General features: G+C 34.5%; 1 protein-coding gene across 2 annotated transcripts; it reads left to right on the top strand.

Annotated features, from left to right (window-relative positions):
* The first annotated feature begins 12,347 nt into the window (after positions 1-12,347).
* On the top strand, positions 12,348-64,838 carry TMPRSS11A (transmembrane serine protease 11A). 2 transcript variants are annotated; one of them, XM_039844957.1, is made up of 10 exons: positions 12,348-12,417; positions 33,637-33,758; positions 35,599-35,717; positions 47,785-47,852; positions 49,797-49,957; positions 53,612-53,650; positions 55,484-55,655; positions 58,533-58,792; positions 62,102-62,244; positions 64,029-64,838. In XM_039844957.1, exons 1-10 carry the CDS (start codon positions 12,407-12,409, stop codon positions 64,188-64,190), a joined length of 1,257 nt encoding a protein of 418 aa, XP_039700891.1. In that variant the 5' UTR covers positions 12,348-12,406; the 3' UTR covers positions 64,191-64,838. The 2 variants fall into 2 exon arrangements, with proteins under 2 accessions (XP_039700891.1, XP_039700892.1); XM_039844958.1 differs by lacking the exons at positions 12,348-12,417; positions 53,612-53,650 and having other exon boundaries at positions 33,680-33,758.
* The last annotated feature ends 3,413 nt before the right edge of the window (positions 64,839-68,251 follow it).

The following is a 68,251-nucleotide window of genomic DNA, read 5'->3' as shown; positions in this document are numbered from 1 at the left end:
GTTTATAGAAAAAAAACCCCTAAAAGCTAATAAGCATACAAAACAAATGTTCAAACAACTAATATTAAGAGAAATCCAATTAAAATAAAAGTAAATCATCATTTTCACCAAATAAACAAATGGGATAATGGCAAGCATAGGCAGGGATGTAGACTTAGACTGCTGGTATCAGCAGCCAATTTTAATTAAATTACTCAAGATAAATAATAGATTGTTAAAGCAAAGCATAAAGAGTATCAACTGTAAGGCAAAAAAAAAATTAAAAATACATTTGACTATTTACTGCTTCTGTTAGATGAATAATTTTCAGACTGGAAAAAATATATTTAATATCCTATGATCCCCAAATTCTATAACTTTCCATATCATGCACAAAGTCACTTTCAAATTATATCCCAGTACATTTTCTTCAGATTAAATTAGCTAGAAAAGTTTTAATTTTTCCATAAAATTTCAAATGCAAACCAAAAAGCATAAACACAGGAATTATTCATTTGACAAGAGTTTAGCTATTAGAATAGGATACTTATGGCAAAAGAAAAAACAGTGTTCTTAAAAAACATTGCCAGTCTTCAGTCTTCAAATCAATGAACCATCTCTATCTAATTGTTGAAGGAGAGAATTTTTCTCAGTTTGAATAAACTTCTCAAGGTTGTTAGAGTAAGCAGTAAAGGATTAAGCTCACATTTTATGCAAAATAACCAATGTAGATTTCATCTCCCAGAGGTTCAGGCAGTAGAAAGAAAGATTTTGTAACTTAATCTTTTAGTTTAAATAGATTCTCGTATTTATTACAAATACTTGGAACTAACTGCACTAACTGGCAACTTTGATTTCCTTCTCTTTGTTCTATTTACTTAAGAATGTGGATGATATGATAGCTATGCTTATGATATTCCTAGATTAGTATTCAAGCCACACCCTTTCTTTTGTATGGAGCAGGATAGTCGCCTCTTGAAACCTCTAGGACAATAGCTTTCATGAGGAACATCTTTCAGAAAATAAAGAGATGCTGAGTAAATGGGATTTCAGATATGCTCTGCTCATATCAACCAGAACTGCTTCGATGTAATGTGTGTCATGTATTTAGCTTCAGCATAAAATTCAGTTACAGCAAATGGCTCTACTTCTTCATCCATCAACAACCCAAATAACTGCTGTAATTCATTATTTTTGGGAGACATCCATTATAGTTTATGACCCAAATCACCAGAAACAGGAAGAGAAGTACAGTATAGATTCTTGTGTAAATGAGAGGGAGATTTTGAAAAGAATCAATTTAGGTCATGACAATTCAACGGATGTGGGAGACCCAGGAATGAATGGAGGAGAATTAGAGAACAACATTTTGTTTGAATATATTAAATTTGAAGTATCAGAAACACATTCACATAGAACTACTCCAGAAGCTAGACCTTTTATAGCAGAATTATTTAAAAAATGTATAAAGAGATATTTAAATAGGTAGCAGTAGACCAGAAAACATAGGGGACAACCTAAATGATATTGAATTTGGCAATGATTTCTTAGATATGACAGCAAAAGTATAGGCAAAAGAAGAAAAAATAGATAATTTGGACTACATCAAAATCTAAAACTTTTCTTCATTGGAGGACACTATCAACAGAGTGAAAAAGCAACCCGTACAATGGAAGAAGGTATTTCCAAATCATATATCTGACAATTACTAGCCATAAAATATAAAGAATTTCTATAATTCAAAAGTTAAAAATCAAACACCCAAATTTTTAAAAAATAAGCAGGAAAAGGGGAAAGGAGAAAGTGTGGTGGGTTCCCTGAATGACCCTGCCTGAGAGAGCTATGAGTTCCACACAGCAGCAGTGCCAAGGGATCAGGGCAGAAAGCAGAGAAGCGGGGATGGCAGAGAAGTGAGGATGGCAGAGAAGCAACAGTTGATTATTACCAGCGAAGTTGCGAAACGCAAGGCTGAGCCGCAACCCCCATCCCCAAATCTAAATTGCCTATCCCCCCATATCATCCAAGACCAAACACTGTGAGAGTCCAAGGGGAATCTGAGCAAACGCTACCGAAACTGTTGCTAACACTGACAGAAACTGAGACTGAGAGTAGCAAGCATGAATGAATATCTACAAGAAAAAAAGGGCATTATTAAGACTTTATATAAGCAGAGATCCAATTATCTCAATCTGAATAGCCTTCTCCAAGACACATTGTATTCAAATTATCAAAAATCAATGACAAAGAAAGAATTCTCAGGGCAGCCAGAGAAAAGAAGATGGTAATCTATAAAGGAAAACCCATTAGATTATTGCTGAACTTCTCAGCACAAACCTTACAAGCCAAGAGGAATGGAATCAAATATTCAAACTATTAAGTAAAAGATACTACCAACCAAGAGTAATGTATCCAGCAAAACTGTCCTTTACATATGAAAGAGAAATAAAGACTTTTCCAAACATACAAAAATTGAGAGAATAAACCACTATGAATCCTGCATTACAGGAAATAGTGAAAGGGGTCAGCTCACTTAAAACAAAAAGACAAAAAAATACCTAACTATGAGTAAGGCGACTAGCAGGCAGATAGAAGCAGAAGAGTGCAACCCTTATTAAAAACAGGGCATTATAAGCTTAAACTAAATAAGAAGAGATTTGCTATAGCAAGATAGTAATGGACGTTCAGCATACAAAGGGACAAATTGAGACAACGACAACAGAAAAGGGGAGGATTCAAAGATCCAAATTCTCAAAGGAGAATGGAGATAAGGCACACGCATAAGAAAATGGACAACTGGATATGTGTGTGTGTGTGTGTGTGTGTATATACCTATCTTCTACATATTTGTAATGGTAACCACAGGCTAAAGATTCAGAATTGAAGTATATAACATAAAACAGGAAGGACCAGAGGGAAAACTCACAAAACCCAAACAAAATGTAAAAAAACAGACACACAAAGACAAGGAAGCAATGGAAACAATGAGCCACCAGAAAGCAAAAGATAAAATGGCTATAAGAAGACTCATATTTCAATAATCTCCCTAAATGTAAATGGATTGAACTCATCATTAAAAAGGCACAGAGATGCAGAATGCGTCAAAAAACAAAACCCAATCATATGCTGCCTCTAGGAGACACATCTCAGTTCCAAGACAAATTTAGACTCAAAGTGAAAGGATGGAAAATGATATTTCAAGCAAAGGGTATTCAGAGAAAAGCAGAAGTGGCAATACTAATATCGAACAAAATAAACTTCAAAATAAAAAAGGTAAAGAAAGATACTGAGGAACACTTCATAATGATAAAGGGACTCATACACCAAGAAGAGTAACACATATTAATATCTATGTCCCCAATCAGGCTTCCCCAAAATATATAAAGCAATTACTAACAGGACTTAAGGGAGAAACAGACCAAAACGCTATCACAGTAGGGGATCTAAATACCCCACTGTCCAATACGGACAGATTATCTGAACTGACAATCAATAAGGAAATAATAGCCTCAAATGACATATGAGACCAACTGGACATAATTGACATTTACAGAGCCTTTCATCCCAAAACAGCTGCTTATACATTCTTCTCTAGTGCACATGGAATATTCTCAAGGATTGACCATATACTAGGGCACAAAGATAGCCTCAATAAATATAAGAAATCATACCAACCATATTCTCTGATCATAATGCTTTGATGCTGGAGATCAACTGTAAAAAGGAAGTGGGAAGAACCACAAATACATGGAGATTAAACAACATGCTACTGAAGAACAACTGGTTCAGAGAAGGAATCAAAAGAGAGATCAAGAGATACATAGAAACGAATGATAATGATAGTACGACATATCAAAACTTTTGGGACACAGCAAAAACAGTCATAAGAAGAAAGTTCATATCATAACAGGCCTATCTCAAAAAACAAGAACGAGCTCAAATAAACAACCTAATGCTTTATCTTAAAAATCTAGAAAAGGAAGAACAAATGAAGCCTAAAGTCAGTAGAAGGCAAGAAATAATCAAAATCAGAGCAGAATTGGAAGAGCAGAGACCTGGCAGAGTGAGAGATGTCCCCAGATCTCTCCCCTCGAAACAACAATAAGCTGAACATCTAGAACTCAACAGAAAACACCCAAACAGCACATCAGCACATCTGAGCATGGGATCTGTGCGTAAGAGCTACCACAGGTCAGAACTCCTAATGTTGGGTGGTGGATTGGGAGAAATAAAGAAGCTGCCTCTCACAGCACCAGAGCTCCCTGTAAGAGGAGGGAGAGGAGAGAAGATGCAGTGACTTCCCTGAACAGGCCTCCCTGAGAAATTGTGAGCCACCCACGGCTGGCTGGCAGCAGTGCCAGTCATCAGCGCAGAAGGCAGAGAAGCAGAACAGTACCACAGAAAAATAAGAGATGATTTTTACCTGCCACGGTTGCAAAACCAAGGCTGAGCCGCAGCCCTAATTCCCAAACCAGAGGGCCCCTTCCCCCATAGCCTCTGAGACTGAACACTGCAAGCCCCAGGGGAATCTGAGCAAACGCTCCTAAGACTGTTGCTGACACTGACAGGGATTAAAACTGAGGGTAGCGAGCGTGATTAAATATCTACAAGAAAATTTTTTAAGAAGGCATTTTTAAAGCTTTATATAAAGCAGGGATCCAAGAGGTTTAGAAGCCACCTACTGGAAACCAAAAGAAAAGTGCCTTCTTTGCAACAGGCTAAAGAGAGACTTTTATGTAATAAACCTTATTTCTGGAAAAACGGAATACATTTCCATTAATGCCCAGGCAGAGAAATAGTTCATTAAATACCATGCACAACCAAGGTGACAAGGCATCTCAGAAAGAAAGAGAAAAATCTCCAGATAATAAGATTACAGACATAAAAATATGCGACTTAAATGACAGAGACTTCAGGATGGTACTTCTGAAAAAACTCAGAGATCAAAAACAAACAATATCAACAATTTCAGGAATTAAAAAAACAACTAGATGAGCAGAGCAAGGAGATTGAAACACTCGAGAAGAACAGAATAGATATTCTGGAGATGAAGAACACACTGCAAGAGTTGAAAAATGAAATAGCAAGCCTGGGAAATAGAGTTGACCAAATGGAAGAAAGGATCAGTGATATCAAAGACAGAAATCTAGAAATGCATCAGAAAGAAGAAAAAACTGAAGAATAAAAAATAATGAAAGAGAAATACGAGAACTAGCTGATAGCATCGGGAGAGGAAGCAAAGAATAATAGACATTATCAAAGGCAAGGAAAAGGAGCAGAGACTAGAAAGCATTTTCAGACAAATAGTGGACTAGTATTTCCCAAAGTTAAGGAATGAGCTGGATCTTGGAATTCAAGAAGTCAACTGAACACCCAATTATCTCAACCCAAAAAGGCCTTCACCAAAACACATTGTATTAAAGTTATAAAAACTCAACGACAAAGATAGAATTCTCAAGACAGCCAGGGAGAAGAAAATGGTAACGTATAAAGGAAAACCCATTAAATTATCATTGGACTTCTCAGCACAGACCTTATAAGCCATAAAGGAATGGAATCAAATATTTAAACTATTAAGTGAAAGGAGCTATCAGCCTCAAATAATGTAACCAGCTAAGCTCTCTTTCAGATATGAAAGAGAAATTAAGACCTTTCCAGACATACAAAAATTGAGGAAATTCTCCTTATGAGGCCTGCACTACAGGAAATACTGAAAGGGGTCAGCTCACCTAAAACAAAATTACAACAACAAAAAAACATAATTAGGAGTAAAGTGACTATCAGGCATATAGAAAAAGAGGAGTTCAACCCTTACTAAGAACAGGGCTTCATAGCTTAAATAATAATAAGTGAATTGTTATAACAAGATAGTAATGAATGTTCAGCATATATAGGGACAAACTGAGACAACAATGACTGAAAAGGGGAGTATTCAAAGATCCAAATTTGCAAAGGGGAATGGAAATAAGGCACACACAGAAGAAAATGCAAGACTGTATATATATATATATATATATACAGTCACATATATACACATATATATATATATATATAACTATCCTTTCCATATTCATAATGGTAACCACACACCATAGATTCAGAGTTGAAATATATAACATGAAACAAGAAGAACCAGAGGTAAAACACAGAAAAGCCAACCAAAATAAAGAAAACAGAAACACATGGACAAGGAAGCAATGGAAACGCCAAGCTACTAGAAAGCAAAAGATAAAATGGCTATAAGAAGACCTCATATTTCAATAATCGCCCTAAATGTAAATGGATTGAACTCACCAATACAAAGGCACAGAGTTGAAAAATGCATCAAAAAACAAAACTCAATCATATGCTGCCTCCAGGAGAGACACATCTCAGCTCCAAAGACAAATATGGACTCAAAGTGAAAGGATGGAAAATGATATTTCAAGCAAAAGATATTCAGAGAAAAGCAGGAGTAGCAGTACTAATATCGGACGAACTAGACTTCAAAATAAAAAAAATGAAGAAAGATACTGAGGGACACTTCATAATCATGCACCAAGAAGACATAACACTTATTAATATCTATGCTTCCAATCAGGAATCCCCAAAACATATAAAGCAATTGCTAACAGAACTTAAGGGAGAAATAGACCAAAACACTATCACAGTAGGGGATCTAAATACTCTACTGTCCAATATGGACAGATTGTCCAAACTGAAAATCAATACAGAAATAACAGCCTTAAATGACGCATTAGACCAACTGAATATAATTGACATTTACAGAGCCTTCTATCCCAAAGCAGCTCCTTATACTTTCTTCTCTAGTGCACATGGAACATTCTCAAGGATTGACTATATACTAGGGCACAGAGATAGCCTCAACAAATATAAGAGGATTGAATCATACCAACCATATTCTCTGATCATAATGCTTTGAAACTAGAGATCAACTGCAAAAAGAAATCAGGAAGAACCACCAAAACATGGAAATTAAACAACATGCTACTGAAGAATAACTGGGTCACGGAAGAAATAAAAAGAGAGATCAAGAGATACATAGAAAAGAATGATAATGATAGTACAACTTATCAAAACTTGTGAGACACAGCAAAAGTGGTCATAACAGAAAAGTTCATATCATTACAGGCCTACCTCCAAAAACAAGAACGAGCCCAAATAAATAACATAACGCTTCATCTTAAAAATCTAGAAAAGAAAGAACAAAATAATAATAAAAATAAGGAAAGAAATAATCGAGATTAGAGCAGAAATAAATGAAATTGAAAACAAAAGAACAATAGAAAAGATAAATACAAAGGATCATACAAGAATACTATGAAAAAGTATGTAATACCAAATATAATACCCTAGAATAAATGGACCAGTACTTGAAAAAATACAACCTTCCTAGACTGAATCAAGAAGAACTGGAAAATCTAAATAGACCAATCAGCAGCATGGAAATTGAAGCAATCATCAAAAACCTACCAAAAAGTAAAAATCCAGGATCAGATGGCTTCACCAATGAATTCTACCAAACATTCAAAGATTTAATACCTATTCTCCTCAAACTCTTCCAAAATATCAAAGAGGAGGCAATACTTCCTAACTCATTTTAAGAGGCTCATATACCAAAAACTGGTACTCTGATACCAAAAGCTGGTAAAGATAATACAAAAAAGAAAACTACAGACCAAGATCTCTCATGAACACAGAGGCAAAAATCCTAAATAAGATACTAGCAAACTGAATACAGCAATAAAAGATTATATACCACGATGAAGTGGGCTTCATCCCAGGGATGGTTCAACATACACAAATCGATTATTGTGATACATCACATAAAGAAATTACAAAATAAGAATCATATGATCATATCAATAGATGCAGAAAAAGCCTTTGACAAGATACAACATCCATTTATGATCAAAATACTTCACAAAATCAATATAGAAGGAAAGTACCTTAACATCATAAAGGCCATCTATGACAAACCCTCAGCCAACATTATACTTATAGTGAAAAACTAAAAACCTTCCCTCTAAGATCAGGAACAAGACAAGATACAAAGAAATGGAAAGGTATTCCGTGTTCTTGGATTGGAAGAATCAACATAGTTAAAATGACCATATTACCTAGAGCATTATACAGATTCAATGCAGTCTCCATCAAAATCCCATTGGCATTTTTTGAAGAAATAGAACAAAAAATCATCAGATTTGTATGGAAGCACAAAAGACTTCGAACTGACAAAGCCATCCTGAGAAAAAAGAATGACTCTAGAGGCATCACTCTGCCTGACTTCAAGTTATACTACAAAGCAACAGTAATCAAAACAGCATGGTATTGGCAGGAAAACAGACACACGAACCAGTGGAACAGAATCAAGTGTCCAGAAGTAAACACATATTTATATGGGCAAATAATTTTCGACAAAAAAGCCAAAAACATACAGTGGAGAAAGGAAAGCCTCTTCAATAAATGGTTCTGGGAAAACTGGAAAACCACCTGCAAAAGAATGAAGCTAGACTGTTGTCTATCACCACATACCAAAATTAACTCAAAATGGATTAAGGACCTAAATATAAGACCCAAAACAATAAAATGCGTAGAAGAAAACATAGAAACCAAACTCAGGGACTTTGGACTTAAAGAAGATTTTATTAATTTGACTTCAAAGGCAAGGGAAGTAAAAGCTAAAATAAATGAATGGGACTACATCAAACTAAAAAGCTTCTGTTCAGCCAAAGAAACCATCAGCAAGGTAAAGACCATCCGAATGGGAAAATATATTTGCAAGCAATGCCTCTGATAAGGATCTAATATCCAAAATATACAAAGAACTCATACAACTCAATAACAACAAAACAAATGATCCAAATAAAAAAATGGGCAGAGGATCTGAACAGACACTTCTCCCCAGAGAATGTACAAATGTCCAACAAACATATGAAAAGATGCTCAACATCATTAGCTATTAAGGAAATGGAAATCAAAACCACAATGAAATACCATCTCATACCTGTTAGAATGGCTATAACAACAGGACAAGTAATAACAAATGCTGGAGAGGATGCGGAGAAAAAGGAATCCTAATACACTACTGGTGGGACTGCAAATTGGGACAGCCACTACGGAAAACAGTATGGAGTTTCCTCAAAAAACTAAGAATTGATCTACCACATGATGCAGCAATCTCTCTACTGGGTATTTACCCCAAAGACTTAAAAAATCATATCCATAAAGATACTTGCACACCGATGTTCATAGCAATGTTATTCACAGTGGCCAGGACATGGCAACCAAAGTGTCCTACAATAGATGATTGGCTAAAGAAACTGTGGTACATATATACAATGGAATATTACTCAGCCAGAAGAGATGAAATACAACCATTTGTGACAGCATGGATGGAACTCAAGATAATTCTGCTAAGCAAAATAAGCCAGATAGAAAAAGTTGAAAATCACATGATATAACTTATATGTGGGATATAAACCTAAAAGCAACAAAGGAACAGGACAAACAAATAGAGACTCATGGACATGATTATAGATGAAGTAAGTTACCAGAGGGTAGGGTGGGGGGAGGAGGGGATGCAGATGTGGTAAAGGGGATCAAATATAGGGGGGTGGGGGGAGGGTGAAATAGGTAAAGGGGATCAAATATATGGTAGCTGAACGAAACAGGACTTTGGGTGGTAAACACACAATAGAATATACAGATGTCAAATTATAATGCATACCTGAAAATTATATGATTGTATTAACCAATGTTACCCTAATAAACTTAATTTAAAAAAAGAAAAATAAATAAATTACATCGACAGACTTTTTAGTACTTGAGCATCTCTATGAGAAATTCCAACTTTCAAAGTATAGGTTTGGTCATGACGACTGTATGAAATTTTTTGATATAGTGAATTATTGAAATCTACTCAATTAGATGCCTAAAGTGAAACAAAAATAATTTCATCCATATTAAAAATGTGGTTGTTGACAATCATGGTTTACATCTTTGTTCCTGTCACATTAGGGAAATTAAGTTGGGACATGGTAGTTGTTTGAGGTGGTACAACAGGAAAGATAGACTAGAATAGTGACCAAGGACTGCTACTCTCTACCTCCAACTCCAATAACTAGCCAGTAGTGAGGGAAAAAAAAAATTTTTTCCGGGCCAATTTTGTACCATTCATATAGTAGGCTTAATTGATAAGGATCAGGGCCATTGGAGTCAGAGACACCTGAGGGAGAAATGCCATCTTTGCCACTTTCAGATGTGATATTAAGCAAATTATTTAATATCTGAGAGCCTCAGTTTCTATTTCTGTAACATGGGGTTAATTCCTACCCTAAAAGGCTATTGTGAAGTATTAAGATAGTGCATGAAAAACATTGGTGGCAATGTCTGTACCCTTTTAAGCCCTGTTTATTTGCAATTATTATAATCTTATTTAATTTTTCCATTTTGATTATATATTTGTATCAGGCCAAATTTACATTTAGTAAAATTCATCCTTTTTAGTGACTAGTTTTATGAATTTTGACAAACACGGCCTTATAATCGCCACCACAAAATGTAGAACATTTTCTTCATCCCAAAACTTCCGTGTAGCGAACGCCTTCTTACCCCCACCAGACTCGCAACTCTGATCTGTTTTTGCCTTTATAAACTTTGCCTTTACTAGAATGTCGTATTAATGGAATTGTGCAATATGCAGCCTTTTGAGTCTGGCTTCTTTAACTCAGCATGACGCCTTTGAGGTAATCTCATTTAATTTGCACATACATTACTATCCTCAGAGAAGGAAAATCACATTCAGAAAGTTAAGTAATTTACTCAAAGTTGTAGTGAAAGACAAATTTGGTTTTAGTTTTATTTGTTTCCAAGTTGTATGTTTCCTGTTCACTATGCCTTCGTTTAGTCTATAGCTCGGAGGTTGCCAACCCCAGGCAGAGGACTGGTACAGGTCAATGGCCTTTAGGAACCAGGCCACTTAGCAGGAGGTGAGTGGCAGGCTAGCCACAAAGCTTCATCTGTACTTGTAGTTGCTCTCCAGTGCTAGCATCATAGCCTCAGCTGCAGCTCAGATCATCAGGCATTAGATTCTCATAGCACCGGTCCCTGCTGCTGAAAAGGTTGGAGACCACTGCTATAGCTTATTAAACTTCAACTATCAATTTTGAAATTCATCTTTAATTAAACCATTTAGTCCTCTACGTTTCTTTAAACAAAGACCAGAGGCTAAAAAGCCAGATTACATCAGGGCCACTAGAAGAGTTCTAAGCAAACTTTCTACCATGTTCTGCCATCCTGACCTTCAGTGCAGTCACCATTTTATCTTTATACAGTTCATGATTTAGTTCTTATATATACCACATAGTGTGAGGAGCATTTTACATGTACTCTTTCACTTAATTCCTGCAGTAGTCTGGGAAGCTATTATTAATTCCATATACAGAGGAAAAAGTTAAGGTGCAGAAGAGCCAAGCAGCAACAGTATGGGCGAGCCAGGATTTATAGGCAGGTGTATTTCCCTCCAAAGTCTAGGCTCAGTCGGCAAGGCTTCCTGCCACCTGTAATGGAAGCTGCCATTTAGTACCAGACAGTGTGCTAGGCAGTTTCACATACATTATGCTATTTAAATCTCATAAAAGTCCTACACTTAAATGGTATCAGCATATTTTATATAGGAGTAAACTGATGTTCAAAGGGTTTAAGTAGTCTGTCCAAGTTCACATAACTATCAAGAAGTCAGAATTCCATTCTAAGTCTATGCCTCTTTTTACTACTCCATGAAGTACTGTGTTGGGAAATGACTGAAGGGAAGGAAATGGGGGAGACTGGAGGAAGAGGGTAAAAGAGGTGAAGACAGGGAAGGGGAGGGAAAGAAAGAATGTAACTGTGTGCTAATTCCTCTTACAGTAGGTGTTTTAAAAGAAAAATGATTATGTAAATTCACTATAGCCCTGTGATACATGAAGATAGCTGTTTTTCAAAAAAAAAAATAGAGTATTTCTTGAGTTATTTTATGAATATAGGTTTGAAGAACATCTGATGGTTTTTATTGAGAACTTTACATGAAGGTTTCTTTAAGATATCTGCATACCTACCAATAATCCTCTTTAAACTCTTAATCCTTATGCATTCCTTAGGTATTTCTCATTCAATCCTTACAACCAGTTTCTTCTTCAACAAAATTAGTCAATACTAAAAAAATATAGATACTGCTTTCTTGTTGGGACTGTGGGCTGTTTTCTTCAAGCTATTCTATGGGTTGAGGCTTCTCTGTTCAGACTTGTCAAACGAGTTTCAACTACTTGTAATTTGTTTCCTTATTTCTTCCAGCTGTAGACCTTTACTATATCTAGACATGTCATATCGTTGATTAGAAAGTCGAGTTCAGTGGGTGCACATTTCCAAGATCATATCCTTTCTCCTGTAGATGATGTATCGGTAAGTTCAGTTTTGTTTTGTAAACAGCTTGTTTGCTCTAGTCTGTCTGTCATTAGATGCCTAACCTGTTGAAGGACTGCTTGTGTTGTCTTCGATGGTTTCAATCTGAACTGAATTTTGTGAGATTTCTGGAATTATTATAGCAGCTGAATTAGTCTGTATTTGAAATCAATATTTTTGTATTAAAAAGATCATTGTCAGCATTATTTCATATGCTGCCAAGTTCAATAGTTGGGATTTTAGAAGTTAATGAAAAGCTATATTACATCGTGTCATGACTGCTTCTGATTTTGGGAGGAGAAGGGGTGGTATTCATTTGTTTTAAAAAAGCCTCCTTCAGCCATTTGATGAAATTTAATTTCTATAGCACCTTCCCTATAGCTGCTTTTCTTGTACTTGATGATAGTCAGTCCCTGTAAACTAATGAAGATTGGGAGTTAATAATTTCAGAGATACCTGTCTGCATCCAGAAATCTCAGGACTCCTTGTGGGGAGAAAAGAAACAGGAGGTTCAGATTGGGGAAAACATGTCTACTCTCTAAAAAATTTTCTATTGACTATTAAGAAAAAAGAAAACTGAATTATTTTTTCAGTTATAATTACTCAGTTCTATTTTTTCAAATGGGGTTTGCTATTTGCAGAAGAGGGGATAAAATAAGATTCCTTGGCTTAACTTTACATATAATTAAAATAGTGATTTTAAACATTTGTAATGACCATAATACTTCATCATTACTTATATTTATGCCATTTTCAAAACATTTTTACTTATGTTATTTCATTTAATAGTCAGGACCCCCTTGTGAGATCAGTAGAACAGGTATCGTTAACTCCCATTTTTAAGTGCAAAATCTGAGGGAATTAGTGAGCACAAAGTAATTGTCAAAGGATCTCTGAGCTCCATGGGAAGGGTGTACAATGCTTCACACATAATCATCACTCCACAAATATTTGTTGAACACAAATGAATAAACAAATGTAAATGTCCAGCATTAATGTTTTGTTTATTTATTAAAATTTATTGAATTTGAAAATGCATATTCCATGTTTATGGAAATCATGATATTATAAAGCCATAGTTCCAACCTTTCATATTTCACATTTCTCTCTAAATTATTCTTTTAAAAATATGAAGTCTCATTAATATAGGCACCAAAAGTCATCTTTTCTAATAAATATTTATGTGTTTATAAGAATGTTTTCAGTTTTCAGTTTATAGGAATGTTTTTAGTAAATTACAGGAAATAAATAACAGAAACAAGATCAATGTTCTTGTTCAGGTGACCCATGACACTTCTTGATAAAGAAAGCAGACAGTGGAAACCATCAAATACCTATGGTTTCTTTAAGATAAATTCATGGAACGCTAATCCAGGATTTGGAGGATTTGGAGGAAATGGCAGGTTACACTAACAGACAAACTTTAAGGACTGAGGCAAAGCAAATGCTTAATAATTACGGGTACCCCCCACTTTTCAAAAGTTCATGTTACGCCCCTTCACTTTTACAAAAGATCTACATTAGTATCTATTTTTGTTAAACCAAAACAATCTGAAGATTTTTGCTTTTACAAAAAAAGGCGAAAAGAGCATTCGGCGTTTGTTTTGCAGTGAGCCATTACAGAGACAGCCTGCACCCGGAGCAGCGAAACTGGCCTGCCAATCTCACTCTACTTTATGCAGGCTGCATATTTATCATATCATTCCTGCTCTTACTATGTGTTAGTGATATCTTAGGTTTTATATGTTAATTGGTATGACTGAGAGCGTTAATTTTGGGGATATGGGAATGTTCAAAATTTTTTACATATAAATTCATGGTAATTGCTTCTTTGCTTTACACCATTTTGGCTTGTGAAAAATTTCATAAGAATGCTCTACTTCACAGAATGGGGGAAACCTGTACTATGACACCCTATGTTTCATACCAATTCTACAATATGTTCTACAGTCATACTGACCATTCTTACTTCTCTATTAACAAGAAATACAATGTGGAAGCCTTGTCAAAATACATTTTATTCATACATTTACTGTTTCTGTTATACTGAAAACTCTTCTCTGTGGGTTTAGTGACCCTTTTCTCTACATTTTAGAGATAGTCTTTAGTGTTTGGACTTTGCTATGAATATCCATTTGCATTTGCTTTGAGCAATATTCATACTCCTACTCTTCCCTATAAATTTATTAATTGGGTTACTCGCTCACTTAAAATCTCAATTATTTGAGATTGTCTTTTCCTAGAAGTCTGCATCTCTCTAGCTCATAATTTTGGGCATTACTCAGTAAATGCAAAAATTAAGTTCCTCCTCTTTATTGTCATCCTTTAGAGAAAAAGAGAGCTCTGGGAAAGTCTTGGCAAACATTCAAGTTCTATATTTTAATTTCATTCTGAATACTCATTTTAATCAACTTGTTAATTTGCCAAGTCCATTATCTAATAGAGTCAAAAACTCTACCTTTGGAGTTAAGATCAAAACAGCAAAATAAGACCTTCATGTTTCTTAATGATTACTAAACTTGGTATTAAAGTATCAATTAAATTTTACTGTTTTGTTAGTTTTCAGCAAACTCAGAGCTTATTATGTGCCATATATGTGCTACACTTAATAGCTTGTTTAATTCTCTCAACAATCCTATGATTAGGTACTATTATTATCTCCATTTTATAGATGAAAATATAACTAGCCCTACATCATCACAGGCTACTGAATGGAAGAGTTTAGATTTGAGATAGTCTGGAATCAGAGCTTAACTATTAAGATAGTCTGTGTTTTTTTTCTTTTCTTTTTCTTTTGATAATTTTTTAAGAGAAAATATATTTTGCTTTTTAATTCAAAATTTGAGTAAAAGATTCATAGTGCTATTCACTCAGTATCCCATAAAATTGCAGCAACAATTACATGAGATAACATGTATGTGAACTCCTGACCCAGAGAAGGAATTTGGTATGTGCTAGAGCCCTTCTTTACTCTAGCAACTTCATTGCCTCACATCTCTGGGTAGTTTTTATTATCACTATTTTAAGGTGGGAAAACTGAAATTCAGAGAGGACTCATAAATTTCTCAAGATACATGTTAAAGAGTTACAAGCAGGGACTGAAGCCAAACTCTTCTGACCCTAAAAGACAGGGTTATATCTCAATAGAAGGAGCCTAGAGAAGATTTGTCCAGGTAGGGGAAGACTTAAAGGAATTTTTTTAAATTGTTATCTCAGAGACAAACTCACTGTGTTTTCCTTTACTCTCACACTAGGACCACACTCAGAACACTTCTGGTAACAGCTATGTGGGGGTTTTTCCCCAAGTAATTCTCCAACACCAATTGTCCTACAATTCACGTCAATTCTGACAGTAATTGAAGTTAGCACAAATACCATAGGCGCAGGGCTCAGTCCTCTAAGACAGCCTTTGCTCCATTTCATATGTCAATTGCAAGTCCAGGCTGTTATCTGCACTTCTGACCAACTGGCTGTAAATCAGAAGTACTCACAATTCCCTCCCCAGGTTAGATTAATTTGCTAAAGCAGCTTATAGAATTTAGAACAAAAGTTTACCTACGAGATTACCAGTTTACTACAAAGGATATTAAAGGATATGAATAAAAAGCCAAATGAAGAGATAACATACAGCGGTCCAAAAGAATCCCACATGCAGGAAATTATGTCTTCGTGGAGTTGGGGTGTGCCACCCTCCCAATATATAGACATGTACACCAACCCAGAAGCTCCCTGAATCCCATACTATTGGGATTTCTATGGAGGCTTCACCACATAGGCATGATTTATTATTAATTCAGTCTTCAGCCCCTCTCCCCTTCCCAAAAGACGAGGAGTGGTGGAACTGAATATTCCAAGCTTCGAATAATGGCCTGGGCTTTCTGGTGACTGGCACCCATCCTGAATCTATTCCAGACCCTCACCTCCCCCCGCCACCGCCGCCCCGCTCCACAGAGTTACCTCATCAGAACAAAAGACACCCCTGTCACCCAAAAAATCCCAAAGGATTTAGAAACTCTACTTAAGGAATGGAGGTCAAAGACCAAATATTAGAACACGAGATGCTACTAGTGCTCTTATGACTTAAGAAATTACAAGGGTTTTAGGACCTCTGTGCCAGGAACCAGGGCAGAGACCAATATATACATTGTCTATTAGTTCACAATCATTAACTCTCATTTTTTTACCTTAATAAAAATTTATTTGTATTATTTTGAATATTTACAGAAAAGTAGTTTATAATCCTTTATTATTTTTAATCGCATGGCACAAATTGAGACAAAAGCATTATAGCTTGTACCGAGTTGCATGAGGGATAAAACCCTTTTTTATTTATCCTTGCCTTCCTAAACCCAGCATGATGCCTAAACAGAAAAAAAGCTCAGTAAAACGTTGTGGAAAGGAAAAATAGATGGATGAATGGATGAATAGATAGATAGTTGAATGCAGAGACAGACAGACAAATGAAAGGACAAATAAGGAATAAGAAATGTTATGATAGCTGGTCAATTCTTAGAGGTAGGTCGTTAGGACATATTTGTTGTGTGCAAGGCTCTGACTCAAGCATTTAAATACAAACGATTAATTTTGCGTACATGCATATCATCCCAGACTGGAACTTAACCTCCTACCTGACACTCGTTTTATAAACTTTAATAGGTGGGACTGCACATTGTGCCAAAAACATGTTAGGGCTAAATTGCACATGTGCGCACATGAACACATGCACACCATAACCTTTGGTGCTATCTTTTCTAGTAAAGCAGAACATTCTATGTATAATAAGTTTCTGTTTTGTTACTCAATTCCTTATTTCCTTTTTAGTATTCCACTTGTAAAACAGCATTTTCATTTTATTGTGTCGCTCTTGGTCACAGTGGAACACTTTTTTTTATTGATTAATATTGCCTTAAAAATATTCCTGTTATTTCCCACTACCCTACCTATCTAAGCTTCTTCTTGTGGGGCAACTCCAAGATGATACTAAAATCCAAAATGCTACTGGTATCAAAATTACCTACCATAAATACCTTAACATTAAAATTACCATTTTATCAGTATGGTTGATTCCTATCAGAGTATAATAATAACAACAAAAATAGTGACAATAGCTCACATTTATAGAGTATTTGCTGTGTGTTGATCACTTTCTATGAATTAATGCATTTAACCTTCATATAAGTCCTATGATGTTGATATTAATTTCATTTCTATTTTACAATAGGGAGAACTTAACAAAAAGGGCCAAATGCCTTGCCTCACCTTCTGAAGCTAGCATATGGCAGGGTTAGGACCTGAACTCTGATAGTCTGGCTCCAGAGATTGGGCACTTATCATTAATGCTATACCACTCCCAAGTAGAAGTCAGTTCAGTCCTGTTGCATTAATTAAACATGTGACTCTGCTCGATCCCTAATCCAAAGTCTAAGTTCAACACTATTTAAAAAAGGCTTTTCCAGCCATAACCTAGCACAATAAAACTATATTTTGCTGATATCTGAAGGTGAGAGAGAGTTAAATGCTAGTCATATCTCAGAATACAGCTAGAGAAGGTCCCTTTATACCGAATCAGGAAAGGGACAAGAATCTGACATTAATTGGATAGGTGCTAGAGGAAAGACAGGGCTGCAAGAATCTGGAATAAATTCAGCCTAGCAGGCCAGATATAATCAGCAGTGAGTAATTGTGTCCTTGTCAGGAGGCAGCAGGGGTGAAAGTATGCCTCTGTGGGGATAAAGTACATGCATGGTGAGTATAAGAAAAGTGTTCTCAATCTCCTTTAGTCCATGTTTTCCTTTTCCACTCTTAAAATCTTCAGTTATGCTTCTTTTTAGCCAGGGTGCCCAATCTCCATCCCTAGGACAAGGGTGAAGGAATTTTTCTAGATAAGCGAAGTAGTCTTGTCTTTTTTTACCATCCTCATTTTCCTTCTCTGAGTCCCTAAATGCAGTTTAGCTGAATCTCTTCATTATTTTCCACAGAAAACTTTCTTTGGTCTAGACTACAATGGTATTTTATTCAATTTTTCACTTCCTCTTTGCCCTACCCCTCACCTCCACCCATATCTGTGAGTTGGATACAGAAAATATATCAGAAGTTTTATTTCTTCTTCTTTTTTTAAACCTTCTAACAAGAACACATTCCATGGATCAGCACAATGTTGTAAATACATCCAGAGCCATGTTTTCAAAACTGTGTTCTGTGGAACATCAGAATTCCCTTAAGATATCAGTAGATAACAGTAGTTTAAAAAAAAAAAAAAGTACATCTGTAAAACTTCCATTTCAATCTAACTCAATAAATAGTACTCAAGTATCTACTCAAGAGTCAGATGATATATTACTCACTGGTGTTGAATCAGTAAACAGGATATTTACAAAACCAAAATGGAAATGCTACTCACCTTTACTCCCATTTGAAACCATTAAAGGCTCTATGTCTTCTAGAACTGAGGATCCTATTTAACTTTATGTAACCCATTTTTGAATGTTGGAAACCTCCATTTCCCCTTCTACCTGGGAATACTTCTCGAGAAATGCCTCAATGCTATATAGAACTTATTCATTCTCTTTAAGATCTTGCACGTTTAGGGATAAGAGAATACAGGTACACATAACATCTCAAGAAATAAAATATATAGGGAACATGTGGCAGTATAGAAAAAAACAACGTGTCAAATAAAAGTCTTTGAAGTTTACAGACAACCCCAAATATGGTCATCAATTTTCCCAGTATGAGCCAGCTTCACAGACCCTTCTTCTCTTTTCCTCACCTCCAGATGACCTCACCATTGTTATGAGAGCATCTGTGGGGAGGGAGAGAAAGGAATCCTAACTTTCTGAGAATTCATGAAAATTTAAAGCCAGTGGAAAGGAAGAAGATATAAAGCAAAAACAAATACAAGACTTAATCACAACAAAGAGGGTGGCCTCTCTGATCAGTAAAACAATCTCTACCTTCACATCATAAAACTCTTCACTTGCTTTTTATGCTGCTTGAAATTTCACACATGATTCATTTGAGTTAATAGGAAATCTGTTCTGAAAAAGAAAAAAAAAATCATTCTTTAAAGGAAGTTTACATCACGTAGAAAAATGGGCTTCTGAGTCCTAGCGGCCAAAGTTAGGTTCTAACTCTACATATTGGCTTCATGAATTGAGCAAGTTATTTGAAATAAAGATAAATAATTCTACTAACAAGAGTATTTGGAGGGTAAATGTAACAGTATATCAACAACTACAAAATCATCACTTACTAACTAGTAGCTCTTGTTTTTATTACTTTTAGTATTAAATGGTTATTCTAAAATAGTTGCAAACCCTTCTTCTTTCTTTCTCACCTCCAGATAACCTCAGCCATTGTTATGGCAGCATCTGTGAAAAGAGAGAGAGGGGAGTCCTGATTTTTTGAGAATTCATGAGAATTTAAAGAGCACCCAGAAAGATATAATTCACGTATCAGAGTGTATTAGGTCATCACAAGGTTGCTTTTCTGTAAAAAATGACTGATTTTAGTGGCTCAGAGGAAATAATGATTTTCATTGATGGAAATAGAATTGGCACTTTGGTTCTTATAGGATAAAAGTTTCCTAGTCTGGTGTCCTCCAGGGATGGGCACCAGGCTAGAAAAAAAGAGCAAAGTTTTCTGCACCAAATAGCTCCCAGGAATTTAATGTATTTAGTGCCTTTGTTCAGTTACATTAGGAGTTGAGTAGACTTTTAGGTAGGCCTAGGAAACTAACCAATAATTTCTTTTTAAATCAGATAGTATATTTTAAACTTCAAAAACTGTATATGAAGATTTATGGGAACATAACCTAACTGTAAATTGGCGTTTGTAAAATAATCACATGTATCTACATTTGTATATGATAATATGTATCTATAAGACAGCAGAAAAATAATCCTGAAATAGGAAAGATTTGGAGCTTGTAGATAAATCTACAAAGGGCATGTAGTTGACTGGAGTGAGCCAAAGTTGTGTGTTTGGGGAAGGCCTTTCTAGAAAAAAGAGAGATCATGTGAAGTAGGGGATCCATAATGTCTTTTGCAAACTCAAGTCATCTTTGAACTAATATATATAGAGCTTGGTTACTGAGAAAATACATATCCTAATCTAATCGTTAACAATTATACTGCTCTATATATTCCTCATGGTATATAGCTTTCGGTTTGCAAGAATGCAGAAAGCGAAGTCACAAAATTATTCAAATTATCACCATGTTTTCACTGACAACATCTTTGGGAAAATTATGCCATAAATACACTGAATAATCAAGCTTAATAAAGGTGTAATGGATATAATAAATTGAATTTCATGCAGCCTCTATGTTGCATTATTCTGAATAAGTATCATCTGTGCTTGTCCTTTATCTAAAGGAATGCAGAATGACAATTAGGTTATGATGAGGGATTACTTTTAGCTTTCTTCTCATTTTAATTTCCAAGAGTTCACTTTGTATACATCCCCCAAATTATTGCTTCAATAAAATATCTCTTAGTCTTCTAATTGCATGCTTCACATAGAATTCTGTTAATGAAATAGTTCTCCACCATTCCCAAAATAGAGATTTTAAATCTCACATGTTTTTTGACAAGCTATAGATTTCTGTCCATTTTCATTAAAGTAAAAATATTTTAAGTTGTGACTCTAAAATTTTAAGATGGCTCCCAAGATTCCCGTCTCTTGATATACACATTCCTTCCCCCAGTTATTCAAAAACTAATCTAGGTACTGAAGTGAAGAGATTTTGCAGATATAACTAAAGTCTCAAATTAGTAAACTTTAAAATGAAGAGATTATCTTGGTGGGCCTAACCTAATCAGGCAACATCTTAAAAAAGAACAAGGCTCCACCTGGAGAGATGCAGAATGTGAAGAAGATCAGTTGGAAGAGATATTCACCATTGCTGGCTTTGTCAAATAGAGTACTCCATGTGGCAAGAAGATAGATTTCAAAGTTCATAAATCTCTTTGAGTTGCAGCCTTTCTCCTTTGGTCCGTCTTGTGGGGTGGGGTGGGGGGGTTGTTTTTTTTAATAACTTGGAGACATACTGATAAAATTCTCTGAAGAAATGAATGGTCAACAAATGAAGAATGAATGAGCAAGTGACTAAATTAATATATAAATAATAAATCTATTTAAGAATTAAAATGCAATCAATGGAGAGGCGGTCTGGCACCGAGAAAAAAATAGTCTCTCAGGAGTTAGAAGATACAAGTTTAAGATGACTATTATATTGGAAAAGTCACTTAATTATCTCTGGCCCTCAGTTCCCTCAGCTGGAAAGTGTGTTAAGCTATACTAAATAGTTTCTATGTTCTCCTAAACTTCTGAATTTAGGTTTAAAGCCATTTAAGAAGCTAAGAAATGTCACTCCCCATGGAGCTTCTGCTTCTAGCTTTCTTAGCTCTTGTTCGTCAGAGGACATACTGCCTTTCCACAGCCAGCTGTCTAGATTCATTATAATCAGTCAATGCACATATTGTCAATATTTTCCATACCATATAGAATTCAAGCCTATCAAGTTTCACTGGGTTTATTAGTGAAAATTATTACTTATGTCAAAACTATAACCTTCTTAATTATTTAGGTCCAAACAGATTGTATATTTTATGCTAGCATCTATACACATATATTTTTATATTCAAAAGAAAAATTTTTGTAAATTAATCAATATTTATTAAAAATCTCCTTGGTACAAAGTATTACACTAAATCTTGTGAAGAAAATGTGAAAAATGCTTTCTGCCTCCAAAGAACTTGGCTTATCAACATACATATGAAAAGATAAATTCTAATAAAAGGAATAGATAAAGTTGACTACAATGGCAAATTGTAAAGAAGAAGCACTAAAAAATGAGTTAGATGACCTGGGCTGTTTTAAGCTGCTCGACTCTAACAATTAAGGTATTCCCTCTCTCAGCCTATGTTACTTTCTATGTAAGGTTGGTATAACAGCTGCCTTTCATGGATTTATAAAACTCCTACTCTGTGCAAAGCATTAGGTCTTAATGATAAAAAGATGAACAAGACTAGTCCACCCCATTGAGTTCACAGTTAAGTATAGATAAAAATACATGCAAAAACTATATATTTGATACAATAGGATTAGGACTATTGTTAATCATAAGGTGCTACAGAAAAAGCAGAGTTACTTTTCCCTCCTAAATTGTGGAAATTTCTTCTAATCCCGATAGTATGCAATGTAATATATATGACATTACTTTTGAGTATTATTGCCAAATGAATTTAACCAAAATCTAATCAAGTCTTTAGATCTAAATTTAAGCTTATAGGAAATGATGGGAATAGAACAGGTTAAATGATATCACAAGAAAGCATCAGACAAGTCCAGAAGATGGGACATTTTAAGGGACAATGGATTTGATCTCTTCAACTAGTCAATGTCATTAAAAACTCAAAAGGTTGCAGGGCTCTTTTAGATTAAAAGAGATTTAAAAGGCATAATACCTAAGGTATGGTGTGGTCCTTGATTTGTAGAAACCATCTGTAAATATAATAGAGACAATAGAGGAAATTTGAAGATAGATTGGGTGTTAGAAGATATTGGAGAAATGTTAATTTTTTAGAAGTGTTACAATGTTGTGGTTATGTTGAAAAATCTTAATTGTTTATAATAATGATTTGGTGAAAGGTTATGATATCTTACCTCGCATTAAAATACAGTAGCAAACATGAATGAAGTAAAATGTTAACAGCATGATTGTTAAAAGCAAAAATATTACCTATTGATAAAATGACGTGATAAATATAGAGGTGTTTTATAATGCCATTCTTTCTAAATTTCTATGTTTCTTAAAATATTCACAATAGAGTTAAAAATAAAAGTTGAGTCAATGAGATAATAGATTTGAAGTCACTTTGTAAACTCTAAAAAAATAGATGGATAAAAGAGATTTTTTAAAGTGTTTCAGAAAGACAGAATGGTCCTTTTTCAAGTATGTGTGTTACTTTGGACAACACTGTGAAGAGAAGTCAGGACTGGCCACCACAAAGAGACATGAAATGCTGCTAAAAATAAAATTCAATATCATGGACTCCCAGAGCCTGATTTTTTTAAATTAAATTTATTGGGATGACATTGGATAATAAAATTATATAGGTTTCAAGTATACAATTCAATAATACATCATATGTATATCGCATTATGTGCTCATTGCATTATGTGCTCACCACCCAAATTCAAATCTCCTTCTGTCACCATATATTTGACTTTCTTCACACTTGTCTATCTCTCTCCATTCCTCTTTCTCTCTGACAACCACTAAACTGTCATCTGTGTCTATGAGTTTTTGTTTGTTTTGTTCATTTGTTGTTTTAAATTTTATATCCCACATTTGAGTAAAATCATATGGTTTTCAACTTTTTCTGTTTGACTTATTTCACTTAGCACGATAATCTCAAGATCCATCCATGTTGTTGCAAATGGCAATATTTCATCTTATGGCTAATATTCCATTGTATAAACATACCATAGCTTTTTTATTTAATCATCTATCGAAGGACACTTCAGTTATTTCCATGTCTTGATCACTATGAATATTGCTGTAATGAATATTGAGGTACATATATCTTTAGGAGTAAATGTTTTCAAATTTGAGGGGTAGATACCCATAAGAGGGATTGCTATGATATATGGTAATTCTATTTTTAAAATTTTGGGAAGCCTTCATACTGTTTTGCCTAGGGGCTATATCAACTTACATTCCCACAAGCAGTGTTCTTTTTTTCTCTATAACTTTTCTTGTTATTACTTTTGTTAATGATAGCCATTCTAACAGGTTTGAAATGGTATCTTCTTGTGGTTTTGATTTACATTTCCCTAATAGCTAGTGAAGCTGAGCATCTTTTCATATGTCTGTTGGCAATTTGTATGTCTTTTTGGGAGAAGTGTCTGTTCAGATCCACTGTCCATCTTTTAATTGGATTTTTTTGTTTCATTGTTGAGTTGTATGAGTTCTTTACATATTTGGATATTAGCCTCTTATAGAAGGTGTCGTTTGCAAAATCTTCTCCCATTCAGTTGGTTGCTTCTTTGTTTTGTTGATGGCTTCTTTTGATGTGCAGAAGCATTTTAGTTTGATATAGTCCCATTCATTTATTTTTGCTTTTACTGCTCTCGCCTTTGAGATCAAATTCATAAAATTCTCTCTAAAACCAAGGTACATGAGTTTAGTACCTATATTTACTTGTATGTGATTTATCATTTCAGGTCTTATATTTAAATACTTGAACCAATTTTAGTTAATTTTGGTATATGGTGACAGGTAGTAGTGTAGTTTCATTCTTTTGCTTGTGGCTTTTCAATTTTCCCATTACCATTTATTGAAGAGGCTTTTTTTCTCTACTGTATGTTTTTGGCTCCTTTGTCAAAAATTATTTACCCATATAGATGTGGGTTTATTTCTGAGCTCTCAATTCTGAATCATTGGTCTGTGTGTCTGTTTTGCCTAGACTCACTAAGAAAAAAAAAGAAAAGACATAAACAAAATCAGAAATGAAAGAGAAATTATGACATATATCACAGATATACAAAGAATCATAAAAAATACTGTGAAAGACTATACGCCACAAAATTCAATGACCTAGAAGAAATGGACAAGTTCCTAGAAATATACAACCTTCCTAGACTGAATCACAAAGAACTAGAAAATCTAATTAGATTGACCAACAGTAAGGAAATAAAAACAATCATAAAAAACTTCCCAGAGTTTGTTTCAAGATGGTAGGGTAGGTAAATACTGCATGCCTCCTCCCATGACTGCATTAAAATTAGAACTCAAGTTTTACAGCCACCTTGGAAAACAATCTGAAGACTAACTGAACAGAACTCCTATAACTAGGGATATAAAGAAGAGACCACATTGAAACTGGTAGGAGAGGCAGAGACTTGAAACAGGCTGGTCCCACACCCACATGTGATGATTGAGCTTCAGGAGGAATATCTTGAATGCGGAGAACCCTTCCCGTCCCGCGGGCCAAGAAGCCTCAGGCTAATACCAGGGATTCCCAGCCCAGGATTCCAATATCAGGAAGAGAACTCCCTACAAAATCTGGCTGTGAAAGTCAGAAGGGATCCTGGCCACCTGGGCAAAACAGAAGGCAACTAGAAATCCAAATGTCCCCTTGAAGGGCCGGTATACAGATTCACTTCCTCACAGGCACTCACTCTAGGCTCTGGGTAGAGGGACAGAGGCTTGGGAGGTGCCAGAGAGTGCACGGGGAAAGAGTGAGTTGTGGGCTTCAGGATGAGGGATGGAGGTCCAGCCACCATTGTTGAGCCCTCCTCCTGTGCAGCCTGCAGGCAAGTACCATCTTGCTTGTATTCAATCCTGCCTCAACATGGCCAAAACTGAATCTGCATTGGCCTGATGAGATCTGCTCGCTCCATTCTGGTGACTTCCTAAGACCCTAGCCCACCCAATTCACAAATTGCCCGGTTGCAATTTAGAGCAGTTACTGAGCAACCAGCCCCAGCCCTAGCTGCAGTATTTCTGAAACAAATCACAGGGGTCTGAGGGCCCAAGGCAGGCAGCAGCTGGCCTCAGTGTGAGCTGAGACTTTTGTAAGTGGCCACAGGCTCAGCACTGGCAACAAATTTGAATCTGCACCAACCTGGGGAACACCACTTGCCCCACCCTGGTGTTTCCCTATGATCCCACCTCATCCAACTCCGGCACACTGAGGCTCATTCAGTTGATGAGTTTTATAGGCAGCCAGCAGGCAGCCTCAGGCTTGGGGGTGCTCTAGGCCTTTTGCTGAGCTGCCCCAGTCCTAGTACTGGTGGCAGTCATCCTCAGATTGTCACATGGCCTCTCCCATATACCTCAAGATCCAGGTCAGACAGTGACCAAACATGAATTGTTTTATAGCTCCTACCAGGTAGCCTCATACCAGTCAAAGAAAGCAGCTGACCTTGGCCTGCATGAGAGCCCCTCTCAAGGGGGTCCAGAACCAACACAGCTAGAAGCTGACTTTAGATCTCAACAGAGCACCAGCTGATTAGCTCCACAAGTGGCACATCCAAAGGGCTGTCTCTATAGAAACACAAACCTGGCAGGGCTAACCCCACTCCATTGAATTAGCCCACACCCAGGAGCTCATACATTGTGGATGTGGCCAATCCTCACAGTCAGCCAGAGAGTCAATACCACTCACTGAAGTACCAACAACAATCAAGGCTCAACTCTAACAGGAGGGCACAAACAACCACACAAGAGTCACTCCTGAAACACCCAGTGCAGATGATCAAGGAGACTGTGCCCCTGGGCCAAACAGGACACCTTCTACATAAGGCCACCCAGCAAAGACTGGGAGACATGGCAGGTCTACCATACATATATAATACATAGAAACAAACACAGAGAGGCAGCTAAAACATGAAAACAAACAAACAAAAAACATGTCCCAAATGAAAGAATAGGAGAAAACTTCAGAAAAATAAATAAATTAAATGGAGGAAAGAAACCTATCAGATAGAGTTCAAAACTCTGGTTATAAGGATGCTCAATGAACTTAGGAAAAGAACAGATAAGCACAGTGAGAACTTCAACAAAGAGATAGTAAGCATTAAAAAAAAAACCCATAGAAACCATTAAAAAAAAGTCAGAAATGAAGACTGCAATAACTGAAGTGAAAAATACACTAGACATTATGAACAATAGATAGGATGTAGCAGAGAATCAAATCAGTTATTTGAAAGACAAGTCAGCAAAACACCCAATGAGGACAACAAAAAGAAAAAAAAGAATCAAAGAAAAAATGAGGATAGTTTAAGAGACCTCTGGGAAAACATTAAGCTTAGGAGTACCTGGAGTACCAGAAGGAGAAGAAATAAGGCAAGAGATTGAGAACATATTTGAGGAAATAATGACTGAAAACTTCCCTAACATGGTGAAGGAAATAGACATACAAGTCCAGGAAGCACAGAGAGTCCCAAACCAGATGAACCAAATAGACTCACATCAAGACACATCATAATTAAAATGCCAAAGATTAATTACCAAGAGAGAATCCTAAAAGCAGCAAGAGAGACACAGCTAGTTACCTAAAAGTGTACTCCCTTAAGAATGTCAAAGTTTCCAACAGAAACTTTGCAGGTTAAAAGGGATTGACATAAAATTTTCAAAGTGATAAAAAGAAAAGAACTACAACCAAGACTACTCTGCCCAGCAAGGCTATCAATTAAAATCGAAGATGAGATAAATACCTTCCCAGACAAGCAAAAGCTAAAGAAATTCACCACCACCGAACCAGTATTACAAGAAATGTTGAAAGGTCTTCTTTAAGAAAAAGAAGGTGAAGGGAAAAAAAGAACATTAATATGAATAATAAAATGGCAATAACTATGTACCTATCAGTAATCACTTTACATATAAATGGATTAAGTGCTCCAATCCAAAGACATAGGGTAGCCAAATGGATAAGAAAATAAGACCCATACATACACCATATATAAGAGATCCACTTCAGGTTGAAAGACACACAAAGATTTAAAGTAAAAAGATGGAAAAGGATATTTCATGCAAATGGAAATAAAAAAAAAAAAGGCTAGAGTAACAATATTTACATCAGACAAAATAGACTTTAAAACAAAGGTTGTACATTTGTGACAACATGGATGGGCCTCGAGATTAATTATGCTTAGCGAAATAAGCCAGACAGAAAAAGTTGAAAATCACATGATACCACTTATATGTGAGATATAAACCTAAAAGCAACAAACAAACCAGACAAAAAAACAGAGACTCATGGACATGGAATATAAACTGATGGTTACCAGAGGGTCGGGGGTGGAGGAGGTGGGGGAAGATAGGGTAGAGAGGGTCAAATATGTGGTGACAGAAAGAAATCTAACTATGGGAGGTGAACACACAGTGTAAATATAAAAGTGTACAGCTGAAATTTATTGGATTTCAATAACCAATGGCACCATAAAAAATATAAATAAATAAATTAAAAAAAAACATGTTGAATCATGTAATAAAAAAAAAGCTGTAATAAGAGACAAAGAAGGACTTTACATAGTGATAAAGGAATCAATCCAACAAGAGGATATAACCTTAATAAACATTTATGCACCTAATATAGGAGCACCTAAATATATAAAGCAAATATAAATTGACATAAGGAAAGATATTGACAGTAATGTAGTCATAGTAGGGAACTTCTACAGCCCATTGACACCATTGGACAAATCTTTCAGACAGAAAATTAACAAGGAGACTTAAATGACATACTAGACCAGATGGATTTACTTAATATTTTTAGAGGATTTTACTACAGAGCAGCAGAATATATATTCTTCTTAATTGTACATGGAACATTTTCCAAGATAGCCCACATCTTAGGCTACAAAACAAATCTCAGTAAGTTTAAGAAGACTGAAATCATATCAAACATCTTCTCTGATCACAATGGTATGAAACTAGAAATCAATTACAAGAAAAAACTGAAAAATACACAAACACATGGAGTCTAACTAACACGCCACTAAACAATGAATGGATTAACAATGAGATCAAGGAAGAAATCAAAAAACACCTGAGACAAAAGAAAATAAAAACACAATGAACCAAAAATCCATGGGACACCAAAAAAAAAAAGTCCTAGGAGGGAAATTCACAGCAATACAGGCCTACCTCAAGAAACAAGAAAAATCTCAAATAAACAATCTACTTTTACATTTAAAAGTACTAGAAAAATAACAACAAATAAAACCTAAAGTAGGTAGAAGGAAATAATAAAAATAAGAGTGAAAATAAATTTAAAAGACTAAAAAAACACAAAAGGTAAATAAAACCAAGAGCTAGTTCTTTGAAAAATAAACAAAGATTGATAAACCTCCATCAGACTCATCAAGAAAAAAGAGAGAGAACCCAAATAAATAAAAACAGAAATAAAAGAGAAGTAACAAGTGACTTCACAGAAATACAAAGGATTATAAGAAAACATTATGAGCGATTATATGCTAACAAATTGGACAATATGAAAGAAATGAATATATTCCTAGAAACATACAATTTTCCGAGACTGGGTCAATAAGAAACAGAAAATTAGGACTGACCAACTATTACTAATGAAATTAAATCGGTAATCAAAAAACTTCCAAAAAACTAAAGTCCTGGACCAAATGACTTCACAAGTAAATTATACCAATCGTTCAAAGAAGAATTAACATCTCTTCTTCTTGAACTATTCCAAAAAATTTAAGAGGAGGAAAGGCTCTCAAATTCATTCTATGAGGCCACCATTACCCTGATTCCAAAAACAGACAAATACATCAGAAAAAAATTATAGGCCAATATACCTGATGAAAATAAATACAAAAATTCTAAACAAAATTTTAGCAAAGCAAATTCAGCAGGACATTAAAAAAATCATACACCATGATCATGATGGATTTATTCCTGGGATGCAAGTTTGGTTAAATATCCTCAAATCGATTAATGTGATATGCCACAGTAACAAATTGAAAAATAAAAATCATATGCATTTAACAAAATCCAGCATCCATTGATGATAAAAATTCTTAGCAAAGTGAAAATAAAGAGAAGATACCTCAACATAATAAAGGCCATATATGGCAAACCCACAGCTAACATCATACTCAATGGGGAAAAGTTAAAAGTGTTTTCCTTAAGACCAGAAACAAGACAAAGATGTCCACTTTCACCACTTCTATTCAACATAGTATTGGAAGTCTTAGCTACAGCAATTAGACAAGAAAAATAAATAAAAGACATCTAAATTGGAAAGGAAGATGCAAAACTGTCATTTGAAGAAGATATGATACTATATAGAAAGAATCCTAAAGCGTTCATTAAAAACTGTTAGAACTGATTAATGAATTCAGTAAAGTAGCAGAATACAATTTAATATTCAGAAATGGTTACATTTCTATACAGCAATAATGAATTGTCAGTAATTAAGAGAAATTAAGTAAACAATCCCATTTACAATTGCATTCCAAAAAAATATTTAGGAATAAATTTAACCAAAAAAATAAAAGACCTGTACTCAAAAAATTATGTCTTAGAAGAAAGAAATTGTAGAAGACATAAATAAATGGAAAAATATATCATGCTCATGGGTAGGTAGAATCGACATGGTTAAAATGGCCATAATACTCAATCTATAGATTCAATGCAATCTCTATCAAAATACAAATGATATTCTTAACAAAACTAGAATAAATAATCCTAAAATGTATATGGAGCCATAAAAGACCCTGAACAGCCATGGCAAAGTTGGAAGTATCGCAATACCTGGTATTGAACTATACTACAAGGTTATCGTAATTTAAACAGCATGGTGCTGGCATAAAAATAGATAAACATATCAATGGGACAGAATAGAGAATCCAGAAATAAACCCACATCTATATGGTCATTTAATCTATGACAAAAAGGCAACAATACACAATGGAGTAAAGATGATCTTTTAAATAAATGGTGTTAGGAAAATTGGACAGATGCATGAAAAAAATGAAACTGAACCACCTTTTTACATTATACACAGAATAAACTCAAAATAACTGAAAGACTTAAAGGTAAGACCTGAAATCATAAAACTCCTAAAAGAAAACATAGGTAGCAAACTCTGATATTGCTCTTAGTAATATTTTTTTTCTGATATAACTCCTCAGGCAAGAGAAACAAAAAATAAAAATAAACGAATGAGAGTCCATCGAACTAAAGAGTTTTTGCACAAGGAAGGAAACCATCAACAAAATGAAAAAGCAATCCACTGAATGATGAAGATATTTGCCAATGATACATCTAATAAGGGGTTAATATCCAAAATTTATAAAGCTTTCATACAACTCAACGCCAAAAAAACAAACAATCCAATTAACAAATGGGCAAAGGACCTGAATATGCATTTCTCTAAAGAAGACATACAGATGACCAATAGACATATGAAAAGATCCTCAATATCACTAACCATCAGAGAAATGCAAATTAAAACCACAATGAGATATAACCTTGCAACTGTGAGATTGGCTATCATCAATAAATCAGAGGATGTGAAGAAAAGGGAAGCTTTGTGCACTGTTGGTGAGACTGCGAATTGGTGCAGTCACTATGGAAAACAGTAGAGATTCCTCAAAAAAATAAAACTAGAACTACCTTATGACACAGCAATTGCACTTCTGAGTATTTATCTGAAGAAAACCTAAGCACTAATTCAAAAAGATATAGGCACCCCTATGTTCACTATTGCATTATTGACAGTAACCAAAATATGAAAACAACCTAAATGTCCATCAATAGATGATTGAATAAAGAAGTTGTGGTACATATATACAATGGAAAATATGCAGCCATAAAAATATGAAATCTTACAATTCTCACCATTATGGATGGACCTAGAGGGTATTATGTTAAGTGAAATAAGTCAGACAGAGAAAGACAAATATCATATGATTTCATTTATACGTGGAATCTAAAAAAATAAAGTAAATGAACAAATGACAAAAATATAGATACAGAGAACAAACTGGTGATTGCCAGAAGGGAGGGAAGGTTTAGGGGGCTGAGCAAAATAGGTGAAGGAATTAGGTAGTACAAACTGGTAGTCATGAAATAGTCACAGGGATGTACAGCATAGGGAATATCATCAATAATATTGTAATAATTATGTATAGTGCCAGGTGGTATTAGACTAATCAGGGGAATTGCTTCATACATTATGTAAATGTCTATGTTGTATACCTGAAACTAATATAAAGTAATATTGAATGTTGACTCTAACTGGAAAATAAAAACAAAAAGAAAAAAATGTCCCAAAAAATAAAAGTCCAAGACCAGATGGTTTCATTAGTGAATTCTACCAAACTCTTTCTCAAACTCTTCCAAACAATTGAAGAAAAGGCAATACTTCTTAACTCATTCTATGAGGTCAACATTACCCTGATAGCAAAACCTGATAAGGATAATACAAAAAAAAAATACTATAGATCCTTATCTCTGATGAATACAGATTCAAAAATCCTTAACAAAATACTAGCAAATTGAACACAATATATTAAAAAGATTATACATCACAATCAAGGGGGGTTCAATCCAGGAGCACAAGGATGGTTCAACATATGCAAACGATGTGATACACCGCAGAAACAAAATAATGGATAAAAATCATATCATATCAATAGATGCAGAAAAAGCATTTGATAAGATCAGCATCAATTTGTGATTAAAACACTTAATAAAATGGATATAGAAAGAAAATACCTCAACATAATAAAGGTCATATATAAGAAACCCTCAGCTAATATACTTGTTGGTGAAAAACTGAAAGCTTTTCCTCTAAGATCAGGAACAAAACAAAAATGCCCACTTTTACCACTCTTATTCAGTATAGTATTGCAAGTCCTAACTATAGCAATCAGGCAAGAGAAAGAAATAAAAAGCATCCAAAATAAGAATGAAAAAGTCAAATTGTCATTTTTTGCAGACAACATTAATTTTTATATAGAAAACCCTAAAGACTCTACTAAAAAACTATTAGAAACATGAAACAAATACAGTAATATTGGAGGATACAAAATCAATTTACAAAAATTTATTGTATTCCATATACTAACAATGAAATTTTATAAAAAGAAATGAAAAAAAGAATTCCTTTTGCAATTGCAACAAAAGAATAAAACACCTAGGAATAAACTTAACAAAAGATGTGAAGGATCTAAAGACTGAAAACTATAAGATATTATTAAAGGAAATTGAAGGAGATACAAAAAAATGGAAAGCTATTTTGTGTTCGCAGATTGGAAGAATCAACATAGTTGGCCATATTACCCAAAGTTATACACAAATTTAATGCAAACCTCATCAAAATTCCAATGGTATTTTTTAAAGATATAAAACAAAAAATTCATTAGATTTGTATGGAATCACAAAAGACCTGGAATAGCCAAAGTAATCCCGAGTAAAAAGAACAAGCCTGGCGGTATCACACTGCCTGACTTCATATTATACTACAAAGCAACAATAATAAAACAGCATGGTATTGGCAGAAAAATAGATCTTAAATTTTTAACACCTCCCCTCACACAAAATGACCTTGACCAAAATTGAAGACAAATGTCTTCTCACTGAGAAAGGTAGGCTAAAGCAACTTGCACTTAGCTAAGGAGAACCAGAAAGCCTGTAATCATTACAACATAACAGTAACTGGAGAGTTTTTCCTTTTGCAGAACAGTAAGATTTGGCACCCAGAGCAGAGATTTGAAACCATGGATGATCGTACTTCTCACTGTGTTATTGCTGATGGTGGTGGCAGTGTCCATTGGTCTTCTGATTCACTTCTTACTCCCTGGTAGGTAAAATTACGGATTTCACTCAATTCGATTTCATTTTTCTATAAAGCTTCATTTGCACATATGTAAATATAATTTCACCCAAAAAGTATTTGTATTTTTACCTGTAAATGTCCACATTCAGAATATTTTCTTATTTATTCAATCATTCCATCCACAAATAATTACTAAATGCCTATTATATGCAAGTACTTTTCTGAGTACTCAAGATATAGCATTAAGCAAAGCAGACCAATTTTCTATCTCCTTAAAGCTCACAATCTATTATTCTTTTGAGAGTCTATAAAAAAAGATTAATAAAAGTAATTATCTGAAATTTCCAAGTAATCATAATAACTCTAATCATTCATTGTATATTCAAGTGAAAAACTATGATAAATTGGTTATTAAATTAGTTATTCAAATTGGCTCTTTTACTCATCATTTTTTTGTCTACCAATATTTCAGGGGCAAAACAAAAGCACATGTCAAATGAAATAATGAATTTTGAAATGGTTAGTAAACTATAAATATGATACAATGTTGTTACTTATTTTTAGAGAAAAAAATTTCACTTTCCAAAACAACATTGAGGGATTTTTGTATTGCCTGGTATAGTTATAATTACACAAATAATACATTTCAGAATTCTCTCCTTTTATATTGCATCTTTCTCTGCACAGAGTACAAACCGTTTATATTTTTGACAAATCTCCACAATGTCACTCTGACACAGATGTATGTAATAAAGTATCTAGTCCAAATTGCTTACTTGAATGGTCTTACTTGTGGTCACCTTCCTCAGACTTGATGAGAGAGTGAAGACTCTATTAGGAGCTTTAAAGGGCTTAAGAATATAGTTCTGGGGCCCCACCTGTAGTTTATGTCAATGGCAAAAGATTCTCAGGTCAATTAATTTAATTGCACTAATTTTATGAGTAAAAGGATAAAAGTATAGATGATATAGATAAATATCAGGGGTCAAAAAAAGCATTACATAGTCCAGAGATGTCTCACTTAGGAGATATACCATCCTGAGATCCATTTTTCTTTCCTAAGTCCATAGCTGGGAAACCCTCATTGTGTCCTTCTTGAGCTATTCTCCCCAAGGAGAGTGGTTGTTTAGTGGTTGCTCTATTCTCTACCTTGAACTCTTTGTAGCTTTCCTGCCCCTTCCACTCTCAGATTTTACTCCTAAGATTACCAAATTCCTCAGGTATCTCCACTGCTCTCTGTTTTCCTTCTCTTCCTAATAGCCAAGCAGAGATTTGATTGATTCATTCTGGTTACACACTCCAACCTCACCTCCAACCTCAGTTTTTTTCCCCTACCTTTCTTTTCATGTATTTCTTAATGTGACTAGTTCTCACATTACAAATCAAAATTTATAAGGGTGTTTGTTCATTTACCTATACTTCCAATAGAGTATAAGATGGTATACATTTATACTCAGCAAGGGGAGATACGGTAATTAAATGTTCCAGTGCTAGAGTCAGAATGTCTGGGTTTAAAACTTTGAAGGACCACTTACTACTTGTATTCGTAGAACAAATTAATTAATGCCTCTATGTTTCACTTTCTTCACCAGTGAAGTGGAGGTGATGTTAATCTTAGAGCGCTGGAGTGAAGAATTAATACATATAAACTGCCAAGAACAGCATTTGGCATCTAGTACGTATTCAATAAATATCAGCTACTGTTATTAACATAAAAAGTTAATCATTATTTTAATATACTTTTTATGAAACAAAATTAGAAAGAATCTCAGCAATATATTCAAGACTTTACAGCCTCATTTGAGTTGAATCCTAAAATCTATGCCCAAAGCACTTAATTTACTACTTTCTCTTTTCATCACAGGCCAGAATATAGAGTATTATCATGGCACCTTTAAAATTTCAGATGTGCGAATCAATAGTAATTCTGGACAAAATAGTACATACCAACTTGAGGACCTACGAGAGATGAGCGAAAACGTGGTAAGTCAGATAAAATTCTTTCTATCATAGAATAATATAGGTAGAAAGAATTTTATGGATCATTTCTTTAATATTTTCAAAACATGATTTTCAGACCACCTACATCAGAATGATCTTGCAGATTCCTAGCTCTCCTTCCATACTTACAGAATCAATGTCTGATGGGATAGAGAGGTGAGGATAGGGGAGCAAGGCAATCAACATGCCTAACAGGTGATTCTGATAAACCACTCTTTCTAACTCAACCACTTCATTTAAAGGTGAGAAAACTGAGCTCAAGGTATCCTAGCTCCTCGCTCCCTCTATTCCACCACAATATTACCCAAATGGAAAAAGCTTAACCACACCAGAAGTGGTTATTTGTAAGATCACATGCTTTCTTTGAAAGACCATAGTTTAAAATTTAAAATATTTTTAAATATACGATAAAAGGAAAGACAATTATAAATGTTTTATCTTGCAAACACAGTAACAAAGTTAAAATACCCATTTAAATGAAATGCTAACAATTTTTTAAAAACTAAAATAAAGGATTGCACACAAAGGAAAAGAAGTAAACTCAGCTGTCTAACAATTCTGCTCAAGATACCTGTGAACTCTATTTCAAATAATAAGTTCAAGTTAACTTTTCTTATATGAAAATACAGAAGCACAGTTATTTTAAAGGGGTGAAAATGACAGGTTTATTAGTTTATTTTAGTCAAAGAAACTTTTTTCCCCAAAAAACATTTATTTTCTCCCTCAAATCAATTTTTATTTTTCCATATCACATCTGATCTTTGTCCTAGGCATACTCAATTACAACATACTTATAATAATAAATATGGAGATAGAGTTTATAATATATATTTTCAATTTTCATTAAATCATGCACCCTTTTTCTATCTTGAGGTCTTATCCCCCAGAATCAATAATTCACATTTATAGATTGATATACATCTTTACACTCATTTATATTCAAAGAAGAAAATAGAATTTGCAATCATTTCTTGAGAAATGTTTGATAAAATCTAGATATATACCCCAATACTTCCTTTATTCATCTAATCCTGAGTGACTTAATATAATCTCAATTAAAAAATTGTTATGTCTTAGTTAAAAAGATATACAAGTTTTTCGAATAATAGAAAATGTTATAATTTACTGGGAGTTTAAAATCTGTTTTATGTTTTCTGCTTGTTGTTATTGTTGTTGTTTTAGGCTAAGACATTGTCTTTACCGAAGTGAATGGACAGGAATGCAATAGGTCTTTTAAAAGGAAATGAAAGAAATGCTAAAGTGCATCCATAGCAGAAACTGTGTTTAAAAGTGGACTTTTAAGTTTCAGTAAAACATGCATTTCTAGGAATGAAAGAACCTCAGATGCAAAGGCTACGTTAGGTAATGATATATTATCATCATAATACATGCAAGGCTCTTTTCTAATTATTAATATTTATTCTTTATTTTCGTAACACATTCCAGTTTATCTCCCCCTGTAGCTACCATTCTATATTTCATCTGTATTCTGCTTGTATTCATTTTGCAAAAATATATTTTGTTGTTTAGTGTGAACATGCTTTTAATTATTCTGTGTGTTATAAATTCTATTCTATGTGTTATAAACAACAGAAATTTATTTCTCATCGTTCTGGAGGCTGGAAGTCTGAGATAAAGCTACCAGGCTCTGGAGAGAGCCCCCTTTTGTGTTGCAGACCACAGACTTCTTGGTGTAGCCTCACATGGTGGAGAGCAAGGAGCTAAGGAGCTCTCTGAGTCTCTTTTATAAAGGCATCAATCCCATTCATGACCTAATCACCTCCCAAAAACTCGACCTCCTAATACCATGACATTGGGGGTTAGGATTTCAACATGTGAGTTTGAGGAGAAACAAATATTCAATCATTGAATCATTTTTTGCTTTATACTTTTTTTACTCAGATCTGTTAAAATTTTCATTGCTAAATGCACATCTAATTAATTGCTCTTAACTGCTACATGATGACTCATAGTGTATACCTACCATGTTTTACCTCTTGCTCATTATTCTAAGAAATGCTGCACTAAGCAGCCTTCTACTTATCCCCTTAGGAATCCATGCAAGTTCTCCTGGAAACAGAATTACTGGGTCATTGGGTGTGCATACACTTAATTTGACTAACTGGTGCTGGACTGACCTTCAGAATGGCTGAATCAATGTGCACTCCCATCTGCAGTGCCTGAGGGATCCCTATGTCCCCACATCTTTGCTAAGACCTGATATTATTTGGCTTTTTAATTTATTCCAGTCATTCTGTTGTATCTTCTTCATGATTTAATTTGCATTTTTCTAATTACTAATGAGTTCGTGTATCATTATCTACACTTGTTAGCCTTTTGAGCTTTCATGTCTATAAATTGCCTGTATCTATCCTTTGCCCGTTTTTCTGTTAGGGTTGTTTTGTTTTATTAGTACTGCTTTGCAGGAGTTCCTTATATTTTCTAGATATGAACAGTTTGTTGTAGAGATTGTACTTATTCATTTTGTCTTCTATTAATTTGGACCATGTCCTTCATGAAACAAAAATTCCTCATTTTGAAATAATATATTCATCAAGTTTCTTTGCTCTACGGTCGTGTTTTTAAAGAAGGAAGTCCAAGTCCATAGTAAAATATTCTACTATATTGTTTTCTATTAACTTTATAGTTTTACCTTTTACTTGAAGTCTTTAATGTATCTGGAGTCCACCTTTGAACGTAATGTTAGGGAAAGACCCACGTGTTATTCTCTATATAGTGAGCCAGTTTTCCTAATTTAACTAAACAACCTGTCTTCCCAGTATATGGTGTGATTATTCAGCTCTTTACATTTCTTGGCACCTGAGTCTTGAGGAAAATGAAACATGATCTGTCCCCCTCCAACTTCTCCCAATCTCTTTGGAGGGATGAGAGTAATACACATGAGATTAAAAATTATGATATGATATAATTAAGGATAAAATTGTATGTTGAGGACAATAAGTACAGAAAAACTTCAAAGCAAAGGAAGATCGACTAAGGTTCCCATGGTCAGGAAAGGCTTTGTATTATTTTAGTCCATTTAAATAAGATAGATGTTCCTTTCCCTCTACTCCCCACTAAATTACCTTTAGAAGAATTGCAGGAAAGGTTCATGCTTCATTCTCTGAGCCTCTCTTGTTTATTTTTGCTAAATCCCAATGAATAAAATCAGATTCTTCTCTCTGTCCTATGTGGGTGCTAACTAGACAGCCAAGAAAAACAGGTTGCAAGTCCTGTTCTTCCTCATAATTTAGGATTTACTGATTTGAATACAAATGAAGGTACAAAAGTAAAATGAATTCATGCTCAAATCCTGCTAAAACCCATCCCAGTGCTGAGACAGTGACACAGACATATCTCATCTTTCACATTAGTCGTCAGAGAAGATTCCAGTAAACCAGATCCAGTAATTCATGATATTCCCAAATAGGCAGGTCACTTTCATTATTATTATAAATTTAAATAGAATCACTGACTGAGGAAGTATTTCATTTGGAGAAATATTTCAGAAACATCAAGAAATATTTCTAAATTATAAGCTCATTACAAATGTGAAAGTCATAAATTTGTAATATCATAACAATAACAATAGCTAACATGTATTGAATACCAAGCACCACACTAAACATATTGTACATATTGTTAGTTAATCCTCAAAAACAGCCTTATGAGGTAGGAACAGTTACTATTGCAACTTATAGATAAAAAATTCAAAGTACATAAAAATTAATTTACTCAAGATCATATGGCTAATAAATGACTTAGTTAGGCTTTGAAATTATATGTTCTTAATAAATTTCTGTCATCTATAAGATCATCTATGTGATTTTACTTCCCATCTACAATCCCATGAAATACCAGAGATCAAGTGATTACCCCTAGTACATTAGTCTCTTTTATTTATACTATTAACATTGGACCAGTGACTGTCATCTGCACTAACAATGGCAACAGTTGAGAATTTTCTTAGGGTTGTCCTCTCCCAAAAGACGCGCCTATGGTTTTTTGGTTGTTGCTCCTATGCCCAAGGCAGTTCTAAATTTTATCTTTTTTGTACCCAGAAACACCAAAAGCAGGGCCTGAAATTATTCTTGAAATACCCTTGAGACTATGTGTCTAGAGTTGTAAAGACAAAAAACTTAGAAACAGAAAGCAATGCAAGGAGATGAATGTAGTTAGGAACACTCTCTAAATGAATTAGAAGACAAAAGTGAGATTTGGCTCTGGTGAACACTGAAGCAGGAAGTTCTACAGAGAAAAAAGCTACTGGGTCAAGGTAAACTTATGCTTAATAAAGGTATTACATTATTTAAAGCTTTGAGTTGCATAAGGTAAGAGAACTAAAAGATGCTTAATGCTTGGTATAGGGCTATGGCCCTGTGCCTAGGGAAATCAGATTGGATTTGGAAGCTTTGAGAAAAATATAAGAAAGATATTATTGAGAAAATTCATGTTCAGGGGTTAGAAAAATTAAATGTAGAGTGTGGCTGAATCCTAACTTGAGAGCTCAGACTTACATTTATTTTGTACTTGAAGATTACGTGTGACTAGAAGAAGATGTATAATACTACCTCTACCATAAATGTCTGAATCCTGAAAAAGAAAGCTAATTGTATGTTTCACTTCTAATCTTCAATATAACACTGCTAAGGAGGCATTATTATCCACATTTTATAGATAAGAGAACTTAGCCTCTGAAGTTAAAGTTCACAACTAGTAAATAATGTAGGAGAGATTTGAAGTCATATAGGTAACTAGAACATATGCTCTTTCCACTAAATTGTTCTATTTTTGAAGAAGGAACTCAGTTAAGATAGAAAACTTAGTTCTATATCAATTATTCTCTCATTTAATATTTAAAATCCATAAAGATAATAAATCTCATATTCTATATTATATCACTTTTGCTTAAGAAACACATTGTGTTTACTTATTATATATATGAAGATGTCCTCATCCTTATTTTCTTCACTTCCCTGTATCATTTTTTCCAGCTTTATTGAGATACAATTGACATATAACATTGTATAAGTTTAAGGTATAAAACATGTTGATTTAATACACTTATTTATTGTAAAATGATTATCACCATAACAATATTATTTCAATTCATGAACATGAGATATCTTTTGTTTTTGCCTTCTTCAGTTTCTTTCATTAAACTCATAGTTTTCAGTGTAGAGATCTTTACCTTCTTGGTTAAATTTATTTCTAAGTGTTTTATTATTTCCGATGTTATTGTGAATGAAGTTGTTTTCTTTATTTCTTTTTTTTTTTAGGTATTTTGTTACTAGTGCATAGAAATGGAACTGACTTCTGTATCTTGATTTTGTATCTAGCAGCTTTACTGAATTCATTGATTAGTTTTGTTTTTTGGTGGTTTATAGGATTTTTTATATATAAGATCATATATCTGAAATTGACGAGTTTACTTCTTCCTTTCTGATTTGGATGCCTTTTATTTCTTTTTCTATGTTGTACTATGTTGAAAAGGGGTAGTTGGAGTGGGCACTGTTGTCTTATTACTGATCTTAGAGGGAAAACTTTCAACCTTTTACTGTTGAATATGATGAAAGCCATGGGATTGTCATATGTGGCCTTTAATATATTGAGATATGTTCCTTCTATTTTGCAATTTGTTGAGCATTTTTATCATCAAAAGATGTATTTTGTTGAAACAGATGTTTTTTTCTGCATCTATTGAGATGATTATATGATTTTACCTTTCATTCTATTAACATACATACAACATTTTTTATTTACATATGTTGAATCATCCTTGTATCCAGGAATAAATCCCACTTGATCATGCTTTATGATCCTTTTAAAGTACTATTGAATTTGATTTGCTAATATTTTGTTGAGAATTTTTGCATCAATATCCATCAGAGATACCGGCCTACAGTTTTATTTTCTTATAGTGTCTTTATCTAACTTTGGTATTGGGGTAACGTTGGCCTTATAAAATGAATTTTGGAGTGTTCCCTTTTCACTTTTTTGGCAGAGTTTTAGAAGGATTGGTGTTATTCTTCTTTAAATGTTTGGTAGAATTCAAACAAATGTCTGGGCTTTTCTATGTAGGGAGGTTTATGATTAATGATTCAATATCCTTACTCATTATTGGTCTGTTCGGATTTTCTGTTTCTTCATGATTCAGTTTTAGTAGGTTGTATGTTTCCAGAAATTTATTGATTTCTTCTAGGTTATCTAATTTGCTGGTATATAATTGCTTATAACAGTCTTTTGTGATCCTTTATGTTTCCTAAGTATCTGTTGCAGTGTCTCCTCTCTTATTTTTTTATTTTATTTAAGTTTTCTCTCTTTTTTTTAAGACTAGCTAAAGGTTTATCTATTTTGTTTTCCTTTTCAAAAATTAGCTCTTAGTTTTCTTGATCTTTTCATGTTACTTTTTGAATGTCTATATGAATTGTTTTTGCTCTAACCTTTTTATTTTCTTCCTTCGGCTAATTTTGAGCTTAGTTTGCTCTTCTTTTTCTTGTTCCTTGAGGTGTGAAATTAGGTTGTTTATTTAAGATATTTTTTGTTTCTTAATGTAGGCATTTATCACTATGAACTTCCTTTTTAGAACTGCTTTTGCAGCATCCCATAGGTTTTGGTATATAGCATTTCCATCTGTATAGGTCTATTAGGTCCATTGGTCTAAAGTATGGCCAAATGTTTCTTTGTTGATTTTCTTGCTGGATAATCTATAACCTATTGTTGAAAGTGGGGTATTGAAATCCTCTACTTTTTTTTTATTGTTGTCTGTTTATCCCTTCAGATCTGTTTGTACTTACTTAATTTAGGTGCTCTGAGATTGGGTGCATATATATTTATGATGGTTGCATCTTAATGAATTGACTCCTTTATCATTATTCTTTGTCTCTTATTACTGTTTTTGGCTTACAATCTCTTTTGTGTCAGTTTTGAGGAGAAAGACAACAGTCAAAGCAACTATAATAGAGAAAGAAAGAAGGCTGATGGACATATTTGCATATGGATGTCCAGCATAAACAATCTATGATTGAAGGAGAGATATGGATGGGTGTTTTCAGAGGGAAGTATTTTTGAGAAAGGAAGCAATATTAGCCATCTCTAAACTTCCTGATAAAGTTTTAAATATAGCAATCTTCATTCTACTGAATAATCTACTTAGATTATTATTTATCATTCAGGCACTATAAGAGAGTCTAAGAAAAATGATTCTCCTCTCTCTGTTTGATGAGTAATGAAATTTAGAAATTTCAAAGATGACACACCTAGAGAGGACAGGAACCTTCCAGATAATGACCTTCCCTTGCTTTGGACATTCTAGTTTAAATATCTTCAGTACAATTTTAAACAAATACAAATTACTTATTTTCCTCTTTTAAAAAGATAATTCAGAGATCTAGGCTTTTGTAGTATACTAAAAGTTAGTATTCAGTCTTTATCACCCTTCATTGCAAATGTTTTAATTCTATGAATTTATATTGCCTGTCGAGCTCAAGAATATAAATCAATTTGGAGTAAAGTTATCCAATATCTTGCTACTTGCTATATATGATTAGTCACAGATGTCTGCTTCCTCTGACATCACACACACACACACACACACACACACACACACACACACACAAAACTAATGAGGAAGAACTATTGCAATCAAATAAATAACTTTGATAACATCATATAACATCACAACCCACTGGATGATATCATTACTTCCTGGTTTAGAGTAATCCAAAAGTTATACTTTCATGACACTCCACCCACACACCCACAGACCCCTGAATGACACCAGATCCAGCCGCCTTCTCCAACAGACACAACACTGGGTTCAAAGCTATGGGAGTTATAAAGAGGAATTTTGTGAAAATAAAGTGACTTAATTCCCTGAAGGCCAGCAAGCCTCAAAATCCTGTGAGCCCCACTGGCACTCAAGTTGGTCATGCTCTGTATAGGCTTAAGATAAAGATTCACAGTTTACTTATGGAATCTTGGGTTCTGCCAAAAATCCAGAGTTTTAAATAAACACAATAATAACTTCAAAGTATTGCAATAGAACTGTCAAGATTATTTTTGGAGACAAAGAAAACAGACTGCCATTAGAGAGAGGTATAACAATTTCTGGTCTCTTTACATGCTGCTTATTACACATTCGTGGGTAGGAGCTCTCAGCGAGAACCCACCTGCATCTTCACTCTGAGGTCAGCCGGTTCACTGCTTTATCACCTTAAGCAAGTCATTTCCTTATCTATATAATGCCAATAATAATAGTATTCACCTTAGAGGGTTGTTATGAAAAGTAAATGAGTGCGAATACAGTGGAGTTTGTACTTGGTGCACAGGTGGCAGAACGTAGTGATAACTATTCCTCTGTTATAATTAATGTAGTCTCATCACAGAGGAGCTTCCCACAAAGAATCAAATTACCTGAAAATGTTAACAAAGAGAAAAAATTCCTTTCATATAATCATAGTCAATTTTCTTTTTTCTTCAGGAGCATTGATGTCAATCTAATGTACAGCTCATTAAAAACTCTTATCAAAATATCCTGGTAAATGCAAAGTTTTCTGATAAATTCTCCCTTTCTTTTATTAATTCATTAAATGAAAAAAAGTACTGCATTCTTACATACTGTAGAGTGTGAAAAGATGAATCACTGTCCCATCCATAAAGGGTTTGCTGTTTAGTAGAAGAGATAACATACTTGCATAAGTAACTATATTAAGGAATAAAAGGCATAAGAGAGATAAGAAAAATTAAGACAAGAGGAGAAAAGATTACTCAGGTTCAAGGAATAATCCCCCAAAAAGATATTATTTGAAACCGGCCTTCAAGGAGAGCTGTAATTCAGAAAAGCAGAGTTAGTAGAATGGGGGAGGATGCTATAGACCAAAAGAATACCTGAGAAGGACAAGTGCACAGGAAAAGAAGGGCCATGACTGAAAACAGTGTTACCAAGCCTGAAAGGTAGCAGTGGTATTGAAGATGGGGCGTGGTAGGGGGGTGATCAGTGGCAGACGGTGCCACCCTTTGACGTCTGACTGACGGGAAGCTCAAATGCAATTGTGCTCTACTCTCGATTTCTACTTTGAGTTCAGCCCTTATAGCAAGGCAACATCCATTAAGCCTTACGTAGGGCTAAAGATGTGTTTTGGTTCCTTTAATTCTCAGGAGCTCATCTGGTGTGTGATGTGGAAAAAGCTGCTTTTTTATCTTCAGTAGCATACTTATCTGAAGTTTGCATTCTCAGCCCTGAAACTCACCCTATGTGAATATGAAGACTGCTGTGAGAGGAGTCAGTTGGAAGCATCGGACAGTGAAAAGCAGGCTTCTGACATGTGTAAACAGAGTTCATTTGGGAATGATTACTGAATGGTTGGGCGAGTCTGTTTGTTTGAGTTGACAGCCTCTCCCTAACTCTTTCATTAAACACCCAACTGACCTCCAATTGCCCTCTTAGAACTTAATCTCAGTGCAGATTCCAGCATTTCAAAATCATCAAAGAGGTACTACCCAGAAATGGGGCCTTTTGTTCAATGTTAGAAGACTAACTCCAACTACAAAACTCAACAAATGTCCCAGATGAGAAGTAGGATAGATTCATAAGTCACTAACTCTATTAGGTAGTATAAATAACAAATTTCTAACAACTTAACCCACAGCTTAAAAAAAAAAAAAGTGTCCTCTGAAACTTCTGATAATTTAGAATGCCAAAAGTGTTGGCAGAGTGTTTCTGATGAGGTAGGTCTTACTCTGCAAGGGAACATGATTTAGGGTTTTCTAGAAAGGAGGCTCATAATAAACTTTATGATTGTGTTTGCTTGGCTTTCCCACCTGTTTTAAATTCCTTTGGTGTAGGAACACTTCTAGCTAGTCTGTGCCCTAGCATTTCTCAAAGTGTTTTCCTCAGGCTACCCCATCATCTGAAGATCTTAGGCCTCACCCAGACCTAATTAATGAGGCAGGGTCCTAAAATTTGAATCGTAAAGAAAAAACATTTATTTCTATGACTGATTAATTAAGTTACTTCTACCTAGATTCTTCTCGTGTTATTATTTCAGCTTCTATCTTCCCAGACGACTGAACTATTCAAAGATGGAGCTGATGCTAGATTTAGATATTCTTCCCAGCAGGCATGTTGCCATATGAATGATGTAATCCAGAGTCAAAAACTTAATCCAAAACCTTTGCCAACAAGTTACAAAGAGCCAAAGAATCAATTGTGGTTGAAATTTCAGAGGATAATTATATACCAAACTTCTTTAAAAATCCAAGTGCTATTTACTTTTCTTCTTTTTAATATTTGTCACTTTTCTCCCTGTTGTTTTTGTTTGCCTTTACTTTTATTTTGAATTTCCCCAGAAAACTGAGTAATAGGACTGACTGTGGGTGACAAGAAGTGAAATGATTATAACAATGTCACTCTTGAGAAAACATATCTTCCAAAACAGCTTTTTTCTAGCATATAAACCCCACACCTCTTTAGCCCATTTAAGCTTTCTTTATTTAAATGCAAATAAAGGTATATTTTGCATACTAGTGATTTCTCTTTTTTCTAAATACTGTCTTTGATCTTAAGTGTACAGCTATTACCAAATATACATCTTAAGAATTTTTATACTTCATCTTTTAAAGTTAGCCAACAAGTTATTTCATAACTTACTACTTTGTGTTCTATAAAAGAAATTGAAGTAAAATGTACGTCACATTTAGCAGGGAGGCTATGTGATTGATGGGAAGAGATGGACCTACTGATGGAAGACATAAGTTTAAGTCCTAATTTATTATCCACATGATGCCAGAGAAGTTCATATAATGTCTCTGAGTCTCAGTTTCCTCTTCAAATAAAATAAAAATCAAGAAAATTCTTATTTCACAGAGTTATTGCAAGGGTTAAAGAACATCATGAATATTTTGGTTCTCAGTTAAGCAATCAAGAATGCCTGATAATACAAGGAAGTCTTTGATCCCCCAAACAGCCTTCAATTTATTTTTAACTTTTGTGTTTTTCAAAATGAGAGTTGGTCATCTTGCCCCTTCCTTAAGGATGCAGGGCATGTTTTTTTGCACCTGTGGCTCATCTACTATCAAATGTGAAATGCAGTGGCAGCATTCAGATGACACTGTTGCTACCAACTGGTCAGTAGGGGACCTTGCAGGCCAAAATCTAGGTGTAATGAGGCACAGCATCATGATGCTATATGACAGACAATTAAAACTATGCATATAGACCAAAAACGGTAGTGTTTCTTCTCCTTCCTTGGTGATATTAACTAAGTAACACAACTTTAATCTACCCTGCAACACTGCCTCACTCCTTCTTCCTCCTTGATTTACCCTAGAGCCTACAATCAACAATTAAAAAATTGTTGGCTCTCTTCTGAGTCCCTCATGCCTCTTCCCTTTATTTAAAGCCAAAGATCTGCAGAGAAATTTGAAACCTGCAATGCACAGATGGAGCCTAAGGAACAACCAGCAGTTGACTACCAAAATATACCCAGCATTTTATATGTGTTTAATCTTTGAAACCTTATGAGTAGCATATCGATATCTGTTTCACAGGTCAGGAAACTAAGGCTCATATTGGTTCAGTACTTTTCCAGAGTTACCCAGTTTGTGAGCAGCAGAACAGGTTCCAAACCCAGGACTAAGCCAAAGTTCTCTCCATTACCTCTCAAGGCCTCCCTCCAGGTTCCATCTCTGCTCTGAATTTTTCTGCTTTACCTTCTATGAGATTTTAGGAAAATGTCTTCTACCCCAGATACCTACACCAGCACATTAGAATCACCTAGGGAGATTCTTACAAATATGAATGCCTAGGTCCCCTTCGGAGCAACTATAACCAAAACTCTGAGAAAGGAAGCCCAACATCTGTCAGTAAAAAAAAAAAAAAAAAAAATCCTGCAAATGATTCTGTCACATTGTGAGGGTTAAGAACCACTGGTTTAAATAATATTATTCATGTTAAAAAAAATTTTTCTATTGCTTTAACATTTAATCAGGGGTGTATTCTTATTATAAAATATCTTATTAACACAGAGTTTCTCTCTTGTAATAACAGGTGGATGAAATATTTAGAGATTCGGCCTTGAACAACCATTATGTCAAGAACCAAGTAGTCAGACTGACGTATGTATGTTTGGGCAAAGGTGAAGTCACAGCCTCAAAGGACAAAGGAAACTGGAACCCTCATATAATGTGTGCCTCTATGGGCTGGGCTCTACAACAGTCTCACTCTAGGGTTGGCCACCATTTCATAAAGGAGAAAACTAAGACCCAAGGAAGTGAAATGATATGTTCAAAGTTCCCCAAATGACAGTTTCTCCAAGTGACAGAACCAGGATTCAAACTTCATCAACTGATTGCAAGGCCCAGAACTACCAGATTCTGTGGTCTGGGGAAAACCCAGGAGCATGTCACTGCAGGCACCAAGTTGTATTCTTTTGCCAGCCATATCATTTCAAAAATATTTAGAAGGCAAAGTTGACTACACTATGGGATCATAAGTTTTACCTGTAGTGAAGCCCTAGTGACAGAGGCATTCTAAACAAAAAAATAAAGTTTCTGTTTTAATAAATTTTCTTTTTGTTGTGGTAGAGAGTCAAGACTCATATCAGTTGCAGAAATTGCTCATAGGTTTCAACTGTGTTATTTGGAAAGCACGTAGCAGAACACATATGTAATAGGTGCAAACCTATTGGGCCTATATGACTCATCTTCTTTAAGAAAATGAATATATTCAAACAGATTTATTTGAAGGAAATATTAATCACTTTTTTTAACCAATAGACTAATGTCTATTGGCAGACCTACTCCAAGTTCCTTTCATCCTTACTGAGTAACTACTGACCTCCAGAAGGCTTTTTAAATATAATTTATCCAAATTAGATAAATTCTATAACATTTAGGAAATAAAAAGCACATATTTGCTGAAACTTTCTAAATTTCACACCTTCTATTTTCAGACTCTGATATGCCATAACATTATCATAATCTTATGAACTTCTTTGAATTTATAGCCATTATCACTATGTAAGTTTTTGTGTTGGTGCAGAGGAATTCCACCTGGTAAACGATGTTCTCTCTATGATTTAAGAGGGAAAATGACTTGGAATATGTTTGCCAATTTGATATAAAGTTCTGATTATTGATATTTTTATATCCAGAGTCTACATGGACCATAGTATGTAAAAATGCCTTGGAATTGATTATTATTATTATTATTTTATTTTATTTTATTTTTTGGTCAAAAGATTCAGGAAATGAGGACTTTAGTGCTTTTTAGAACTTGAATCTAAAAATAAGAGACATGGCAGATCAATAAATAGGCTTCAATTTTTTTTAAATCCTTTAATTGTTTTGTTTTCCTATTTTTAGAGTATATAAAAATTCAGCGTCTCAGGTAAAGGGAATTGAATCTGTTTATATGAAAGAAGTTCAAGGATCTGGACATGTTTAATCTGTAGAAGATATCAGGGACCACACTATCACTGTCTTCAAATATTTTATGTGGAAGAGGGAATTGATGTTTTATGTTATGTCCCAACTGATAGACCTAAGCTTAATGAATGTATGATATAAGAAGACATATTTCAAATCAAAATGAAGAACTCTCTTAAAATCAGAGCTGACCAAAGAGAATTAAGACTCTTTAAGGAAGTAAATTTCTCATTATTTTAATTACTGTGCTGGGGTTAGAGTCATGGATGCTGTAGAAGTGATTCAAGTATCAGATACATGAGTGATTGGCCAAAGAGATCACTAAAATTTCTTCCAATTTTCAGAGTTTATAATTTCAGTGATAATTTTTGATGTCTGAGTCTTACCCAACTGCTATAAAAAGCATTCGAATTAATGGGGAAAATGCACTCAAAACATTATGAAAACTTGAAGAGGGAACATATGAAAATGATCTTAGGTCAGAGAGTGACATATAAAAGGGTGTCAGTGTGAGAAGATTAGCCCTTGACACTTTCAGTAACTGAAGCATAATCCGGGGGAAGAAAATACAAAGATTGTAAGATGATACCAGATGTATTCTTTGAATAAGCATCTTTCTCTTGTGTCTCATAGTCCAGAGGAAGAGGGTATAAAAGCAGATGTCATCATGGTATTCCAGTTCCCCTCTGCTGAGCAAAGGGAAGTAAGGAAGAAGAAAATCCATAGCATCTTTATTCAGAAGATAAGGAACATAAGAGCCTCGTCCATAAATGCCTCATCAGTTCAAGTTAATGGTAAGTAGGCATCTTTCTCTGTGATGTGAAGTTCTCTATTAGGTTCATTTTATGTCTAATCTTAAACTTAAATGCCATATTTCCTTTCTAAACATTAGCAAGAATTTAAATGAAAGAAAATTTCAAGTTAAAAAAGTGACATTTCAAGGTTTTATTATTCTCTGAAGAAAGCATGTCTGAAGTTAGTTGTCAAGTAGTTTGTCCTGTAGAAATTGACTAGTACTCATCCCAAAACAAAGGCAACTTTTACCTCCATAACTAAGCAAGTGAAAATTCCAAGCGTTTAGCAACAACTTCTTTTCTGTGTGGGACCTTCCTAAAACCATATACTCATGTGTTGCCTTTTTAAAATATGGATAGTTTCTGTATATGTGGGACCATATACTCATGCGTTGCCTTTTTAAAATATGGATAGTTTCTGTATATAATGAAATTATAAAATTTTTAACTTTTTTTCCTCTGGGCACTTGGGGCAATGGTCATAGGGTGCCTGCTCCAACTTTGGAGCCACTTAAACCATCTTACAAGTAATGCTTTAAAAATCACTAACTTAGAAAAAAAATATTGGAATCATTATATCCTTATCACTCCACTGAAAAAAGAGAATTGACTTTTATCGAGGCCCTTCTTTATGCCCTTTACATGCAGCATCTGATTTTTAGATTCCCATGAAGTAGGCAAATTTACTTTTATAGATGTGAAAGAAAGTCAAAAAAGGTAAGGACTCTAATAATTAAAAGGAGATAAGATCAAATCTAGATCTCTAATTTCTTGAGAGGCTCTATTTAAAAAGGATCTGTGGTCAAACATGTTTTAGAAATTCTATCTATGATATTCATCTCTTAGAAATCCATTCTTTATATTAGCATATTAAAGACTCTGAGGAGTCCAGCTAGACAGAAACCTGTTTACGTTTGTACATTAAGTTGCTTCCACAAGCATCGACTTTCAGCAGATAGGTGCAGATTTCCTGTACAAATTCCAATGGACACCACACTTAGAGTCACAGAATAGAATCAGAATGATTAATATCAGATGTGAAACAGGATGCCCTACCCTTGTAAGGGTCTGGCTGACTCTTCAAAATGAATCCTGACCAGGAAGTGAAAATCTGAGGAAATGGGATGGGCAGGAATTTTCTGATGTGACAAAGAGTTAGCTACTCAAGGAATAAAGCTAAGGACCTCTCCCAACTCGAGGGAAGAATCTATCAAGGGCTTAAGCTACCTTCTTTGTTAGGTGAGGAAACAGATGAATCAAAGTTGTGAAATTGTGGCAATTCTGGTAAGTTACGTGATATGTTCTATGTAATTTCCAATAACCTGTTAATTTGCTGGGAATGTAAAAGCCTGAGATATCTGAAACCAGAAATAAAGCATGAAATGGTCATAGGATGCCTGGCCTTTTTGTTTCTTGCAGGCTCATTTTGTAAGCTGCAGTTTATTTTAACAGTGTAGTAGATTAAAGGGCAGGATGTGCTGTTGAAGAACCTGATTTGAGAGTTGCCTGATTAATTCTCACTCCACTGAGTCACTGCAGGACCACCCAAGTAATTGGCCCATGCCTTTGCCTCCATTTTCTCATCATTAAAATTGCATTGACAATGTTTGTTCTTCTTGAAATCATAGACATAGCATGAGGATATACAAGAAAATAGAATGTATAACAACAGGACATATAGGTTCTTACCAATTAGAAATCCAATAAATTGTTCATATGCTTTGGAAACCTGAAAACATTAATGCAAGTGATTGACTGGTAGTAGAAAAAGCTAGAACCTTGAAGTTTTTCAAATTTCTCAATGTAAAAAGAGCAGTGTTTACTAGCACTTAGGAAAGGCCCATTTAGTGGAAACCTCAGGAGAAACTTCAAGGCAATTCTCAAAGGCAAAAACATTGCTCTCCAGGAACACTTAATTTTGAGGACTCCCAATGAATGGAAAACTGCTGAAATTCTAGACTAGTCTAGAAATAACCCTGCGGCCCAACATTTAGCATAATTTATCAAAATCTGTATTTTGTTTTGACAAATACCTGTGTGGTGTGGGTCCTTCATGTGATGCGAGATGTCAGAGCAAAGCTAAAATCAACATCTTTTCATTGCAAACACAGAGCAAAGCTAAAATCAACATCTTTGCATTGCAAACACTATGGCTGTGGAAGAGCAGCTCGCTGCCTACATTCAGTAGGTATGTGCTCCAGTGTTGCTCATGTTACTTATAGCATGCAGAGCCCTGAATACTAATTACGTTACTCCCTACTCAGAAGTGAGATAGGTTACTTTTAAGACTGGGATGTTAATATTTCTTTTATCTCCTAGATGTGGAAAGAAAAAATATTTGGTCAAAACTAGAACTCTTCAAATGCTAGTTACTTCTGTATGGGTAGTTTACCTCCAGGTGTAACCATTTTCCCTAAAAATTCAACTCTTAAAAATCCAATTATTCTTACAACCATTATTCTTAACCTGGTATCATTCTTGGAAAGGGGCAATTTATATTTTGCTCAAACTAAGCTAAAGAAGTTTTAACTGAAAAATTGTATTACATTATTTTCAATCTTAGTGCATTACCAATATGAGGCATATTAAATTAGTTTTTTTTAAATAAAACAAGAAATTTACTACCTTAAAACTACATTTGAGAGAAAATTGAGTTCCTTACATACAGTAAGCATTGAGAATCTGTCATGAGAAATTGATTCTTCATCATATAATCATTTGGGCATGCCTTGAGGCGTATCCTTGAATTCAATATTTTCAAAACTCCCACTTTGCAGAGTTTATCATCACTAGTTTCCCAAGTGAGTAGAAAGACATTCTTATTTTGCGCAATGGGAAGTTAGATGCAGAAAACATGAATCTGAGAAACATGGCACTGGTAGAAATCAGTAAAATAGTTTATCCTTATTCTTTTCAGTAAGCCATTTTATCTTGAAAATTATCACAGTCTTTATGCAACCTTCTACCAACTTAAGTTTAAATATTTATGCTTCCTTTATCAGATTCCTAACTTCGTCGGAAATTAACATAATTTAGTCTTAGTTTCTGTCCAGTAATTGGCATTTACCAATATTCAGCAGATGTGGGATACGAACACACTATATTATATTATTCAGAAAAAATCATTTTGATAATTTAAAACTGTGTTTTAGAAGTATTTTAAATACAGTTTATGTGGGAGTTTTTCAAAGTTTTTTCACTGCTAAACTTTTTGACTGAAGAAAGGCTTATGTAAGATTTTAAAGAGATAAAAGCTGACCTGTCCTGGTTGAGGCTGAGTTTGAGCCTTGAGACCCCATCTACTTGCTTCCGCCTTCTGCACCTTCTCTATTTCCTGAGGCAAAATCTGAAAAGACTATCCTGCACCATTGGAACACCACTATTCTTTATTAATACAAACTGTGAGTTTTAATCATTCACTATTTGTGTCTTAATCATCCACTGCTTGGGGTATTATCCACCTAATTAGAAGTTGCCTATAACTCTATAAAAATTGTTCACATATCCTATATCAGGTAGCCATTCTCCTGACTGATGTATATGCTCAACTGCCTAGAATCCGTATACAGTTCAGTACTCTCTGATAATTTCAGGTCACTGAGGCCAACCAGGAGAATATCAAATTATCATTCTTTGTTCTATTTTGTTTTTCAGCAATGAGCTCATCAACAGGGAAGCTAACTGTCCAAGCATGTAAGTCTAGTTAGCTTGTAAAAACAAGTTCAATTCCCATATCAGAAAGGATGATATCTTCAAATAGTAGCTCCTAATTTCCCACCCATGTCCCACATTTTCTTTGGAAGAAAAGAACAATTGAGCAATAGATGGAGATACTTTTCTGAGAACAACCTTTTCTCATGTTCAAGAAAAACATTTACATGATTGAAATTTGGGGGTGATTTGAAGAAATTATATATTTCTGGTTTGGAATAAATGGACTTGCTTTTATAATTTTTTAAATATTATGAAATGTGCCTTCTGCTGAGAAATAAAATGAGACAGTGATAAATGGGGAGGAGATAGACCCATTATCTGTAACTGATCTATAAAATTTACTTAATATATTTCATCTACATGGTTGACAGAAGCTCCACCTTATGTCATTGTGGCTGTGTCTTACAAATACACCACACTATACATTTTTATTCATTTACTCATTCATTCATTCATTCATTCTTTCAACAAATATCTTTTTAACATCTACCCAGAGACAGAAAATGAATACTATTGTGAATAAGACATGATCCTATTCTAAAATTGAGTTTGAAGGCAGGAAGAGACATAAATAAATCAAGAAATGTTAAAAATAATGTGATAAATGCTATGACAGAGAAAGTGCACCCTGCTATGAGAGTCAATCACAGAGTCAGCTAACCTCATTCTTTCATGTCAGAAAATGATCCCCAAGACAGCAAAGAGGAATGGCCATGAGTCAAGTGGCAGGTGGGATAGGTGTCCTGGGCAGGAAGCGCAATATGTAAAAATGTATTCTGAAATAACATGGTTATTTCTTGTAACTGCAAAATGTTCGTGTGGCTGGAACGTAGAATGAGAGTTAGGGATATGGGAAAGGGGTATGATTAATACGGATCAAGGACTAGAACTATGCTGAAGCATTTCAACTTTATTTGAAGGACAGTGACAAATCAATAATGGGTTTTACACCTATCAGAAAAATCACTGTTTTTTGGAGAATGGGTTGAAGAAACAAGACTAGAGGCTGGGAGATAAACTAAACTGGGAAGCTGTTGCTATCCTCTAAATGAGGAAAATGGTGGTCTGAACTAGGATAATGGCAGAGTGATGGAGATCACTAAAATGACTAGCCACAGCTAAGATATAATCAATACTAGTAAAATGAATTTTCTTTTTTGATAATTAGTTGGAATAAGAACTGAATCTACCATATTGTCTTTATTAGTACACAGGGTTAATTCTTAGCAGGAACCCTAAACAGCAAATTAATCTCTGATATGAGGTACATAACAGAGTACATATTTATTCCCAGCAATAGCAAATGTAATGTTTATATGGAAACATGGAACCACACATCCTGAAGAGTGAAAAATTGGTCATGATATATTAACCCATGAACACCTTAGGAACTGGACACTCAGAAAAATATATGGAAGAAGTTGTTCTGACAGATAGGGAATTACTTGTCTGGTCAGGTCTTCAGGTGAGAACTACATGTCAAAGTAACACTGGGATCTCCTAAAAACTAGGAAATGATTTTAGTAGGAGCTCCTAGGATATCTAGATAATTGACTTCACAAGTCCTTAGGATACACACTTCATAGTGTGTCAATCCTTTGCAGTTTAATGCAGCTTTAGTGCGTAATATATTCCACATCTATAGGGAGTGCACAAAACTTCAACATATCAAAAAATACAGAGGATAGATATTACTATTTTACATCTTTATATAATGATAGATGCAAATATTGAATTGCAGTACCCTATTAGGTTCTTCGTATCAAAGATTACAGAGACATTTTTTATACTTAATAATCTTATCTCTTTCAGGTTGTGGTAAACGAGTTGTTCCGTTAATAGTCAACAGAATAATGTCCGGAGATATTGCAGCCAAGGCTGCCTGGCCTTGGCAAGCGTCCCTTCAGAGTAATAACATACATCAGTGTGGAGCCACTTTAATTAGTAATACGTGGCTTGTCACTGCAGCGCACTGCTTTAAGAAGTAAGTTATTGAACTTAAGTTGGACCCCACTACTGCTAAAAAAATCTCTGAGTTTTATTATGTTCTGAGTTATCGTCAATGACCTCAAATATTACTGAAATAAGATGAAAAAACTTCTTTCAGATTCTTTACTAAAACAATGTTACATCTGCATACTTATTTTCATTTGGAAAGTTAGTAGGGACAGTAGTGATTATCCTAGTATTCACTGATTGAGTCCTCAGAGTTCTAAGTAAAAAAAAATTGTGTAAGGAAGCAGAAGTCATTCTAACAGAAAATATTGACTAATAACATACATAATGATTCATTTCTTAAACATACAGTCTTGCCACTCAAAGACCAGCAGTATTCATATTATCAGGGAATTGGTTTGAAATCCAAGAATATCAAGCCCTATTTCCAGCCTACAGAATCAGGAGCTGCATTTAATCAGGCACTCCAGGTTCTTTGTGTATACATTAGAGCTTGAGAAACACTGTCCTAGGAGACAAAAATTTTATCCTGAAAAAGCTCCGGTAGAGACGGTACATAGTTATATTCATATATCTGAAGAGAATTAAGGAATCAAAGAACTTCTCAATAGAGCTGCACAAAGATGAAAGGGATTCCAAGGTGAAGAAAGGGACTCTAAAGCAAAGAAGTCTTCATCTGCAGAAGGGTTCAAGCACAGACAATCCTCACTTGAGAGTATTCTTATAACAACTACTCCCATATATTAAGCTCCAGTATGCTACAAATATTTGGTTAGGTGCTTAAGATTTGGTTCATATGATTCTTACACCTGCTTGCTTGGTAGGCCTCTTTTCACTGAGGGAAGTGAGAAAAGTTAAGTAACTTGCCCAAGGTCACAATGCTAGGAGATGATGAAGTTGAACACAAGAATATATCTTCCTCATGGCAAGTCTACCTTTCAAGCATTGGATCAGTGAGAGGACTAAATGACTTTTTATGGCCTTTCCTACTCTGAGAATTATTTGATATTATTGCAGTCTAATATTGAATTAATACTTTCAGAGACCTCAGTACATGATTAGTTTTTTAAACTAATAATCAACAAAATTCCCAGATCCTTTTAATAGGGATGGTTTTCAGAGCAGGTGTCACATCTTTGAATGTTTACAATTATTTGAAGATCTAAATTACTGTTTTATATTTATCATCATTAAATTGCATGTTATTAATTTGGGCCCACGTTAAAAATTTAGAAAGTTTATTCATAATCTTCACTTAACATCTCTAATATAAGGTATTCCTCTACTGTTTATCATCTGCAAACGTAATAAATACAAGCTGTATTAAACAGTTTCAGATCATTGTTGGAAAGTGTCAGAATGATCACTCCCATTTGAGTATAAACAATTCAAGGTCTGTCCCTTGCATTTCCAAGTTCAAAATACTTGATTTAGGTTAAGTTCATCTAGGTCTGGTTAAGTTGAAGGAGCAGATTTATGCCAATAAAATTCACAAAAGACTGATTTATAAACAAAAATGTCAATATATGTATAACAATTGTATTTCTAAACCAATCTTTATTTAGCTTTACTCATTATTTTTACATATTAAAATTGTGTATAAAACCAAAATTTTAAATTGCCTTAAAAATAATAATAATCTCAAAACAATTAACAGCTGTCAGACTGCATATATATCCCATTATTTGTTTATGTGCTTCTTTCTATGACTAAAGGTCTGAAGAAATAATTAGGTTGAAAAACAAGTGTATATTGGAAGTATCTGTTTATTTGTTTATCCCTCATGGATTATGTTTAATTAATTAGTGAAGAAACATTACTCTTGCTATTAATAAAGATTTTGATGGGAAACCGTGTTCTTTAAAAAGAACAGAGAGGCAAGTTGACAAGTGATACTGGGCAAATAGTTTAATTTACTTAAGCCTTATTTTTCTTTAGTATAAAACACAGGCTTCACTAGATGATCTTTCATTACTAGATGACCTTTTCAATCCCCATACATACATAATGTACCTGTTGCTCAAGCCCACAAGCTAGAAGACACAAACAATTAACCATCTCTCACAGGACTTCTGATAGCTTTTACCTCATCCACTCTTACCCTCCAACAACCTATTCCCCAGAAAGAATCAACATGATTTTTTATAATATAAATGGGACTACATAACTCTCATCTTAAAGTCATCCAGTGAATTTCCATATCACTTGAATAAAATCTAAGCACTTTATTCATGACCTATAAGACACTCTAAAATCTGGTCTACGCCCACCTATCCAACCTTATCCCCTACCAGTCTTCCCTTGTGTCTTGAACTGCAGCCCATCTGGTCTAAGGCCTTGGGAAGTTTGTCTGGAAGTTTTGTCTCCCTATCTTCTCACAGCTGACTCCTCATAAACCATGTATGTTGCACAAATGTCATATTTTCAAATGAGCCTTCCCTAACTACTCACTAGTACTCTATTCCATCAACCTAATCTATTTTATTCATAGCCTTTATCACTATTTGAAGTCATTTATCTATTTGTTAATTTGTTTCATTCATTTTCTTTCATTGGAATCTAATACTCCCACCAGCAGAAACATTTTCTGTTTTATTCACCACTTTATCCCCAGCACTTTGAATGAGGCTCAGCACATAGATGTTCAACAAATATCTGCTGAAGAGATAAATGAATATTTTGTGTGCTTTACAGTTCTAAAATTTAATAATTCTGTATCAGAATCATTTCTCAGATGCTGTTTGTTTATGTTTTATCTTTCAAAACAGTAGTAGTACACTGTATTTAAATAGTCAAAGAAAGCTATCATTGCAACCAAGTATTTTCAGGATTTTCTATTTTATTGGCCTACATACAATTATTATAGCATAGTTCATATAGTCTGTTCATTTCTAACCTTTTCCAGGAATCCAAATCCACATCAGTGGACTGTTAGCTTTGGAACAACAATCAATCCTCCATTAATGAAAAGAAATGTCAAAAGAATTATCATTCATGAACGTTATCACTCTCCAGCAAGAGAATACGACATTGCTGTCGTGCAGATCTCTCCCAGAGTCACCTTTTCCGATGACATCCGCCGGGTTTGTTTGCCAGAACCCTCTGCATCCTTCCGACCAAATTCAACTGTCTATATCACAGGATTTGGAGCACTTTTCTATGGTGGTGGGTATCTCAGAAAGGATTGCAGAGTACTAAGCTTTATTTAGGGCAGAACGATTTATCTCCATCAATATTATCCTGCTAGCCATTTCCACACAACCTGGTTGGATTAGTTAGGGTTCTTGTTTTTCAAGTGAGAGAAACTCAACTCAGATTAACAAAAGCAAAGAATAATGATAAAATGACAAATTTTGCCCTTTTAATTTGGAAATTAAGAGATGAGATGAGTCTAACTTCAGACACAGCTGGATTCAGGAATTCTAATATTGTCATCAGGCTCTGAATCTTTGAGTCATTCCATTTCCTGGTTCTGTTTTTCCCTGGGTCCCCTCATATGGAGGGATGCTAGTTCCACATAGTGGCAAAAGTGGCCAAGAACAGCTCAGGATTTACATCATCTTCACCTAGTAGATGCCAAGAAAGAATATGTCCCTCTCTTAGCCAGAATCTACATTAATCCCTGAAAAGGTCTCTTTTGGCCTGGCTTGTGTCCAGGAGCACCCAGATTGACTGGCTAACTCCAATATGCCTATGTTTATACCAAGAAAAGCAGGTGTGTGATTGACAACCTAGTCAGAATCACATCAAATGAGGGAGAGGAAGTTTTAAAAGGGTTGGCTTCAAGGAAGACATAAAAAAATTGAATGTTCCTTCAGCACCACTAAAACCTATTTTATGTGCTACTCTCTACACAATGTCAGGTATACATCAGATATGTTGTAATCTTCATGCCCACCTTCACTCCAAGACTCTTTCACTTTGAGCCCTATCTCTGTGAGCCTCCTCTATCCTTTTCATCTCCGCCACCCCTTAGTTTGTTCTATCATTCATTTTCACTTTTTTCAATCACCTCACAAGTTTTTCCTCTGCTCAGCCACAATCTCCACTTGCCCCCGAATCCGCTTCAGAACTAAAGAGGCTAATTTAAAAGATCAGAATAAGAATACTATGTAGAGATAAATTGTCCCTAATAGAGCTTCTATTGCCCTCTTTAAGATGATTTAACTTGATATACTAATTTAATCTCATAAAAAAGTAAAAATGATTTTATTTTTTAATGTTTTGGGTGCATGTTTAGTGAGACACACTCTGGATTCTAAAATCTGGTCCGGGTACATCCATATACAACAGCAAGAGGGTTTCTTTAACTCTGGCTTAAGAAGATAAGAAAGGGCTTTCTGAGAATGGCAAGATCCATTCACAGAGCTCTATACAATTTATTTATATACAATAAACTCTAAAGAATAAACTCTTAATTCTCAGTCTCCACTAAGGAACTTAGGAATACCTTTCACTAATATGGCCAAGAATAGATGTGATGGTCTCTAAAGTTTCTCCAGATGGCCCATGTGGTTTATTCCATATTATACAAACTAAGATATGTGTTGCTTTAAGACTATGTTAAAAATCATGGAAATTATTATCCATAGTTTATTAATTCCAGGTGTGGCTGAGTACAGCTATAGGCCTGACAACTCTATGTCTGTACTCTCTATGATGAGTTTTCTCCTAAGATAAAGTTTGCATTCTCTGCTTCGCAATGATGGGAGGGGCATCTCAGATTCTCTTTGGCTTGGTAGAAAGAAATGTTTCTGCCCTGGAGTTTGAGGCTGGCACAGAAATGTACCTGCCATAACACTTCTTGAGTAGCAACAGAACCTGGCAAGGATAGAACAGTATCATGAACAGAAAACCCACTTATCTCAAACATCTATGGAATGTTCACTAAAGTAGACAATATCTAGGTCCCTAAAATAATCCTCAACATATTTAAAAGAATTGAAATCAAAGATAGCATTCTCTCTGTTTATAACAGAATCAATCTAGAAACCAGTAACAGAAAGATAATAGGAAAATCTCCAAATACTTAGAGATTAAAAAACACACTTCTAAATAATTCACGGGTCAAAGAGGAAGTCTTGAAGAAAATGTTAAGTACACATAGAACTGATTGAAAATTTAAAAAACAACGTGTCAGTATATTCAGGATGCAGCTAAAACAGTACAGAAAGGGAAATTTATAGCAAATGCATGCATTAGAAAAAAAGAAAGTTCTCAAATCAGTAATCCAAGTTCCTACTTTACAAAACTAGGAGAGAGGAGCAAAATAAATCTAAAAGAAGCAGAAGGAAGGAAATAAGAGCAGAAATGAATAAAATCAAAAACAAGAAAACAATAGAGAAAATTAATGAAATACAAATCTAATTCTTTGAAAAAAAGATCAATATTTTATGAGAAATGTCATTAAGCATTTCCATAATAGATGAGAAACAGTTTGAGGATTTCCAGGATTTATTTCAGAAAACAATCAAGGTATCAACCAAGGTTGTAGTCTTATCTGAGGCTCTGGGTTCTCTTCCAGGCTCACTGGTTGTGGTGAAATTTTCTTACGGCTGTAGAACTCGTGGCAGCTTTCTTCTTCAATGCCTTTAGGAAAATGTCTCTGAACTTAGGGACGACCTAAGCCCTTTTTAAAAGGGCTCTCCTAATTAGGTCAAGTCCACCTTGGACAATTTCCCTTTTGATGAACTCAGTGTCAGATTGATTGGATCTTAATTACACCAGTAAAATTCCCTTACCTGTGTATAATAACATAACTTAATCATAAGAATGACATCCATTATACTGTGAGTATAACTCTACAAAGGAATCCTGGGAATCATCTCAGAATTCTATCTACTACAGTGTCAGTTTCCCAACAAGGGCGTGGTTTGATATAAAGAATCTGTGAATGCTTGTGATATTCTTAGTTTCCACCATAGGCAGTTGTCTTCTTGTCATAATATTGGTTTCTACAACTCAGGATCTAGTTTATAATCTGGAGTTTCAAACTTATAATACATAAATAATAAAATATTGCCTTTAAATGTTATTTTACAGGTAAAAATACTTCATAAATATAAAGTATAAAATAATTGTACATAATAATACTGTTATTTTATAAAGCTAAGGAAGAAAACTAGACCTGCAAAGTTTCTGGGAACAACCTAGAGTCCACAAATACAGTTTATTTTTTAAAAATGAAAGCCTTCCTAAATATATAAACTAGTTGTTTTTAAAGATCAAAGATTTTTCAGAAAAAGAAACAAATATTTTTATTAATATAGATAGTTATAAAAATGTGATAAGGATAAAAATTATTTAAATATGCCAGATTTTAAACAGAAATTTTTTCTCTGAAAACTGCTTATAGTAATCTCATTCTGCATTGACAATTTTAGTGTGAAAAAGATTAGAAAAAGATTTGTTTACTTCATTCTAGCTAAAGACACTGATTGTAACCACTAAAATTACTTTGTTTTTTTCCTTAAGGGGAATCTCAAAATGATCTTCGAGAAGCCAGACTCAAGATCATAAGTGATGATGTGTGCAAGCAACCACATGTATATGGCAATGACATAAAATTTGGAATGTTTTGTGCTGGATATCTGGAAGGCATTTATGATGCCTGCAGGGTAGGTTAAGAGATTATTTTGGTATTAACTCAAAAAAATTTTATCTGGCTTAAGAAATAGTTTATGAGCTTTTACTAGTACAGAATACAGATATTTTGTTAGTTCAAAAATTTCTAAATGCAAATTTTACAATGCAAACATATTGTTCATGTTTTTTAAGCGAAAGGAAATAAGCAAAGAGCTTTTTCGACACTATCAAGTAAACTAACCAATAAAATTAAATTTTCTTAATATCAGAAGTCCAAAGGTTAATAAAACTCCCTTTCCTTAAAGGGCTCACATCTAGAAAGGAAATAATCATGAACAATGAACTATGATGTGATGCTATAAATGATATAATTAAAACAAATATTTTTAGCTTGAAGGGAACATTTGTAGGCTAAAGCAAGTATCAGAGGAATCATACTTAAATGAGGCCTGAAAGATAAATAGTACTGTTCTAGTTAGAGAATAAGAAAAGAATATTATAGAAAAGAGAAAGCGCAGAGCCATAGTTATGAGGGTATGAAATTATAATTTGTATTTGAGGGAGCTCCAGGTAATTTGGCTGCGTCTCAGGATAAGGAAGATGAGAGGTAAGAAGTAATTAATGCTGAGAAGATGGATCGGTCCATGTTATGAATATCTAGTGCCCTTTCCAGTGTCCTCTTCTGTCATCTAGTATCTGTCCTGCATGTATATTTTCTGACAAAGGTATAAAAGTGCATATCTTCCTGGAGGTACTTGCTTTATAACATGAGATCCTTGAAAACTCCAAGGAGGAGATTCTATATGATGAATGATGGAAATGGTATTGATAACAGGTGGCAGCAGGCCCTGCCCAGAGTCCTACAAATTACACAATATGGGCAACCTGTCAGCAAAAGGTATGCTACATACCGCTATATGTAGTATGTAGGCTGAGCAAAAGCAGGATCTGATACACATCTAGCCTCAGTTGTCAAGAACAAGGAGGAAGGCAGCTAGAAGTCAGGGAATCCAAAGAGAGTTCCATGCCACAAAGGACAAGTGGAAGGTGGTGACAGGAACTAGGAGCAGACACAATATGGGAATCTAGACGAATGATGAGATTAATGCTAAGCCTCAAGAAGGATTGATATTCGTAAAGACACATCACTGAGTTGGGGAGTAGAAGTAAGATTCCTACCCACAACTGTGCAAGTGAGTAATAAGGAAAAGCTGGATTCGTGGAAAAAGTAAGGAAATTATTGAGGGACTCAGACACAGGGGTCCAAGACAGGAATATAGAGATTATAACTGGGAAACATGATGTGGGGCTGTTTGTCTGAGAAAACTGAAGTCCAAGCACCCTACTTAGAAGAAAACCAACATCAGCTTGACTTTTGTGTTGTATACTTGAAATTTGCTAACAGCAGACCTTAAGCATTCTCAACTCTCTCTCTCTCTCTCTCACACACACACACACACACACACACACACACACACACACACAGTAACTATATGAGGGATGAATATGTTAATTAACCTGGTGGTAGTAATCGTTTCCATAAAATACAATATGTCAAATCATCACATCGTATGCTTCAAATATATACAATTTTATTTGCCAATTATACATCAATAAAGCAGAAAAAATAAAAAATTAAAATCTGAAAATTGATTTTTAAGGCTTTATATCTTTTGAGATCCATGTTTCAACTAATTATAATTGGCAATCCATATAGGTGTCTAATAACAAAATATGTGGTTCATCAAAATATCTCAAGTAATAAGCTTTATATTTAGCTAATTTTATTTCTTTTTTATTATTTTTTTATTTTCAGGGTGATTCTGGGGGACCTTTAGTCATAAAGGATCTTAAAGATACCTGGTATCTCATTGGAATTGTGAGCTGGGGTGATAACTGTGGTCAAGAGAACAAACCTGGAGTCTACACAAAGGTGGCTTATTATCGAAACTGGATTGCTTCAAAAACAGGCCTCTAATTCACTATAAAATTTAAACATCTGTATGCAGGCCATACATGTATGAGAATCCAAATATTCAGTGGATGGAAATAGTTTAATGAAGTGAGATTAAATGACTGGACCTAGCAACATAAACATGACATGGTTTATTTTAGAATCATTTTAATCATAGCCAATTTGTAAGGAATTAAATTTGTAAAGTAGTGGGTCAGTTTAGCCTAGCCTGAAAAATACAGCAGAAATACTCAGATGTTTAAATCATGCAAGATAGAATATAAAAGAGGAACAATGCAATTTTTTGAAGATAATCCATGAGATTTTGAGAATATCTTTTTCAGGGTCATTCTCTTAGAATAATTTCAAACTCTCAAAGAGTTCAGGAAACTACCACATAATTTCCTATCATTTTTCCACAGCTCACAAATACTCCCCCCCCGCTTTTCCTTATTCTTCCAAAGAGATTTATACCATAAGAAATAAATGTTCTATTTATAAACCCACTGGAGGGATCCTTGAAAAGAAAGTTTTATCTAGGAAACAAAATATGATGATAAATTAAGCCAGAGATCTTCTAACCTTTTTCTCTTATGAAAGCTCCCCAATGTCTTGGTGATATTTTAACACACATAAACACAAACACACACACACACACACACACACACACACACACACGTGCGCCCACGCAACCACGCAGGTATCCCTACCCTACAGATATGCCCAGAGAAAGCCTGATAGAAGAACGAGTATATATAGTAATTAGCTAATCAAAAGTGTATTTTTGTTAAAAAAAAAATTGGGGGGAAGGTGATGATAACCTCTTGAGTAGTTTCAAAACAATGGCACAAAAAAATTGGCACTTTATAGATGAATTTACATGTTTTGACCACCAAGGGGTGGCTTTGTACATTATTATTGTGAGGTTAAATGCCTAGAAAAAAACAGAATTTGCTAATACACTGAAGACTGAGAGTATTGTCTTTCTACACAGAAAGTTTATTGCTATGTGTTGCTGCAGCCGATTAATCCCTTAAAGTTGTGACAGTGTCTGACTATTAGAACGATGAAACCCTAGTTTAAAAAAATGTTTTTTAAATAAACATAAATTTTAAGGACCTACCACACAGAACACATGAACAAAGCATTCTAAAAGAGCAAACGTACCCGTTAAGCCCAGTGAAGATATTAGGGGAGTCAGGCTCATGTATTGCATGATATGATTAAATGAAGGCTTCATGGAAATCCTTACTCTGCATGACACCAGCTAAACTTCGGGTTTGCAGGTGGGGTGTCGTTTAGTCATGTAGTTGAAATATAAGCCAAATCATTGAAAAACTGAATTACTTTATAATTCCCGCCATGTGTTATTGAGAAGGCATGAAAATAATACATAAATAATGGAGTTATTGTAAATCATAAATTTATAATTTACTCACCAAAAGAAATTGATTTATAGCTTAGACTCATAGAATTTTAAATTTTAGAGAAGATTGTATAAGTAATGCAGGCCAAGACACTTATGGTTCAGAAAACTGAGGCCAGGAAGCATAAATGACTTGGTGAAGCTATAGGCAGTTTGTATCCCCAGTGGGCCAAGAACCTAGGTACCAATTTCATATGCTCTTTTCCTTGTGAAGTATCCTTATGTTCACCCACATTTACTGAATCATCTGATCTATATAAATTTCATCAAGTGTTGTTGAATCTGTTTTAAATTAGGATACTCTTGAGAAAAGAATTTTAAATGATGGGATTCACTTAGGCAGCTGGCTGCTAATTCTCTGCATTCATTTCAAAACAAAGTTGCTTCTTCATATAAAAATATATGCATAGGCATATAAACTATTCTATATTCTGATGGTATATAATTATGACTTTTAATGTTAAGGTTCAAGAAATGATCTTATAAACTTTGTATTTCTAAACTGTTTGGTACAGCATTTCATTCTGGGTCACATGTAAACAAATATTGATGCTGTTTTAATAATAAAGTTGGTGGTCAGAGCATTCTACAAATAATATCACTGAATCTGTGTTAGGCCAAAGCACGAATCTTTCTTTCAACTGCTGTTGACAATTGCATTGCTTTTAAATAACTTGTGTGGGTCGCTCTGAAGCAGGATTTCTCAACCTTGTTAGTTTTGACTTTTTGGCCTGTATAATTGTTATGAGGGCTGACCTATGTAGTGTAGAATATTTAGCAGCACCCTAACTTCTGCCTACTAGGTGCCTGTCATACATTCCTTCCTCACAATCTGTGAAAACCAAAAATATCTCCAGACATTGGCAAATGTCAGCTAAGGGGTAAACTTGGCCCCTGTTGAGAACTACTTTTCTGAAAGCATTTGATCTTTTTTCAGAAATGCGAGAAATACCTCAAATTTTGACATTGAGTATTCAATAACTATAGTCTTCTAATCAAACTGAACATTTACTATATTTCTAAAAGAAATAGCAGAATAATGACTGATATTTCAGTCAGTGGCTAATTCAAATATAGATGGATCTTCCCACACACAATGTGCTTGGAAGATTTCTCTCATACCTCTTCCTGGGCTAGAGTGTACTTAGAGATCATCATTAACCATTACCATGCAGACAGGTTTTTATAAATATAACCTCTAGTAGAGTTTCTGTATCTCAACCACATTAATAGTAAGAAATATATATCTTTTACATTATAATTTCATAAATACATAACAAAATATATATTAAAAATTGAAACAGAAGTTTCATAAAACAATATCTTACTAAATGCAATAAAATCCAATATTTTCTATTCTGTTTTATTTTATTTTTTAAAAATACTTGTCCGGTCAACAAAATTGATTTCACAATCAAACATGCAGTGCCTATAACACATCCTGGAATAATCATTCATATTGTTGCCATATCGTTATTATCTCACTTACTCCTACCATGCTCTCCACCTTCATCCTCTCCTTACTCTATCCATTTAGCAAATTATGACTAAATATATTATTCAATAATGATATTTATATGCTCTCAAATCTCTAACACTTTCCCCTTTGCCTGACAAATAGAGTCTAAATCCATGTCACCATGGCTTTTAAGGACCTTTACAATCTCCCAACAGCCAACAGAATTTTTGTTTCAGTTGTACTCAGGGCTCCTGCAACACTGAATTTCCTGAACACATTCTCCTCTCTGGTCATGCAATGTTCTTTTCATTCCACAAGACCTAGCTCAAATATCAACTCTGCTGACAATAGTTATATTATCTCAGACCAAATGACTCTCTATCCATACCTTTTGGAATTTTTTTGCTCCTCCTCTAAAGCATTTCTCATACTACCCTGCACTGTAGTATTTATGTTCATGTATTATCTCCAAATATATTTTAAGTTCCATAAGGCTAAAGACTGTTTTTCTTTTCATTTTTGTATCTCCCACAGTATTTAAGACAACATACTATATGTGCTATGTTTAGTGAAAGAATAAATTAACAGAGGCTAATTCCTATGACGAAAAGAAACCTGTTTTCAGTTGTTTACTGCTTCCCCCATGTCATTTTTCTTTACACTGTTTTTCAACCTGTACTGGTCCTGCTTAAATGTTCCTGAAGACCTCCTGCCTACACTAGAGTAACCAAAATACAGTAAGGCGGGCCTTTCACACATGATAGTGACCTTCCAGAAGCCCCTCTACCTCAAAAACGTTCCCCCATTATCCCTTAAAATCATAGGTATATTTGGAAATAAGGCAAAAAGCAAACTTCCCATTCCCATTTTTGTTTTGTTGTTATATGATCTAACAAAATTGTCTTTTCGTACTCTTTCTCCTATAGATTTCAAAAATCTGAATACTTCCAAATGGCCATGTTAGATATCCATGATTATATTCTGATTGAAGCCCTTCCTTGTTGAATTTGCCTAATGGGAGACAACAGAGATAAAATTAAAAATCATTTATAGTATTTTTTTGAAAAGCTCCTCAAAATAAAGGAATTTGCATTTCATGGAAAAAAATAATTCACCAATTTTAATTATCCATGTAATACTGTCTTTTTATTTCCGTTAGTAACCAAGATTTAACTGGTAAACTAACTTTTAAAACTGTTT

This window comes from Pteropus medius, unplaced genomic scaffold, assembly GCF_902729225.1.
Source record: "Pteropus medius unplaced genomic scaffold, Ma_sr-lr_union100, whole genome shotgun sequence".
Classification (NCBI taxonomy): domain Eukaryota; kingdom Metazoa; phylum Chordata; class Mammalia; order Chiroptera; family Pteropodidae; genus Pteropus; species Pteropus medius.
Note: the sequence above shows the minus strand (reverse complement) of the source record. Positions and strands in the feature narration are given on the sequence as shown.

Coding starts and splice junctions, on each gene's coding strand:
- TMPRSS11A (XM_039844957.1), top strand. Junction 33,759..35,598: donor GATTCACTTCTTACTCCCTG/GTAGGTAAAATT, acceptor TTTTCATCACAG/GCCAGAATATAGAGTATTAT. Junction 47,853..49,796: donor AACCAAGTAGTCAGACTGAC/GTATGTATGTTT, acceptor TGTGTCTCATAG/TCCAGAGGAAGAGGGTATAA.